The sequence below is a fragment of the Lytechinus variegatus genome, chromosome 14 (assembly GCF_018143015.1).
Source record: "Lytechinus variegatus isolate NC3 chromosome 14, Lvar_3.0, whole genome shotgun sequence".
Classification (NCBI taxonomy): domain Eukaryota; kingdom Metazoa; phylum Echinodermata; class Echinoidea; order Temnopleuroida; family Toxopneustidae; genus Lytechinus; species Lytechinus variegatus.
The window spans coordinates 26,804,787-26,876,875 of NC_054753.1; the positions used below are offsets into that span (position 1 = coordinate 26,804,787).

Below are 72,089 nucleotides of genomic sequence, written 5' to 3' on the forward strand. Positions count from 1 at the left end.
AATGGTTTCATCAGTCTGTAAGAAACGAAACGTCATCGGTAATAATCCATCTTAATGCAATTTTCTGGAGCATTTTGGTCTCCATTATTCAGATTAACTTCAGCTTCAAGACAGAATAACTAGTTCACTAGCGTATTATATCCAGCATCAACTATTACAAAGAAATGTATGCCCATGCACAGGCATTATAGAGTCACTATTGTCCGCAGACAGTTGGCCAATGGACCCCTGAAATACTTTGTCGCAGTCCTTCCACCTCCACGTTTGTAGGATCTGATGTTGGATACGCGCCCGTTGTGCATTGAAGCACAGCAAAGAAGCTCTTTGTCCCTGTTCACAAACTGTCAACTTCTTTTTTCAAACGGCAAGTAAGGCTGAGAAAATATCACTTCCGTCTAGACGAGCTCAAGAAGTAAGTCCAGAAGAATAGATTTTTCTACCGTAATTTGTACCATCTTCCTGCTAGAGAAATCAAAACAGACAGCAGTTTATCATTCCCGTCTATCTCATTCAGGAGAGTTTGGTATTGGAGATATAAAGGACATATACTAGGAGGACGAGGATGACGTGGAAGATTTCGTTGATCATCACATTGATTGTGATCGTCAACAGCACGCAACGCGTCACCAGTGACGGGCATGCGGAAAGTAAGTAATGTAGGGAATACAGCAAAGGGAAAGGGGAGATCATAAGCGTATATACCTACGGAGGGGGCGCCCCCCTCCCCCTGACGAGTCACAACTGATTCCTGACGAGCCACAAGTGTCACGCTCCTTTGAACGTGAAGACCCTTTTTTTTGCTTGTCAATTTTTTTGGCGTGAGAATCTGCCCACCCCCCCCCCCCTTTGGAAAAACTGGGGACGGCCCAAATATTAACATTATACGATTTGGAAAGCAAAACGGTGTTTGAACCCCGGCCCCATATTCATTCCTGAGCATTTTCATAACGATATAGTAGATGTCTTTCGGTTAAAATAATCTCTCGCTCTTTAAGCGTAAAACGATGTTGATTTTTAGATCTAACTCCTTCATATCGAATACTAAGTCTCGGCATTGTCATTAGGTTCGGACATAAAGTGGCTGCCCTGGGTAAATATGCCGTTATTATCATTATTATTATTATCATTATAATTATTGTTACTGTGGTTATAATTAATATTTAAAGACCACCCCTTGACTTACTCTATATACTATTTAAATTTCTTTTCCTCAACCCCTCAAAACCTTTCGCTTCCCTCTCTACCCGATCCTTCCACCTTCCTTCCCCTCTTAAATAATCTTTTATGCACCCCTCCGGCCATTATCAACAATACCTTTCCACAACATAACCCTTCATACCACCATTTTCGCCACCACACCTCACCACCTTTCTACCCACTGTCGATGTTTATGTTCTTCTCAAAGTCGACAGCGTAGTCGAGAACGAGAACTCGGTCATTGTCTGTAACCCTTCATTACTCGATGACGATGACGAGGAGGGATTCGGTCATCACGATTACGACGCTCTCTGCATTCACCCAAGCACCTTCGGCGTTGCTACCGTTCAGTTCAACTTGGATCAAGTAGACACGGATAAGAGATTCCTCGTTTGGCTTCAAACTGACATCTGTTTAGGGGTGAGATCTATTTCTCAACTTTATCTATACTCTTCATCAATACCGCTGAAATGGGCCATCCTTCATATGATCTGTATGTTATGTTGAATTGAGCATGTATATATGTTATCTTTGTATGGAAATAAATACAAACAATACAAACAAACCAAAAAAAGTCTAAATGTCTATATAAAAAGAAATGTGGTAACGATATAGCTAACTTTGGGTTCATTTTCGTATAAACATCTGCTCAAGCATGGAATTGGCCAAAACTTGCAAGCGACTTTCTCGTTTGTGATACACCTCTTATTATATATATATATATATATATATATACATATACATACAAGAGCTAAATTTGTAATATAGATTTCCAAAAGACATTTAAAAAAAGAAATGAGTTCATCACTGATAAAGGAACAAGCCAAAAAAAAAACGAATTTCGTTAGTGATATCCAGCCCTTTCACACCGTAAAAAAAAATCGTAATTTGAATGATGATTCCAGGGAAAAATAGGCTAATGACGAATATTTAGCACGTGTGAAACCAAACTAGAACATGATTAGAATCACGGACGCTAATCACGGTCACGATAATAATAAGAATTATCGTTACAATGATGATTCAAGATTCACGCGTGAAAAGGCCCTTTGTTTTTCTTCATTCATTCATTTTTCCTTTCAGTGCAAGTTACTACCTATTGCCTATTTATCGGGGGAAACGAAGAAAGAAAGAACAGTTGCTTTGATCGATACGTCATTGGCGACTAGTATCAAAGTAACTACATCCACTGCGACTTATCCATCGATAAATAACACGTATTGCGAGTAAGTGTGTTCATGTTACAGTGCAAAGAAATTTATTTAAAAAAATATGTATTCGTACAGTGCGTATCAATAAAAAGTTTACACTTTGAAACGGTCATTCTGAAGTTAAAAAAATACATTGCAATATCTTTCACATTATGTTCTTGAGGTTCGGTCGAATATTCGGTCGAATATCACGCTTCAGTGAGCACAGCCAATTTTTGTGAAGCTCGCAAAAATGGGTCGAGTGCAGCACAATGTGGGTACATTCCTCGCAGAAGACAAACACGCCATGGCTGGGTCTCGAAACCACGTCCTTCTGATTGAAAGCAGAGAGTCGTAACCACTCGACCACGACGCCCCCACCATTAGGGAAGTGATGAACAAAAGTCAGGATACCAAACACATTTTAGTTTGTAGAAGTTTTCAGAGTGTAAACTTTTTTTGATAAGAACTATATAGCAGTCATGGCAGTGATAACATTAAGACAATAGTAAGTATCAAGGCTTTATTCAGAGGATTATCGTATGACATATCCAACCGATAAATAAAATAGCTTTAAAAATCAGAAGTTTACAAATCAGAACTTAATGCAAATTCGTTACTAAATTTTTGACAGATTTTCATCAAACTTCCACCGATATTTTATCTTTTCTGCCTTTATTATGAACTTCCTCTTTAATTTGTTTCCTTCTTGTACAGGTTGAGGCATCATTTTGGACTCATTGGAGAATATAATTTGACCGTACCAGCCACCATACACAACACGACTACGGAATGCACTTTAGTAACATTGAAGAAACCAGCTTATGAAAATACAGGTGAATGAAATAGAAATAACATGCCGTAGTTTGAAAGATTAGGAAAACCGCCGGAAAAGGATGATATTTCAAGATTTTAAGGATCAAAATGAGAGGTTGTGGCAAAATAATATTTAAGTTGATGTGAAATTTGGCCGAAGTTTGGCAATGATTCAAAGTTGACCCCCTGTAACGCCAGCTTATAATTTGATTTATTTAACCATTGTTAATTAAAATTTTGATAGTAAGTGAGTATAAGGAAGTAAATTAATGAATAAGTGTTTCAAAGTTGAGAAAGTTATCACTTTGCCTCGTAAACCCTGATTAAACAATTGCAAAGACAAAGAGATGACAAAATGCAATAAGCTTAACATTTTCTAGCTATCTAAATATATTCGTCATTTGCATACGGACCGACCATGTTATGTTTTCGGGGATTTTAGTAGTAAAATGAATTATTTTAAGACGCCATAACTTTCTGACTTCATCATCCAATTTTATGAAATGTTATAGTATTTTATTTTTTATGTATTTTTATCTTTTATTCATATTAGTGTATAAATATACCTTCATACTGTTGCGAAGGTGTTACAATAATACAGACGCACATTAATTTTGTTGTTGTTGCAAAATTGGATTTAGATATTCTTTGTATTTAATGCAGCTGTGCTGGCTAATTATGGAGTGTTTGTTGCTTGGATCATATTGGCTATAACATGGTAGTAAGTATACACTACGTATTCAATTATACTATATTACTATTTTATTATCATTTATTCATATTTATTATTTGTAGCTTAATTCTAATTCCCATTTGCGATCTCACTGACGGAGATATAACGTCAGGCAACTACCCAATCATTCTCCGCAAATGGTCCCTTACTAACGTAAAAATTGCCATTTCTTTCATCATTCGTGGGATAAATACTGTATTTTGAACTTCAAAATGGCCGCCATATGGCCTAACGGTACTGTAGACGACAAGAATGGGGACAAACTAGTCAGAATTTGAATTCAATTCAACCAATTAATTGGTAAGAATCTATCAGAATATAGGACTGGTTGCGATTAAACTTTTTTTAATCGACCGGATTCATATTCAGTAAAAAACATTATTATTTTGAAAAATTATTTTAAAAGGTGCATTTTTTTCTTTCTACAATAGCTATTGTATTAAAAGGCATTGTCTTGGGAACAAGTCAGCTCAATGCACTATTAACGGTCACGTGGTGAGTAAAATTATTAATATTCAGAGTCTGATCCTGATAAAGGGGTTGACAGTTGCCACAACCAACAAAATGTCATTCCTGTTCTCCCTTTTGCCCCGCATTATTACTCCAGTAATTGTCAGATTTATCATGTTTATGAGGATAGCATAATTCAATGAAAATGACATTCTATGGACATGGACACAAATAATAACAAGAAAATACGTTGAAGTTTCTCAACGAATGGACAAACATGACGAATGCCAAGTGCATTTTGATTTGAAGATCACAAATGCTGGGAGATCGTTCGCCTTCAAGACAAGCGAACGTTTTGGGTATGACATTCAGACACCAATCATGACTTGATTATATAGAATAAGGAATTGCAGAAGTAACTTTCAAAAAAAAAAAAATTGTTTACTATGTATCGAATAGGTATAGAAGTTTTTTTATGAAGAGACGCTTTGATAGGAGAATTTAAAGAAAAGTAGGCCCAAATTATGATCATAGCTAGGTGCCGATTTGCGTTGTGAATCTAATTGTACAATCAGACAAGGGGAATGATCTATTGTTTCACCCCCACTTATGACGTCACGGTTCGACACCAGTACCAGGGGCTGCATCAAAGGGGGCGGCGACAATCCCATGGTTGTAAACAAGTGGGAGGAAAACAAGTAGAGAAATTCCAAAAGTTGGAAGAAGAATATTGAAGGTTTACCCGCTCTGGGCTGGGTAAACCTTTATTATTCAATGAGGAAAAAATTGACGTAATGTTTTGAGATAATCTTAGACTTATACCTCTTTTGCCTTTTATTCTCGATATCATTTTATCTAAGTCCCATGACCAAACTTCTCTGATGCCAGTGAATGAAATAAGGGAGAGCTCTACTTCCCTTCGACTCAAGTCCGTTGATACATTCAGAGGGTAAGAACACAGCAAAAACTGTGGTGTTAATCGGTGTACATAGAGGACCACATCAGTTATTTTACACCGGTGTTAAATTGGTGGTGTTAGTTTTACACCTGTAGGTGTTATTACAACACCAATGGTTGTTATATTTACACTCTTTGGTGTTTTGTTCAATCTCTAGGCTGTTATATTAACACCTCAGGGTGTGGTCCTCTATTAACACCAATTGGTGTTAGTTTTAACACCACAGTTTTTACAGTGAACAATTGCGTGAGCACAGGGGTATAGAAAGGGAGTGGGGGTGGAGAATGTTGCCCTATCCCCCAGAAAACGGTTCCATGACCGATAAAGAAAACGAAAAATACTATAGAATGGGAATGAAAGGAGGAGGGTGACACGAAACATCGTCTGGATCTTAGGATCTACTCTATCACAAAAGTAGCTTTTCATTTCGAAATTTCAGTTTCTCGAGGCTATCAAACGTACTCCCTGTTCTTTCCCTGAATATATTGGATTTATTAAGCAACTGGGCAGCTGGGTGGGATTGTGTGAGTGCATGTGTGTAATGGTGGGTGCGTGTGTGACTGTGTGTGGGTTTGTAATGGCCTACTTCTTGGAACACTTCCTACATTTATATCCACCAACCGGGTGCATCCCAACCAGAGATGCCCCCCCCCCCCGCTCCAGATGAACATGCCAATCAGTGCCTCATTCAAACAGTTTAGTGAAACAAAATTTGTATGAAAAAAAATCCTTTTCGGTCTATTTAACTCAACTTGTGTGTTTTACGGGAATAGGAAGCGTACACGTATGCTCACGTATACAAGACAATGAGCCGGTTCCTACCTCCGCGGTGAATTGAAATATGTCGAAATAGGTCTACATCTTACAGGCTTTACTTTTTCAGTATAGGCCCCTCCACTTTATTTATTTATTTCATTGGAACACATATGTATCTGCTTGTTTAATGCAGTCGTTGTATTTTATTCAGTTGAAATGATTTATCATCAAATGTACTTTAATGATTTTTGGAAAATGTATATGTATAAATAAATAACAAATAAGTAAATAAATAAATGTTAATGTACGAGACTGCAAAGGTACTTACCAAGTTTTTTTCGATTAAATCCCCAATTATCAAATAACAAGAGTGTGGGTGCGCGTCCGTGTGTAATCAGTGACAGATTTTTCCTGAAACGTTTTTAATGCGTACCATATACACAAATACAAATGTATTATGGAATTTGTTTCAGTTGTTTCTCAAGCCGGCTCGCAGGTATATCCCACCGGCCTGTATAGGCCTATGCCAAGCCTAGGTCTGGACTTTTATTACCCCCCCCCCCCATCCCCTTAGCTGCCAAGGTAGAAATGATTATAGCAGTGTATATAGGCTATCCACGAGTTTTAACTGTGAAAACATTACAAACATTTTTTTTCTTTAAAAGATAATATCATACAATCGTAATATATATATCTCTCTCATCTCCAGGTTTGCCCTTTTCAATATAGCACAAGGGGTAGCAGGTGATGGACACTACTGGTTTATTTCTCATTCTAGATATTATGGTGAGTGGATGAATCCTGGTTAGCATACTTCTTCTTTTTTTTTCTTCTTCTTCTTCTCCTCATTTTTCTCATTCTCCTCCACCACCTCGTCTTTTTGTTCCTTTTTTCCCTTCTTCTTCTTCTTCATCTTCATCATCTTCTTCTACTACTACCTTTTTTCTACTTCTTAATGTCGTTTAAGAGAACAGAGAAAAACACTAGTCGAATTTGTTTTGTGCGCAAGCGCGGGAACTCGCGATCGACAGCAGTCCACCGCTCTGTTTTCCACGACATTATTCAAACCAAATACCTTTAACTCTGTGACTGCATGACCACAGCGCGTCGTAACGCGGTGCAGCTCCTTATGAAAATAAATCTTTGTTTATCTTGCATCCATCTTTTAATCAACGATGCAATGTCGGACTGACTCCTAGAGTAATCACGGTTGACTCGACCATTTAGCTACGCAGTCAGCAGCGACTGCCACGAGAACTTGTGCTCTATGTCTTGTCAAAAGTCTATCTTATAAGAAATGTTTGTATTATTTTCTCAATTGTGGAAAAATCCGTTCTCATGCTATTATGCCAATTATACTTCAGTATATATTCTGATTTCCATAATGCTATGTTTTTTTCTTCCAATTTTCAAATTCCCGGCAAAATCAGTTATACATTGATGTTTTCTATTTTCATTCCATACGTTATTCAGGTATAACTGTTGCGGATTTCATATTTCCATGGTAAGAAAGCATGTTTCGATTTATTTGATATGTTTTTTTAATGAATTTTAATAATTTATGTTTGTCCTCGTACATGTACACCAGTGAGTCAGTACATTCTTCCATCCCTATATAACATCAATGAAAACATCAGTGGAGAGTATGATCACGTGACGTTTAATGCACTTTGTTTTAGGTTTGTTTTCGTCATGGGAACATCAATCCATCTCGCGTTCAACAACCTCCTCTCCAAAGGTCGAAGTTACCGCTCAATCTTCAAGAAACTGGTTGTGCGAAGCATCACGCTTTTCGTCCTTGGGATCTGTTTTCAGCGTGAGTGTTGCCAATTTGATATCAAAAACAAAAATATACGGTTCCGCTGGTCTGTATACCTTAGCGATATGTTATTAGTTTGTTATATTTCTAGGATTATTACACAGTGTGTTCCGTGTGAGTGTTGCCAATTTGGTAGAGATTATGTGATCCCACTGGCCTAGTATCGTATCATCACAGTATCATACAGTGATCAGGCCGGTATCAGGGAGATTTCGCTCTGCGACGTACGGAGAGTTCAAGAACAAAGAAAATCTATTGTCGAATGCCCATCGTACGTGACAAAGAAAAAAACGTCTTTGTTGGTTGCCCCGACGCTAAATACTCATCTGTAAATCGTTATATTCTGCACCCTGAATATATTCTTGACACGTTGTAGACTTGTAGTGGAGATCTGCTATTTTTTAGTTCTTTTAATTAACCATTCATTTCTTGATATCAAGAATTGAATTCTTGATATCAGGAAACGAATTATTGATATCAAGAAATGAAGTCTTGATATAAAAATGTATTCTTGATATCAAGAAATCTAATTCTTGATATCAGAAATTGTGAATAAATGTTGAAACGTCTTGCCATTCGGTCGGCCGAGTGTGCCAGATGTCCATACAATGACGTACCACGGTGCCCATTGCTATATCGTACTAAGATGTGAAAATACTACAGGCATAATCTACTCGTCCCGGAGTCCCGGCTCCTCGTACTCTCGACCAAGACTAAAATAGATATTCCGGGCTTTCCCTGGGGATTCTTATATTTGTTTTTGTGTTATTTTTTTAAACTGACCCATATCTCAGGATTATTCAATTGAAAATAGGACCCATGGCTAAGGATTTCTTGCAAGAGCAAGTCCCATGTCTACGGCTTTCTTGCAATAGCAAGTCCCATGTCTAAGGCTTTTTTTTTGCAAAAAACGACCCACTAGAGCGGCACATCCCCGTATGCAATAGGCCTGTGTATACACGCGAGTAACCCCTTGGGAATTAATTGAACGTTGCTGAGAAATTGAGCGGATTGTTAGTCCAAAACATCTTAGGTTTGTTTTATCATTAAGAGTATACGGCAGTTTGCTACTTTAAGTTTCTGTAAAATGAATCGTTTTTCGTGTTTGGTTTTGAATAAAATCTTTCTATGACAGACAAAGGATTTGTCGAAAATTAATGAGTCAAAACAGCACTTTCGTCCTTGACCATAGGCAGCAGAAGCGGGGGGGGGGGGGACTTGTCCCCCCCTAAATTTTAGGTGGGGGGGGGAAGGTCCCCCCTAAAAATTTTTTGATAACCTTTTTTTTTGCTTGTCAATTTTTTTCTTACGTCCCCCCTAAATTCACGTGGACCCCCCCTGAAAAGTGTGTTGTCCCCCTAAAATTTAGGTTGATAACCTTTTTTGCGGGCCCTTGTCCAATTTTTTACCTGTGTCCATCCCAAAAATTTAGGTGGACACCCCCTAAATTTTTTGGCTTCCGCCGCCAATGTCCTTGACTCTGAAGAAACGACATATATAGGCCTATATTTTCGTCAGCTCTGAAACTAGGCTGCTCCGCGGTTTACCAATCAACTATAGGCGCCGCTTTTCCGACGGAGGCGACGGCGACGGCGGCGGCAGCGGCGACGTTGAAATCTTAACCAAGGTTAAGTTTTTGAAATATCTTAGTAAGTATAAGGACCTAATTCATGTAACTTGGACATAATGGTAATCAAGTATTACTAAACATACTGCCCGAGTTTCAGATCGTATGATCAAAGTCAAAGGTCATTTAGGGTCAATAAACTTAGTCCATGTAGGGGGAATCAATATCAAAATTTTAACCAAGGATAAGTTTTTGAAATGTTGTCATAACTTTCAAAGTTTATGAACTTAGCTCATAAAAAGTAGACATATTAGGTTAATAGTGAATCACTAAAGATCCTGCATGAGTTTCAGGTCACATGACTGAGGTCAAATGTCACTTAGGGTCAACTAACTTTGGCAATGTTGAGGTTATTTGAGGAATTGTCATAACTGTAAAAGTTTATGTATCTAGTCTATGAAACTTGGACATAAGAGCAACCAAGTATTCCTAAATATCATGTGCGAGTTTCAGGTCACATGATGAAGGTCAAAGATCACTTAGGGTTCACAAATTTTGGTAATGTTGGAGTTATTTGTGGAATTGTCATCATAACTTTAAAAGTCTATGGATCTAGTTCATGAAACTTTGACATAAGAGCAGCAATGTATCCCTGAATAGCCTGTGTGCGTTTCAGGATCATGGCAAAGATCAAAGGTCATTTAAAGGTCAATGAACTCTTGCCGTGTTGGGACTATGTGTTGAAATGACATCATTACTTAGGAAGTTTATGGATCTAGCTCATGAAACATAAGGACAATCAAGTATGAATGATTGTTTCGCACATATCTTAGGTCACATGATCATGGTCAAAGGTCATTCTGGGTCAATGGACATATATCGATTGCTATATCGAATTGCGTAAGGCAGGCGAGACCGCCACAGGGGTCCCACTTGTTTAAGTTCATTGTGTTCATTCCTGAAAAAATGCACATAGAAATGCAATAAATATATACAATACCCCACCCCCCCCCCCCCCCGAAAAAAACTGTACATCCACTCACGTCACGATCTAAAGTTTCGGTTTTATTTTTCCTTATAGCTCATAATGATATACGTACTCTTCGCATCCCCGGAGTCCTCCAACGTTTTGGTATCTCGTATTTCGTAGTTGCTTCTTCATATCTTGTTTCTCGACGTCTTCTAGCCAGAAGGAAAGAAAGGACGGTGAGATTGGCATTTTAGTCTTTACATATCTGAACCAACGAACGTAGATGGCAGCAATTCTTTGTTGTGTGTTGCTGCCCTCTGCGTTCGTTGATCTGAACTGTAGCGGATAATTCACAGCTGAATCATCTAGAAATATGCAGATTTAGGTGACAACGTTTCATCATTACAACATTTAAAACATACTCGTTTAGTACCTGTTCCATGAAACTAAAAATGTCTTAGAAAATATTGAAGGATAAGACCTGTTTGCTGCATGAGTAATAAGGTTTTCATATCGACATTTAATATACGCATTAAAGATAAATACAAGGGAGTTGTTTCATAGAGTTGTTCGGAAGTTAAGAGCGACTTTAGGAACGACTGGTGAACCTTTCTTATACGCTAAATCATCGACAACTCAGTATATCATTTACCACAAGAAAGGATAACCAGTCGTTCTTAAAGTCGCCCTTAACTTACGAATAGTTTATGAAACACCCACCAGTTGTAACGATTTCAGAATGATTTGAGGATGTCTGTTGATGAAGGTGTGGGTGTTTATGGGTGTTTGTGTGTATGTGTGAGTTTGAAATTACCTACCTTCTAGGGATATTGATACATACCCACCAACCGGGGACGTCCTACAACCTGTCCGGTGCAGATATCACTCAATATTTTCCTCGTCTGATTTAAAACCGTTTTTTTTTATAGTGATTTGTAAAATGTTATCTTTTGGCAAATTTAACTCAAGTCCTGTGTAAAAGCGGTAGGAAGTGACCCCGTTAGCTAACTATGCTCACGTTTTGTCCGAAATTGAGGTCGGTATTAGCATGATTAGTGGATTAAATTCAATTTTTTTAATTCAAACAGTGTATGAGACCGCAGACAAACGTTTCCATGCACTCTGGCAATCAATGTCGTGAGTGGCCCAATGTAAAATTGCAAGACGATGTATGCCGGCGTGTGTGTCGACCTGGGATTGAGGTTACACTGCAAAAACTCCGGTGTTGATTTAACACCAGCCCGGAATCTATACATTTCCACACCAGAGAAGTGTTTATCAGTTTCGTTTTGGTATAACACCAGAGAGGTGTTTATACAACACCAATTAGTATTAAAACAGCATCGGTTTGATTCCAAACTGGTGTTGTTTCAATTATCTGGTGTGGACATAATATAGATTCCGGGCTGGTGTTAAATCAACACCGGAGTTTTTGCAGTGTACCTTTATCTATTTTTGTATACATAATGATACATGATTACATTGTGTTCCTTGAAAAATTAATTTTGGTTTCAGAGTAAATGGTATATGATGTTCCGTGACGTCACTGACTATCTTGAGCTACCTCTGGCTGTCTGTCTCATTACTATTCATCTGCTTCTGACGTTTTTATTACCAGTTCCCGGATGTCCACTGTAAGTAAGAAAAGAGAGAGAAAAAAAGATTTTCATCCTATTTTGTTTTCGTTCGCATAATATATGACAAATTAACCTAAAACCAAGAATCGGCGTTTTGAACCAAACAATATGAATGTGTGTACAACTTTATGTAATATATACAGGCTATAAATATACATTGCTGTATGCCGCGGGAGGGGGGGGGGGCAGGGGCAGTTGTCCCCCCGAAACTCTGTAAGCTTACTTTTTTACTGAAAATTTTCACAGAATTAACTAAATGTATGCACGAAAATCACAAGCTCGGTCGTTTCGCTCCCTCGCTTTAACCTTTTTTTTCGAGAAGATTACGTACGTTCTGCCTCAAGCTAAAAATTTATGTAAATATAATGGTGAAAAAAAGAGAGATGACTTGATAATGTAACTGGAATTTGGAATGGAAGAAAATAAATGGTTGGAATGAAGGGTTTCACTGTTTGGTATTTTGTTTTCTGTTTACAGAGGTTATCAAGGGCCTGGTGGTCCTCTTCTTGGAGAGAACGGTGAGCTAACGAACTGTACCGGGGGAGCTGCGGGTTACATCGACCGTATGTTCTTCACGGAAGCCCACATCATACCAAGACCGAAGTGCGCGAAGATTTACCGAACGACCGTCTCGGTTGACCCGGAAGGAATTCTTGGTACTTTGACCTGCATCGCGCTTTGTATATTCGGTTTACAGGTACTCAGTCTTAAAATTGAGGGGGAAAAAACCTTTTAAGAGAACCGTAACACACGATTTGTGTGTTGTGTTAAGGAGAATTCAGAATTCAAATTTCTGATTTTTTTAAATTTCAATTATTGTTCAGGTATATTTTCTTAATGAGCACCGAAATGTGGACATGTGCCCCATATAAGTAGACTCAAATATTATTGTTAGCATTATTATTTTCACTACTATCATCAAAAGATAAAATAATTATTCAAAATTTTGAGGGCAACTGCCCAACTTCCCCCCCCCCCGGTTCAGTCATGGTGCCCCTTGATGTGGGTGTGTTATTGCTGTGTGTATGTTTATAAGAAACTGAAATGATTTTTTTTTTTACATTAACCTATATTTTAAGGCGGGTAAGATTCTGCATCTCTTTTCCAGCGCGAAAGGGCGAATCATCAGACTTCTCATCTGGGGTATGGCACTGGTAAGTTGAGAAAAAATATAGTTACGCTCGCTATGTCCATATCCAAGTCAAGTCAATTTCATTCTCATTTATTCTTTTCTCGGGTTTTGTTATAACATGTACTACAAGGTTGGTAGACATTAGTCTGCAGGAACAGACCCTGACTGATTTTTTTTTTATCAACAAGTGGGTCCTCCGACAAGGCTAGAGCAGATAGATCGGTTTATTTCCAATTCGTCTAATGCCAATTCGTCCACCATCAGTTCGTTCATGGTCTATTTTCATTTAGTCTATTGCCATTCTGTCTAATATTCAGTTGGTCCAATAGCCATTTAGTCCGTTTACCATTTGGTCCAATTATTGGACTAAGTGTTATATTGTGCAAAACGAATGAACAGAAAATGGGCTTTGAACGAACTGGTGACTAGGCGAAATGATTGTTAGACCAAATGGTTGTTAGACGAGATGTTGATGGACGGAATGGCATTAGACTAAATGAAGGTAGCCCATGTGGTAAGTGGACGAGATGGCAGTCGATGAATTGGGAATTTACCAAACCGATAGATCAGTGGCATATTCTGACCACTTTTCTCGAGTGAAGGATTTGCACAGCAACTAAAGTATTGCTAATCGTATGCTATGTGTTTCGATTTATTATATGTATTTATTGAATTGATTGAATTTATATTTCTTCATTTCAAACAGATAGACAAAGTAAGTACAAAGCAAAATATGAAAACATAAATGAAAAGGGAACTCACTGGAAAGCAACGCTTATTTATGCGAGTCCACAGCAATAAATACTTGATTAAAATTCATCAAATATAAATAGTAATCAACAGGGTTCAATGGAATGATAATTATTTCATTTCATTTTATTTCCATATCCATGATATCACAAAGTATATAATATAACTCAGACATACAAATTACACAATTGATGTTACTGAACGATAAAGCATATAATAATAATGAACAAATTTTGATATGGGGGGAACATGCAAAAAAGCAAAGCTTGTTACAAGGCAAGTTCCCTAAAATAACAGTATGTAATAATCATAAGTTATCCTTAAACAGGAAATAAATCAATAAGAACGGACATTCTTGCTATAGGAAATACGTATACAGTTTGAAAAAAGGAAAAAGTAAACAATATATATATTACTACTTATATAGCAATAGAATAATAATAATAGAATAATAATAATAATAATATAATAATAGAATAATAATAGTGCACCTGATACTCAGAACAGAACAGGAGGAAGGGAGAGAAAGGCAGACAGAGAGACGGTATATTCATGAGAGAGGGACACGTAGAACAGACGTGACGTAACATGAAGACAAAAACACAACAATACAAATACATATAATCACATATTGGGCTAGTAAGATAAGACAGGAGGACAGCTTACAGTGTATCTATTGACAGTATGTATTATGTACCTTGCAATTTCGTAGAATTTGACAGAAAATAATGTGGAGATTAACTTTTAACTTTGTATTCTGAATTATATATAAAATTGTATATTTTTTCTTTCCTTCAGATTACCTGCAGCGCCGTATTAAGTAAATGCCACTTGGCCGATGGATGGATACCTATCAACAAAACCCTGTGGTATGTATTACGAACAAAAGGAAATAAATTTCCCATGTATCACATAGTTGTTGCTCATTAACAGGTTTGTTTCATATTTGGTTGAAAAAAATGAAATATCTATTACGTACTTAAATGATCTTTGTACTGAATGAACGGGAAAATACCAATTAACAACAACATACACATGCACATTCTGGGGAGCGTTTCATGAAAGGACTTATCCGACAAGTCCAGTTTTATCCGACAGGTACCACAGTAACAATGCTTCTCGACCAATCAATTCAAAAGAAACGTGTCAGATCTGACAACTTGTTGGACAAAAATATTGATGAAACATTCCCCTGGGGAGCGTTTCATCAATATTTTCGTCCGACAAGTTGTCATATCTGACAATTTTCCTGGATTCTGATTGGTTGAGAAGCACCGTTACTATAGTAACTGTCGGATAAAACGTCCGACAAGTCCTTTCATGAAACGCACCCCTGGTTGTTACTATCATTGTCAATAAGTTTGCTAGCTTATTCGATCAGGAATGTTCTTTTTCTGAAGAGAATATCAGCATACAGATATAACTTTTTTCGACGTACACCTCGGAAAGGCATTTACACAAGAAGAAAGGGAATACGCATTCAAATGAAAAAGGAAAGCAGAAAAAGCAGCACAAAAAATATTTGAGTTATTAAATGAAATTTAATTTTTCGGCCTAGTATCACAAATTCACTCTCAACTATAAAATTTTATACTAGTCAGTGATCGTGTGTACTCTGAATCTATACCGAAATAAAGAGTAATTTTAAATGATAGTAAACTTTTTTTATATTAAATAAACATGAAATAACCTGAAATCTTATAGATTCTATCACATTCCAGTTACAATCTTTTAAATGTGTCTGTTTCCTATATCGCCCTCACCGGTGGACTCGCGTTCGTGAGTGGTTGAAGCGCCCTTCTATCAACTATTTTTTTTATGCTTACTTTGAATCTACACCGAAATGAAGAGTAATTTTAAATGATATCAAACTTTTTTTAGATTAAATAAACTAAAAATAACCTCAAATCTTGTCATATGAATAGATTCCATTGAATTCCATTTACTATCTTTTAAATAGGCCTGTTTCCTACATCGCCCTCACCGGTGGACTCGCGTCAGTGCTAGTGTGTACTCCTAAACTATACCGAAATAAAGAGTACCTAATTTCAAATGATATCAATTTTTTAAAGATGACATTAACATGAAATAACCTGACATTTCACGAATAGATTTCAAGAAATTCCATTTACAATATTTTAAAATAGGTCTGTTTCCTATATCGCCCTCACCGGTGGACTTGCATTCGTGGTTCAAGCCCTTCTTCATTTTATCATTGACGTCACTCACTTTTGGAACGGATCGCCAATAATCTACATGGGTAAATAAATTTCCTTATTTTTTAAATGTGGACGGTTTGGCTCCACATTACCATCATGTTAATGAAAATCGTGGGTCGTGTGGTCCAGTGGTTAGAGCATTGGACTCATAATCGCAAGGTCGTGAGTTCGAATCCCAACTCTGCCAATGTCTCCACTTTGATAAAAAGGCCCAAGAGTGATATCTGTCGTCTATTACGTCAGCCACTATGACTGATTAACCTAGACTTAAAATTTTTCCACGGGTAATTGGTTATATACCAGCTTGGCGTTTCACCAGCAAAAAGTGCTGTTCTGTCGAGTTCCTACGGGAGTTACCACAAACAGAAACAGAAACAGAAAAGTATCCCAAGTTATATATTTTGAATAAATAGATAAATCATAACCCAAAATTGAAATGAGAGTTATTTTACCAAACTATTCAGGTAGGCTATTAATTCACAAAAAGGAAGATATCAATTGGCATATTTACCTCAAAGTAAGTCATTGGATCATTCAGTACAGGGTCCCGTAACACAAAGCTTAGCAATCAATCGTACGCTTGAGATTTACGATTGATTGTACATTGTAGTCAATGCAATCAATCGTAGAAAAATGTTCTACGATCATTGCGAAGTTTTGTGTTACAGGCCCCTGGTCTATGGAGAGACCCAGGTCCTGTAACACAAAGGTTAGCAATTGATCATTCACTTGAGTTTTACGATTGATTGTACATTGTAGTCAATGCAATCAATCGCAGAAAAAATGTTCTACGATCATCGCTAAACTTTGTGTTACGGGCCCAGGTCACGCTTCACATAGCTATTCCACCTGTTTTATCAAAGGTAGATAAGAATATTTCTCTTATTAAAAGATAAACCCCCTTTTGGGGTGCCCTCCCCCGACGTGCACTCGTTAACCATGTTAACGGTATCAAAACACCGATTTTCAACAAAAAAAGGTAGTTTTAAAAAAAACTTGTCAATTGTCAATCGCAGGGTCAAACGTACTAGCCAAACGTCTTTATGTTTTTTTCCCCTCAAGCTTTTTCCCCATACTTCTTGCGACAACTTGTTTAGGGGCCAAACTGTGTTAAAAACCCGGCGAAAAACTTGTTTAGGGGGTTATTTTGCACACAGAGAGAAATAAATAGTTTAAGGGGTGTTTGTAAATAATTTGACCATGCGTTCGTACATTAATACATTTTACTGCCCCCCCCCCCCGGATTTCCCCTGTAATTTAATTCATCGTCCATACTTTCTTTTTTTTATTTTTTTTACCTAGGTATGAACTCTATCCTGCTATATCTCGGAGTTGGAGTGTTGAAAGACTATCTTCCATTTACCTGGCATCCTTTTTATGATAACCATAGCGAGAGTGTTATTATGAGTACCTGGTCAGCATTCTTGTGGCTCTTCATAGCTTACGTCCTATATCGCAAGAAAATATTCCTACGGCTGTGAAGGTCTTTTTTCTGTTAAATGAGAAGTTCACCGTGGCGAAAGCTTTAATGTAAAATAGCAAAAATAATTATGAATATAAATATTGGTGAAGGTTTTTCGGATTATCCGTTTAGATCCATTGAGAAAGTTATAAGTATTTTTTTTTATTTGTGACGTCATATAGTTTCCCCATACGATATTCTATATAAAGTGCATATATTTCATTTGTTTTAATGGTACATGTCAGTGATTTGATTTGATTTATTTCTGCATTCACATCAATATCAGAATTACAAAATACATATATATACAATATTTACAAAGGTAATACATGATTATAACAAAATAATAACAGTCGCATAGTATAAATATTGTAAATAAATATTAACAAAAAAAGATGTGTCATATATTTTTTCAAAACAAGATTATAAATGAATGCAGGAGACCGCCATCGTGAGCGATTAGGCTTGATGATGATGGAGGCCTCATAGAAGTACGTAATAGTTCTTCATTGATCAAGTGGGTGCTGTGCAGGTGTAGGTGCAGGTGCGGCAGAGAGCAGTTGAGATATTACGTTTAAGAGGGGGCTGCGTAAGATGTAACAATGATTTGATATTGTGTGGAAGATTGTTCCAAATATCGGGACCGTAATGTCGAATGGATTTGTGGGTTATTAATAATTTGGGGTTAGTGAGGTGGAGGTTTCCAGATATGCGGGTTGGGTAGGAATCGACAGACCTGTTGAATCTAAACATATTATTAAAAGACTGGGGAAGTTGATTATTAAAATACCTAAACATAAATATAGCAATTTGAATCTTATTAATATCAAAGATTTTTAATGTTTTGAGTTTGTGAAACAATGGGTCAGTATGAGCCAAGTAATGTGAGCCTGTACACATACGGATAGCTCTTTTTTGTAGTTTAAATATAGAGTGTAGTTTAGAAGAGCCACAGTTTGCCCAAACGATATTGCAGTATGATATATATGGAAGAACTAACGAATTGTATAATAAGAATAAAGTTTTATGAGGAAGAAGGAATTTTAACTTTGAAATGATTCCAATATTGTAACATGGTGTATGTGTTGGTTCCAAGACAGAAATTCATCCATAATTACACCCAAATATTTTGAAAATTGGTTTGAATTGGTTTTCTGTTCTAAAGGCGTACCGTCAATGTTAATGTAAATCGGTGTGTTGATATTATGAGATTGATGTCTGAAATACACAAAATGTGTCTTTTTTTGTATTTAAAGAAAGTTTGTTGGCCTTAAACCAGTTAGACACCTTGTACATTTCACGATTTACTACATTGTTTAATGAATTAAGGTCTTGATGAGAATAAGATATATTTGTATCGTCAGCAAATAAGACAAATGACAAAATAGAGGAGGTTTTTATAATATCATTAATATAGAGTAAAAATAAAAGAGGACCTAAAATCGAACCCTGGGGAACACCACATTGAACTAAAAGAGAATTAGAGTCATTATTATTAAAAGTGACATATTGCCTTCGATTATTCAAGTAATCTTTGAACCATAAGAGAGATTGGCCTCGTATTCCATAATGATTGAGTTTGGAGAGTAAAATATCGTGGTTAAGAGTATCAAATGCTTTACTTAAATCACAAAAAATACCAATTACGTGTTCTTTATTTGCTATGGCATTACTTATTTTGTCATAAATTTGAAGTAAAGCTGAGTCTGTTGAATAATTTTTCCTAAAACCATATTGATTCGAATTTAGAATATTGTGTTTGTAAAGTCTTGTGTATACTATTTTATCTAGAATTTTTGATATTGTTGGAAGTAAAGAGATTGGACGGTAATTACTTATTTCGTGAGGATTGTCTTTCTTAAAAATTGGATTGACTTTAGCTATCTTAAATAAATCTGGGAAAACGCCTTGAGATAAGGAGTTATTAAATATGTGAGCCAAGGGGCTAGCAAGAGGGTGAATTATTTGCTTAAGTAAAAACATACTGATGCCATCAGACCCAGAAGATCTAGAATTGTGAAGGGTACGAGCAATGTTGACAATTTCAGAAGGGTTTGTTGGGGTTAGAAAAAGAGACTCCTGATTTGGATCCGACAGATAATCTGTAAAATGTGCATTGGGAGTATTTATTTTATTTGCTAATTCGGGTCCGATATTCGTAAAAAAAGAATTGAATGAGTTTGCATAAAGACTGGGATGAAGTATTTTAGATCCATTAAGAGTAATATTATCATTAGGTGGGGGTGGGTTTTTGTACCCAAGACTTCTTTAATAATTTAAATTTAAAATCTTTATGATGACTTCATGAAGATTAATAACTTTCTTTTTTCAGGGATGGATATGAAGTAATAAAGTTACAATTTAACACAGTTTCATTCTTTTTAGAAAATGATTATTCATGAATGTTTAGTCCTCGTATATATATATAAATATATATATATATATAATTATACACATTCTTGTGCTCTTATTAAAAAATCCAAGCTTATAGAGGTGTTTTCATTGTTGTTACAATATTTATGTACAAGCTTTATAAATCGGTTATTTTATGACAACAGTATTCCAAAAAAGACTGGGATGATGTAATAACATAATATTTTCATATTTCGGTCAGACAAATGCTTCGACCGTGTTGACTCATCATGGAATATAGACTCTGCCTTTTTTACAATAACAAACAGCCTAACCACTTTGTGGAATGAATGTAAGCATTTGATATTTTATCAAGAATTTACATCGTTAGTGATGATTAGATGCTTAAGAAAGCAGTTGATGTTGTTGCTGCTATTTTTTTAAGATAGTAAATGCGGTAGTAAATGACATTTTCATCTGTTAGACGGTTACGTGCGACGACGTCAGAGGGCGCAGTTTCTCGTCCTCTCTTGCCGCCGCCTTTCCGCACACTAAAGATTATTTCTCCATAGGATTATTGTGTTAAAAATGAGTATTGATAAAACAACCAATACATATGTGTTTATAGAAACACTATTCATACCCTTGTTATAATCAGATCGTCGAAAATGTTCAGTTTTCTAGGAATATGAACATGCTTTTCAAAAATATGGAGAAAATTGCCACTCAGTCAAACTAAGCCGAGAGCGGCAACCCCTGCAATCTTCTTTAATAAATGTCATAGAAAATATATTATTTTTATTGTTTAGCTTGTAAACAATTTGTTGCTCTATTCTGTATTATCCTTATTAATTCATTTATAAAAATATGCAAAAAATCAAAAGATAAAATGAAAAAGAGGTATAAAGATCATGATGGATAAAAACCATGAAGATTAAAAGGATATGTTTAAAAGAAAGAAAGGAATAATTTTTTTGTAAAATCTGTATATAGGACTTTTCTCTATTAAACTAGGACAAAGCATAAACTTTCATTGTGTCATCAATTGTTCCTACAGAATTTTTATTTTTAATGATGAAAATGATCGGTGATCCCTTCATATTAGTGGGTCGATTATTTTCGCGAGCTCAGCAATGTCCTCAAATATAATATCAAATGTGCTCAAATTTTTCAATCAATATGCTGTGTTTCGAGAAATCGATATGTACCTAGGGCTTTGTGATATGAGCTTAGAAGAGGTACGAATGCATTTTTTCGATTAAATTTCATCAAATGAGTATTACTTTTTATTCAATATCATGAAAACGGCTTGTTAATTTATTTGATTTATCTTGTGATTTTTTTATTATAGTGATCAAATAAAGATTAAAGGAAAAAATAAGTTGATTGTATTCCTTTAATTCCTTTAAGTGGAGCGTTGTGACCCAGTGGATTGGTCTCTGGACTTTAAACAGGGGTCATGGGTTCGAATTCCAGCCATGCCGGTAATCTCCCTCACCAAGATATTGATCCACTTTCTGCTACTCAACCCAGGTGAGGAAAACGGGTACCGGCAGAGAGTATTTCCTCTATTATTATACACTAGTAGTGTTCCGTAAAAAAAAAAATCCGTCAACGTTTCGTTATTTTCTCAATGAAACATCAAGTTTACAACTACAAACTTATCTCTGCGGTGTATGTCCATATGTGTCTTAAAAAAAACAAAAAAGAACCATTTGGTTTATAAACTGTAAAAACTGGTGTTAAAACTGACACCAATTGGTGTTGGAGGACCCTGAGGTATTATAATTACACCCTAGAGATTGAACATAACACCAAAGAGTGTAAATGTAACAACCAAAAGTATTGTAACACCTATAGGTGTAATACTAACACCACCATTTTAACACCGGTGTAAAATAATTGGTGTGGTCCTCTATGTACACCGGTTAACACCACAGTGTTTGCTGTGTAATTTCTAAAATAAAAAAATTGCAAAAACAATCACTTGAATCCCCCTTCCGTGAAATCCAAAATTTTAGATACTATATATCAGAACAAGAACTTTTAAAACGGCTCATATCCGTTCCTCCCATCTCTCGTTCATAAGTAGTAAAACAAAACAAGGAGTTGTGTGAATAAAAACAACAGCTTTCTAACGCCTGGAAGATCACGTTGAATTATTATTGTAATATTGAATTTCAAAATATTGTGTTTTCCTTTAACGAAAAGTACAAAGGCACTCAACTCAACAGATTTGAACTAAATAGGCACCATCAAGAGCGGGGACGGGATTCTATGTCTCAGCCGATGATGACGTACCACTGGCGTGTCCCCCCCCCCTTGAGAAGCAAAATCAAAATTGTTTATGTAAAAGTGCCATTAAAACAAGTGTGCGCCTTTTTTGAAAGTATACAACTTTTTGTTTGCTTTCCAAAAATTTTCGGGGGACGAAATATCCTTATTTTTTGGGGAAACCCATTTTTATCGGAAAAAGTGCCCCCATTTTTGTGGAAAATCCTAGATCCACCCCTGGTAATAACGATCTGCAATTGAATTTGTTTCTATACAGGAAGGCTCCAAATATACTGGAATTTGATTTTAGACATGTTTAATATTCATCCCACTGTTCGGAAATTTGATCGTTCAGATTGTATAGGTTGGCATGTTTACATAAGATGCTATTATAATTTATTTGAAAATCAGATTGCAACGGGCTTGTATAGTGCTCACTTATAAAATACTAAAAATGAAATGATAACTGTCACAATAGTAACCAATGTCATTAACCTATTCAACTGGAGATTCGGAATATGTCCTGGTATATTTTCATTTCCTAAAAGACGCCCCGACGCCTTTGACAGCATTGGGAAGGGGCTGAAACTGCTTGTGGGCCCGAGGTGGGGAAACGGAAATAAGACTTCTCATTGACCTTGATCTGACCTGGCAGACGAAAAGTTCCTTCACCTTTTGATACCTCGCGTTGAAAAAAAAACAGCTGCATTTACGCGTACATGAGTGAAATTAAACAATCGTGAATATTCATGTAGGTCTGACATTATGCTGTTAAAGATCATAATATAGGTAAGATCGGAAGTTTTCTGGAATAATTTTGCTTTTAAGTTAGTACCCGGAGTAATGTTTATATAAATATCATTTTATTATTTATTCAATTAAAATATATATTAATTCAAGTGCAAAAAATAAGCAAAGAGTTGTGTTTTTGGTCAATAATCTGACTTATTTAGCGATATTATTTATTTGTAATATTTTTTTTCTCAGTCATAATTATCTTTCCATCGATATGTATTTAAACGTCGATGTCTCACTTCCGAATGCGATAGTTACTCTGTCTTTTCTCAAATCTTCGGGTAGCGCATTTTTTAAAAGGTAAGGTCGGCATCAATATGTCAAGAGGATTATTGAAATTATAACTTACAGTTTCTTTAATTGTAACATTCTTACTTTTAACAGCAGCAACGAATGATGATGGTTAACGGATATTTTCTGAACATCATATTTTCACAAGATGTGTTAATAAAAATGTGGTCATAATTTTGACACCCCTTTTAATAAAAAAAAAATGAAATCACCTAGTCTGAAATAAGCCCGCGAATATTTCTATCATGTGCGCTTGACTTAGCAAGCACGTGGACATCATGACCGCACGAGGGACTTGCACGGATCCCCACCCTCCGGAATTAAAACAGATGCAAAATGATTTCAATTAGAATTACAACAGAAAATTAATGAAAGTACTTTCACTACTTGTAAAGAGAGGGAGAGTGAAAATAAGAAAAAGGTCTGGCAAATTGTATAAATAGGCTGAATCTTGGGTGAACCTAGGCAGAGATCTTGTTTTCTCTTTCGAAAACGTTGCACGAATCTGGGAGAAAATATACCCAAACTATCATTGCATAATCTATATCCAGAAAGAAAGAGGCCTAATAATATCTAATATCTCCCATCAACATTCACTGCGGAAATACGTGATCTTAGAGCCGACTATACAGCGACAATGATTTTGCAACATACATCATTGATCCATTGTATGTTGACATGGTTGCTAGTTGACTTCTGTCTGGCAGCGATCACCCCTCACCCGCGTCATCATCATCGTCGTCATCATGGAAATCATACCACGGCATCAGGGACAGAGGTGGTGACTGGAACTGTTTTAGCGTCGTCGATGATATCGGGTACTGATAAAGATGTGGATGTCGTCGAGTACGGTATTGGAGGAACGAGTCCGTCTTCGACTTCGACGTCAACGGAATCCCGTGGATCTACACACACGGGATCTACGATAGGCACTGAGGACATGATGGCGGATGATTGGTGAGTGTATATGTTGCAGGAGATTTAAAATCCAGTTCCTATTTTTTAAATGGCGGTGACCTACTTGCAGTGCAAATCACGATTATTTCATTTCGGGCTTACTACGGGCTGCGGAACGGTTAAAGGGGAATGAAACTTTTGGAACAAATAGGCTTGTGTAGAAACAGAAAAATCAAAGAATAAGAATAAAGAAAGTTTGAGAAAAATCGGACAAATAGTGAGAAAGAGCATTTGAATATTGCAATCACTAATGCTATGAAGATCCTCACATTGGCAATGCGACAAGGATGTGTGATGTCACTGATGAACAACTTTCCCTTTGGTGGACTATAAAAATACCCGCAAAATGTCTCTTTTTGCTTTTTGTTATGATGATACAAACTCTTTATCCATGATGTATTCTTAAAAAATATGTATTACATGCCCTCATGTAGACAGAACACATGATTTATGGATGGATGTGATAAAATAGGCAATTCTAGTGAAATATATACTAAAGTAATGGGGAGAGTTGTTCACAAGTGACATCACACATCTTTGTCGCATTGCCAATTCGCTATCTCCATAGCATTAGTGATCGCAATATTCAAATGCTCATAACTTTCTCATTATTTGTCCGATTTTTCTCAAACTTTCGTTGATCTGTTTCTTTGATTTTTCTGTTTTCACACAAGCTATCTTGTTCCAATTGTTTCATTCTCCTTTAAATCCAGTTTCTATTTAATAAATGGCGGTGACCTACTTGCAGTGCAAATCACGATTATTTCATCTCGGGCTTATAAACAGGGGCTGCGGAACGGTTAAAAGTGTGGGGGTGGGGGCTGACTATAGTCTGCTAGTCTGAATTGCTCTTGAGGTGGGATCTGCTGGTTCGCGAAGCGAGCAGCCTCAGTAGACCTAGTCTGCTATGCAGACTCGTTGAATCAGCTGAGGTACACACACTTTATTTGTAGACTAGGGGCTGACCATACAAATTTGTCATAATCAGATGGCAATTTTTTCGTTTTGGTTCATGGTTTTGGAAAAAGTGGGTAGCGGCAGTGCCCCACCCTCCTTGGTTCTGGCAGTGATTATGATATAATAACATAAGAAAAGTGGAAGTTGGGACATATGTCATCATCGATTAGCCCACCTTACGCATATTCATGAGGACGTGCATAATCATCAATTGTTTTCACATAATATTGCAGTACTCTGAAATTCAATAACTTTGATATTTGTAATCAGATAATGGTGAAATTCTTTGCGTTTCGCTGAGGAAATTTTTTCTTTTGGCTATTTATTTAGATATTCTGCCCAGAGTACCCATTAAATCTCTGTATTCAATTGATATTTTTATACATATTTTTTAGATGTAGGCCTATGTGTATGTTCGTTTACACGACCCCTTTGTAAACCAGCCTGGCAGCTAATTAAATAGGGCTTTTACCGCGAATCAAACAATCAATGACAGACTTACGTATACTGGTCAAGATAATCTGCTTCTGTTCCTGGTAACCCCTGTAGGAACTCGACAGAACAGCTTTTTGCTGGTACTGTAGTACGTTATAGACGAAAGACATTACTCTCGGGTCTTTTTATCAAAGTGGAGACAATGGCAGAGTGGGGATTCGAACTCACAACCTTGCAATGAGTCCAATGCTCTGACCTCTGAACCACACGACCCGTCCATGCATTTTGCCAAATCTATTTCGTTTGCATTCATCTGTTTACTTTAATGATTTTATATAATAATAGGAGGTTACACACGACAGAGAATGGTGAGGTTGTCTTGGTTACTGACGAACATCAAGCAAATGTAATCTTGAATCCAGCTAGTCGTATTCAGCTCGGCACAGTCACATTCACTTCAACAGGAGCAATTAAAGGAGAAAAGGTATGGATACGTTTGAAAGATCTTGGTATGTCCTGGAGAGCGTTTCATCAACAATTTTGTCCGACGAGTTGTCAGATCTGACAGTGACATCTGTCTCTGACTCGGATTGGCTGTGAGGCACTGTTACTATGGTAACTGTCGGATAAAATGGGACCTGTCGGATAAAACGTCCGACAAGTCCTTTCATGAAACGCTCCCCAGATACATTCCTATTTTAGATAATAGAATTGAGAACATTTTGGAACAATACACTGTAAAAACTGGGGTGTTAAAACTGACACCAATTGGTGTTAATAGATGACACACCCTGAGGTGTTAAATTACACCCTAAACATGCTAAAGATTGAACATAACACCAAAGAGTGTAAATGTAACAACCAAATGTGTTGTAATAAAACATATAGGTATAAAACTAACACCACCAATTCAACACCGGTGTAAAATAATTGGTGTGGTCCTCTATGTACACCGGTTAACACCACAGTTTTTGCTTTGTAGAAAATTGCCTCCTATTTAAGTTCATGATAAATCCATCAGGTCTGAGCCTTCCTTCAGGTTTTTTTTATTACTCACTGCATATAATTGATATTTTACAACATTTTTCTTCTTCAAATCGTCACTCTTAATTAATGCTGTCATATGGCTAAACAAATGAAAAAGGGCAAAACGCTCGAACAATAAGTTAAAGGTGAATTAAACTATATGTACCAGTTCAGACGCTGCCAAAGTTTGTCACATTGGCATCTTACTAACTTTCTTTCCATTTGTTACCTTAATTTTCAAATGGAGATATGTGTTCAGGGTACACTTTAAAAATGTGGTGTTAAAACTGACACCAATTTGTGTTAATAGAGGACCACACCCTGAGGTGTTAAATTACACCCTAAAGATTGAACATAACACCAAAAAGTGTTAATGCAACAACCAAAGTTTGGACTGGGGTAATTTGAAGCCAAATCAACATGGGGCAAGTTGAGCCAATTCTTATGGTGATGTATAATAAAAAATGTAAAAAATGTAAAAAGCCATTGATCATGTTGATATGCAGGCAGAGAGGAGCAAATTCACATGAAAGTTCATTTACTTTTAGAAGATGTTAGTATTTATGGAGAATTAGCAAGTGAAAAGACTTTAAATGAAAAATTTACATCCTGGTTCCTCCTGCATACATTTTGTACATAGTTTTTGTGGCTCAACTTACCCCAGACGGTGGCACAACTTACCCCACAGATGGGGCAAGTTGAGCCACTTGACATCGTTTTTTTTTCAAAGGTCACAATGACTTTCAGTGTTGGGGGGGGGGGGGTAGAAAGTTATCTATAGGTGAAAAGATTTCCCAAGAATCATATTTAAGGGCAAGGTACTTATTTCTACAATATTACTAGTCATATCAATTCTAACATGCAAAATGCAGAAAGTGTCCCAACTTACCCCGCCTTCCGCTACGTGTATTTATAAATGAAAACCGGTTCAGACGCTGCAAAATTTTGTCTCATTGGCATCTGACTAACTTTCCTTCCCTTTGTTACCTTAATTTTCAAATGGATACTGTGTTCAGGGTACACTGTAAAAACTGTGGTGTTAAAACTGACACCAATTGGTGTTAATAGAGGACCACACCCTGAGGTGTTAAAATTACACCCTAAAGATTGAACATAACACCAAAAAGTGTAAATGTAACAACCAAAGGTGTTGTAATAACACCTATAAGTGTAAAACTAACACCACCGATTTAACACCGGTGTAAAATAACTGGTGTGGTCCTCTATGCACATTGGTTGACACCACAGTTTTTGCTGTGTATGGATAACCATCCAATGCCACACCTTATTAACAGATGGAGCTGAATCCGTGAAAAAAAACTTCAGCCATTCAGTAAAGTCGTGGTCTACTTTTCCTTGTCTTATTTCATTTATCTAAAACCTTGAATGAATTTCCAATTACAAAAAATAAGTCAAAGTAATTAGTTACAGCACAGAGAAAATAACCTAGGTGTATTCTTGAATTACGATACCGTGTTGTCATGGTAATCATTCTCTTTTTCCAGGGAGAAACAGGTCGTCAAGGATACGAAGGTAGGAGAGGAGCTAGAGGAATACCAGGACCTCCAGTAAGTATGGAGTTTATTTGTATCATCATTATCGTCGTCATCATCACCATCCTCATCATCATCCTCGATCAGCATCATCCTCACCATCATCATCGTCGTCGTCATCATTACCGTCATCAGCATCATCACCATCAACATAAAAATCACCGCCACAATCCTCATCATCATCATCACCACCATTATCATCTTCACCACCGCCATCTTCATCACAAAAGTCACATTCATCATCGTCGTCGTCATCATCATCATCATCATTCATTTTTCTTGTAAGATTATTGATTTCGAAATGTACATTATTATACATGTTATATGATCATCTGCCGCATTCTGGGAGGGGGATATCAGCAAGCAGATTCTAATCATTATACTCATGAATCATGTAAATTATTTAAAGGGTATTAAGTTATGGCAGAAAGTTATCATTACGTTGTTACTTAAAGGGGAAGTTCACCCTGAAGAAAACTTTGTTGTAAAAATAGCAGAAAAAATAGTAAAAAATATTGGTGAAGGTTTGAGGAAAATCTGTTAAAGAGTAAGAAAGTTATTAGAGTTCAAAATTTGGGATTTGTGACGTCATAAACGAGCAGCTGCCCCATGTGTTATGTAATATAAAATGTATGAATTTCAAATTTTGTATGGTTCCTGATGACTTAATTTTGTTTCCTTTTCATGATCGGGTGTGAAATGATTTGTCTATTGATATACAAAAGTTACAGTGAAAACCATTTTCAATTTTCTGAGAAAATTACATTTCATTGATTTTTTACCATTCGCTATGTAGGAATGCTGCTCGCATATGACGTCACAAATCAAATAATTGAAATTCTAATAACTTTTTAATTGTTTGATGAATTTTTCTCAAACCTTCGGCAATATTTTTTATTATTTTTTCTGCTATTTTTACAATAAACTTTTTGTCAGGGTGGACTTCCCCTTTAATGGTCATGATGGCGGCCATGGTACAAAAATAGTTTGCATGCAAAGTTTCCTATAGTATTTTTCGATGTCTCTTGTGTATATATATGCCATTCGAAACTTAATTACCTTGTACAGCGAGCATTTACGGATCAATTGAAATATTTTGAATCATCATCATCATGATTATCACCAACATCATCGTCGTCATCATCACCATGATCATCATCATCGTCATCATCGCCATCATCATGACCATTTCTGCCACCACTGATCGTCATCATCTTGATCATTATTATCATTATCATATTATGCTTTATCATTCTATTATATCATGATCATTATCATATTATGCTTTACACTTCATTACTATTGTCATTATCATTACACTTTTTCATTAATTTTATCATTTATCATAATCATTACTTATTATTGTCATTATGAGTGAGAGGTTTTTAGTAACTAGTATGTCACGCTCTATATAGTCCATTCTCTGTTTCTATGGGTATATTAACTTGCATAATACGGGAGGGGGATTGGAGTGGGGATGCGGCGTCAAAAATGATACTTACGGATAATTTCAAAACACAAACCAAATTCTCTTATTCTTCAACATTTAATAAAAATACTTTGACTTTTTATAGCGTTTTATATCTCAGAATATTCTCCCTCATGAAATGACTTTTGCTAGATTGTATTGTATTTTTGTCTACAGGCGTATCCCGCCACAAACCTACGCTTTTAGGGTATACGCCTTCTTCCTTAAACCTAATATGTACATATTTAGATTTTTTTATAACAAATTGATTTATGTATGAATTTATGTTATGAAAAATGTACTGAAATGGAAGAAAATAAATTTTTATTTGAATTGAATGGATGTATTTATTTCAGAACGAGGTGTCTTACCGCCCCAAACATGTTAGTCATTCAATCATAATTATGATCTGTAATAAGGTCATCAATGATATCTGACGTGATTTTAAGTTCGAAATAGTTTTCCATTCCTATGATATTCTCTTTTTTCCACATCAAGGGAATAAAAGGGGAGCCAGGCGATCAGATCACGTTCAACGGACCTCTGCATGTCAACTTTGCTACTACCTCGGATACATGTGTGCAGTCGGACACGGGTCGGGTCCGGATAGACGAAATAGGTAGGATCGATAGCCGTATGGCCTGCATTATACAGTGCGTCCCAGAAAAAAAAACGAAACCGAGATTTAGTGATGATTTATCATAACTTAATCATAAATAAAATAGACAAATGACCTACCATTGTAAAGCTTAGAATGTCCTCATTCACGCATAAGTGAGTAAAAACAATTCAAACATGTCAAAGAAAGGATGCCAAAAACTCATTTGGCGGCGGTACCTATATTTAAAAAAAAAGTCACATGGCTAAAGAGATCAATATCTGCTCTTTTATTTGATACCTTAATCACAAAAATTGTCAAGAAGTAAAAAAAGTTATGATCCCTCGAAACAATGCTTGTATTTCCTTAATTCACTTAAATAAACGTGTTTTCACCAGTTTTCCACAGAAGCTATCGCTGATAGTCAACAAAACGGAGCGTTGAGTGAGTTTGAACGCTAAGTAGCCTGTAAAACCTCTTCATTGTATGAAACTTGAAATTCAAGCCTTTCAAATCACCAGAACTTTGTTATTCCTGGACCATTTTTTGTAATTGAGGTATCAAATTAAATATTGAACTTTTTGAAAATGGGGTTTTCTTTTTAAAACCCAGATACCCAGCCAAGTGACTGTTTGGAATCCCCTTTTCAAATTTTTTTGCTCACTCATGCGTGAATGAGAAATAATTTAAGTAATTTCAGATGAAAGAGGAGATTCTAAGCTTTAAAATGGTAGGTCATTTGTCTATTGTATTTGTGATTAAGTTATGATAAATCATCGATAAATCTCGGTTTTCTTTTTTGTGGGACGCACAACTAAATATTGCAATTGCTTTGGTCATGTTGGTAGTAGAGATGAAAAAACCGACAATTTTCAGCTTCAGGCGCTACAGTCCACCTGATGCACCGCATAGAATGTAAAATAAATTTTCAGGATGTATATGAGATAAATTCTTGTTTGGGATTATTTTTTTTCCTCAAAGATGAGATTATCAGAAAACGTTTATCAGTATTTGACTAAATAATGAAAAGCTATCATAACCAAATTTATTGGAAGTGGAGTATCTTTGAGAATGGGGGCACTGAGCGCGTTTCTGCCTCCTAACCTAGGGGGGGGGGCTGTATTTGCTTCCTTCCAAATTTTGACAATTGCGCCTTTTACTGGTTGTTCAATACATTCATCTTTGCAGTTACCCCCCCCCCCTTCGCTCCCCCTTGCTGCCCTTTAAAGTGACGTCCCATATGCCTCCGTTGCCCGGTTGCACCCCCCCCCAAAAAAAATGCCATTGTATATTACCCTCATTGGTAACAGTTGAATCTTTGCCAATATGAGTGTGTTTCGTTAAATTGCAGATCCCCGGCCTTTAATTCAGTTTTATAACCACGATCCATTCTTTTTCAGGCGAGTCGCTGGAGATCTGCACCGGTCGGGGTTGGAGGAATCTAGGCATAGGAAACAAACCTAGATTACTACGCCGGAGCTGCATGGAACTTCTTCTCATTGATGGCATCGTTGAAGATGGGATCTACTGGATCAATCCCTCATACGGGTGAGAACCTTGTTCAGGCTGGAACCCCACTCTTGACACCCAACTGATTTTCGGTTAAACAAGGTTTAAGAATCCGTACGTTTGATGTCAGAACTTTGGCGTCGGACTTACGTCCATTTATGGTTGCTGTTGCCACAAGATGGTCGTACGTGCAATTCACGGGTTTTCGAGTAATTCGTAGGAAGATTTTAGGCCTATTCAATAGTTGCATAATTAATTACGGGCCTACGTCTTACGATCCTCTTACGAACACCCTGCAAACGGCTAAGAGTCGTTCGTAAGAGCGCCATACAAATCTCAGTTTGTAAGATGTTCTTAGTACGGTCATCGTAAGATTGTAAGGATTCCAGAATTATCTCTCGACCCTACAACATTTTCAGTGAATTTTCATAACCCACCCTGACACCACAAACGCTAAGTCCTGATTCCATTCTTGACATCTAAAACCTGAATACTCGCCTGGCATTATAAGCGATAAGTGACGAAAGATGTGGGTCTGTTATAGATAACCGTGTAACATTTTGTCATGTCTTAGGAAGGATACCCAGCATGCCGTGCGTGTCTACTGCGACATGTCGACCGCCGGTGGTGGCTGGTCTCTGGTGGCGAAGGTCACGGACAGTTTCCGGTGGATCTGTCCCGAGCTGGACGGAGCAGACTGCGAGAGCTCTTCGGTTGATCCGGGAAGAGCTAACCTCTTTCACCGGGTTCATGAGAGGGATTTGGTTGATCTAACCGCTGGGACCGGTTCAGATACTGGTGTGCATGTCGACAACTCGGTTTCCCGGTATATATTCAAAACAGGTAGGCAAATAAGAGGTTACCATGCAGTTTCCAGTTGTCCAGTTTGATATCATGTACCGATTCGCCAGTCAATTTTCAGCTAGGAGGGAAGGGTTCCATTTTTTTCTTGTTTTGTTTTCATCAAAGGATAGGGAACCGAACGGGGAGCTGCCCCCACCCCATTTATGAAATCATGGAACCGCGTATGAATGACTCCTTTCCAATGATCGTTCTCGAATCTTTTCCCCATTCCTTGTTCCATCTGACGTCGTTAGTCGATCCTCTAAAATGTCTTTTGAAACCCTGATGAATGTAACTACTGTCCATAAAGTTTTTATCAAGCCAATTTGCCGACGATACTTTCTGTATGTAATCATGGTCTTCCCAAAGATTAGGGGTTCTTTTGATGCACAAAGCACCTTCTCTGGTGAAATTCCTGACATATCTTTTCCAATGCTTTTTATATTTATGAAGATTTTTTTCTATGGAATGCTATTCTTCAAAACTTTCTGAAAAACTCTGTGATAGATTTTAGCATGATATTCACAGAAAGAGACCATATTCTTTATTTTTTTCCTTTTTGGGTGGGGGGTCGTGATTTTTTTTTTTTTTTTTTTTTTTTTGGGGGGGGGGTCAATGCTCCAAAGCGCCCCCCCCCAAACTGTACGCCAGTGATCTTATGCATGGATCTTTTTTCTTATCTAACCTGCTTGATGACAGAGACTAACCTATAAATTCACTGTTTTGGTACCAGAAAACCTTTGCGACCCATTATCGTTTCATATTTGTCTTAAAAAAAACAGGACGGAAGCAGATCCGGTTCTCCTTCGTAAGCGACGCGTCGGTCGGGAACGGTTGGAACTTTTCCGAGGATGGATACGCCTCGTTCCGGCAAGACGTCGAGCATGTAATATTCAAAGATGGCACGTGGGGCCTGTATAGCAGAGAGAATCTGAGCTACTCGTGGAATATCATTACCCATCAGAGGACTCAGTTTTCTTTCACCGGTGATGTCATATGTTGGGGCAATAGGGTCGTTACGCCTTACAGGTAGGCATTTTTATCTATCATTGTTTTATCTATCTATCTATCTACTCTATATATCTATCTACTCTATATATCTATCTACTCTATCTATCTATCTATATATCTATCTATTTATCTATCTATCCAACTATCTACTCTATCTATCTATCACGATATAAATTTCGGATCAATCGGTTGAGAACAGGAATAGATTGTGACAGAATTTACATGGGGTATTTTCGTTCAGAAAATTTTACCAACCTCCCCAAAAAGGTATTAACTCCCAATTTGTGGCGATTTATGTCAGGAAATATTTGACATGCCAAAAAATAATTGATTTACACTTGCATCTGCACGACATTTTCCCCCATCAAATATCTCAATGGCTTTCAAAGGGGGGGGGGGCGGATTTTCCCCTATCTGGAGTCTTCTGGACCCGCCACTGGTTCTATGTACCTGATTAAGGATTTAGTTTTCGGCACCAAAAGGAATCAAATGTGTTTAAAAATTGTAGTAAAGATTGTCTAGATGGCGCTATATAGTTTGAATAATCCACGGAATTGAGCAAAATGCAATACCAATTTGCTAGAGTGATGCTACTAGAAAGCATGCAGTAGTTCTATTGGTAACATATTTCTACTTCATTAAAGAAGTACATTTCGAGTACGTTTTTGTTCACTGAAGTATTAAACGTTTTTTCACAAAGGGTACTTTGATAAACCCCCCCTTTCTCACATTTCCTAAACACATTTTTACAAAGATAACATCAAAAGGACACTGCTCTAAAATGCTAAGATAGATGATTGTGAAAGATAGAAAAATCAGATGATGAAGCAAATCCCATTTTCAATAAGCTCGCGGATTTGACCTTTATGGTGAAAAGAATTCTTTGTGGTTAGTAAGAACGTTTTGGGCCTATTTGATCTGGTTAAAAATAGAGCAAAAAAAAAAAAATAAAAACCACGAAATCATCACTCGCGATAGAAAATCTGGCATTGGGATATCTTTTCGTCTTTGATCGGGCTGATATTTTCAAAATGAATATCCTTGTTGAATTTTCAAAATGAATATCCTTGTTGATTTTTCAAAATGAATATCCCTTTTGAATTTTCAAAATGAATATCCTTGTTGAATTTTCAAAATGAATATCCTTGTTGAATTTTCACATCTTAATTTCGATTTAAATTTCATGTAAGATAAATAGATAATCGTGATACATGTAAGTTAAGCTCCAATAAAACTTTATAATTATTGTTTCATCTTCTTTCTTTTGCAGATACCATGAAGGTGGTCTTCACATGGGCATCCCATCGTCAAGCCTCCCATGTCAACTGGATATTGACCCGGAAGCAGTCATGCTCAAGAGCATTTACGCAGCTATGGGTGAAAATGGTAACTCGCAGTGGGTGGATCGGCAGCGCAGTTACCTTGGCGACGGGTCGATGGCCGCCGCCAATGAGAGAGTTGCGATCTGGGTTAGATAGTAACGTGTGCAAAAAGGAGAAACTGTCGGATGCGAGCAAGGGAAGATGTTCACTGACTTTTGTTATAGGCTACTGAAATCCTTGCATCTGATTGGCTCAAATCGAAACGCTACTGATCACCAATGCAAAGTTTGGAGAATCAAGCGGTTTGAAAGGAAGTCATTTTAACCGAGGATGGTGATCATTACATGATAAATAATTTACATTGAAAATATGTTCAAGTGCATGGGAGCCGTGCGTTCGGAGAAACTTTGGGGGGGGGGGGATTTCAGCCCATCACTGCCTGAAGCTTAGACTACAACTGTGATGAATGAACATTATTAATTATGTAGCGTTATTTTGGTTAATTGATGTTCGCTCAGGGGCTAGATTCATTTGGTGTTCTGAATGTTTAGAATGTTGCTGCTTAATGCATGTTAATGCATTTTTCTCTGTTGAGATTATTATGGCTAGTTGCAATTAAGGACCTTTGTGCATTTATTTTCATTTTTATTATTCTCCACGTTGTGATGCTATTTTTTTATCAGCCATGTGGAAAGGTTTTGACGATTATCAATAGCTTAAAAAATAAATGATTGTAAATATACACTCTTAGTACAATCAGTATTTAGTGAAGGATCTTCATTTTTGTTTTGCCTTCTGTTAATATCGGCGATATTGTGCAAATTGAACAGATTTTTCTATTCCACTTAATTTTTGTATTCATTGTGAAAAATGAAATTTGTGTATGACAATATGAACATTGCATTTAGGTTTATCATTCTTTATTGAAGTGCACAATATTGCTAAAGCTTAGAGGTCAAGCCAAACCCAACAGAAAAAAAATTAACAAAAAAGAGAAATATAAAACAAGCATAAAGCTGAAAATGTCATCAAAATCGAATAAGAAACCCCAGACAGTTATGACATTCAAAAAATTCGCTTATTATTAACAAAACAGCGCAACAAAGTGATATACAAATAAGAGAGTCTATATGTCACTCAACATTTCTTTTGTATTTTATTGTACGAATCATACAACATCAACTATTTTTCCAATTTGACAATAAAGAAACTCTTAGTCGAATCATTATAGGTTAAAACGATGGTAATTCCACAATTGAAATTAAGCGATAATTTAACTTAAGTTTCATAACTTTCTTATTTTACACCCGATTCGGACTGATTTTAAAAGACAAGTGCACCCCAACAAAAATCTGATTTGAATAAAAAGAAAAAAGTCAAACAAGCATAACACTTAAAACTTCATCAAAATCGGATGTAAAATAAGAAAGTTATAACATTTTAAAATTTCGCCTAATATCTCGACATGTACATCCTGCTCGGTATGCAAATGAGGGGACCGATGACATCACCCACTCACTATTTCTTTTGTATTTTTGTTAAATGAAATATGCAATATTTTCATTTTCTTGTGATTGTCATGTGAAAAAAAGTTTCATTCCTCCCTGAACACGTGGAATCCCATTATTTCAACATTTTGTGGTTCAAGCAAGGGTAAAATAATCGTCAAATTCGTAAAAATTGAAATATTGTATAATTCAACCGATAAATAACAAAAGAAATAGTGAGTGAGTGACAATATCAACTCTCTCATTTGCATATCAGTGAGTTGTGCATATAACTGTTTTGTGAAAAATAACCGAAACTTAAAAATGTAGAAAGTTTCTGTTTTTACATCCGATTTTGATGAATTTTCAGTGTTTTGTTTGTTGGATTTTTCTCTTTTTATTCAAATCAACTTTTTGTTGGGGTGGATTTGTCCTTTAAGCTTATTTTATTTGTCGCTTTTTTCAAATTATCATGTTTATATTTGCATGACTGATCTTGACCTATAAGTAACTATTTTTTTACACAACTCTTTCCTGGTTCCCCATCCCTTTTTTCCTTTTAGTTTTCAATTTCATAATATTCGTGATTTCTTTGCTTTGAAACAACATCTCTAATGGTTAACTCGTCACTCTTTGAACAGAACGCGCATTTAACATTGATTTTGACCGTTCATTGTAATGGATCATCAATTTCACTAGGAAAAGTACATCTAAATTGAACTGAATTATAGAACTTACTTTCATGTTTCAAATGTATCACACGATAGATATTTATAGCGGAAATTGTTCATATTAAATGGCTCCAAAGCAGTCTTCGGAAATGCTGAACATGATTTAATTAGGTTTAGCGCCATCTGCGAGTAATCCAATCGAATACAAATTTCTGGATTGCGCATATCGATAAATTCAATAAAAAAAAAAAAATAGAAAGGACATCGGCAGACCGAAATGACATCACTGGTAGGTCCATGCTCTGTAAGAGGTCTGTCTAAGAATGGGGGGGGGGACTCAGGTAGGTTTTTTTTTTTAAATGGCCGGACAATCAGCAATCCAGTTGCGTAAAATGAATGTAATACCATGAATTTTTTTATTCTAATAACTGTTAATGGGTTGTGTAATTCCATGGAGGAAATACGTGAGATAAGCCCAATTATGTGTATGAACATTATCAAAATACGAAATCTGGCTCTATATCGAAATTCATGCAGACTGGGGCGAATCTTTAATACCGGGTGCTGATTGAAAAAAAAAATACAAGCAAAAAACACCAACGTATAACACACATATAGATTTCACTCCAAAATAAAGGTAATTTTGATCAGAACAAAAAGTTTACAAGCAAAAAACTAAAAAGAGTTTCACTCCAAAATCAAGGTGATTTTGGCCAAAAAAAATGAAGGAAAAAAAACAGTTTTCGCTCTAAATTCATGATAGCGTACGCATGCAGCACCCCCGCTGGGACCATTCTTCCTCGCGATTCCGATCACGTGATGCAATTTAAGTCATTATCTGTGACGTTGCAAACGCGTGAACAATTTAAATTTAGGTTAGGTTATTATTAGCCCAGTCGCCTTGTACTTCGGTTTGTGTGAAAAGTGGGATGTTTATTCTGTATTGAGATTAATCCATTGATAACAGTAAAACATAATTTAGTAACTCCCGAGAAGGGTACAGTGTTTAAAAGGCAAGTAACCGGGTTAAAAACAACAAAGAAATATGTCGCTATCTCTCACTTTATGGGAGCTAACTTTGAATAATTATATTTTTTTTATAAAAATAATTGAATAATAATAATGATCGTAAATATGATGTGTACCCTAAGTGCATGTAGATGTTTGCGAATCCGAAAAAAACCCCACAGGGCGTTAATCCAAACATAAATGTGGCGATATCATGATTGAAACATTAAAACAAGCTGGATAGCATAGAAATATGAGGCGGGGGGGGGGGGGCATGGCGGAACCAACAAGAGTTTCATGACCAAGAAGAGGAGGGGGAAGGGAAGGTAAAGGATAAAGGCGAGATATGTCACGATTTTCTGAATATTGGGTCAAAATCTCTGACAAATCTAAAACATTTGTAATAAAAAGGTTTTTTTAATTAAATTTGCTCGCTTCATCCCCTCGTAGCAATTTAGAGACTTTGCCGCACATGACATGCCTAGCCCCCTTATTTTTTTACCTCATCACGCTACTGGACAGTTTAATCAGCTTCAGTCCTCACCCTCTTATATTTGCCAATTATTAAAAAAAAACATTTATTTAGTTGTAATAAATGTAATATGGAAAATGGAGAAATAAAATATAAATTATGGTTGTGATAATCCACGTTATCTGAATGTCGTCAATCGTATTTTGTTCTTAAACATTTTGACATCGCATCAACCATTCGCAGTATCTAAATACAGAATATAATACGACTCTCAGCATATCACCTTTGAATTCGTTAGATAAATAAATCTGCAAGGGCAAACACAATACTATACTAATGACTTCGTAAAAATAGAAGCACACAAGTCATGTTTATCTTGCATGTAAGAACAATTAATTTTGGAAATTCACCTCGTTTGGCAAAATAGAGATAAAATATCAAGTTCAGTTGGGTAAACAAATTGATAATTTTGTCGTTAGGCGTATGTAAACATGGTACATGGCATTGTCCTAGAGGCCGAGGTCTGTCATTTTATAAACGTGGGCAAACTATATTATTGGATGGTTAAGGCGTTTTGATTATTTAAGCATCAAACACTTCATTGAATGAGAATACAACCTTGTTCATTTTTGATAAAATAATTGTATAAAAAGGAAGAAAATTTATGTTGAAAGAATTCGGATCAGAAGTTATAAATAATGGCCGTTTAAAAATGAGATCACAAAGACTCTGAAATCGGCGACTTTGTGATGAGTAGATTATGATGGTAATAACAACCCTGTAAGTCGTGTACTTAATCATGATTTTAAAAACAAATTAAATAGTGAGTGGATGACGTCATCAGTCCCCTTATTGCATACCGACCGAGATGTTTTGCGAGTTGAGAGAAACTTATAAATGCCCGAACTTTATTATTTTACATCATATTATGTTGTAGTGGACTTATTCTTTAAATGACAAGCCCCCCAAAAAAAAATAAATAAAAAAAAAAATAAAAAGAGAAAAATACAAGAAGCACAACACTGAAAGCTTCTCAAAATCGGATGCAAAATTAGAAAGTTATGACATTCAAAATTTTCGCTTTTTTTCAAAAATAGTTAAATGGACATCCTGGTCGGTATGCAAATGATGACATCACCAACTCACTATTTCTTTTGTATAAAATATTTTAATTTTCTCCTCATTGTCATGTGATAGGCCTATAAAGTTTTATTCTTCCCTTATGTGGATTTGATATTGTTTAACATTTTGTGGTTCAGTCAAGTTGGTCAGTATTGTCAAATCTGTAAAAATAAAATATTGTTTAATTCAAACAATAAAAAACAAAAAGAAATAATGAGTGAAGGACATCAGTCTCTCATTTTGCATATCACCATTTTGTGAAAAATAAGTGAATTCAGTTTAAAGTGTTATACCTTTTTTATTTTGCATCCGATTCTGATGAAATTTTCAATGAGTGCTTATTTGATTTTTTTCTCTATTGATTCAAATAAAACAATTTCTAGGTAGGACTTGACCTTTAAGGAGGACTTACGTTTACAACCTGTAGACTGAAAATTTATCTGAGATTTCATATCTGACCATCAAAGAGTATGCTGACCGGCTCAAATCAACATGGGAAAAATCTCTTGACGAGATCTTATTCATCTTCTGACTCAATGAAACATCCTATATCTTCCGCCAGTCAAAAAAGTTCCAACAGTAATTCAGTAAAGTAAACTTTTCTCCCTCATTTTGACAAAAGAAGTTCAATGAATTCCCTTCCAAGAATCAATGATAAAAAAAAAATGGCGAATCTAACAATGCATACATTTTTTTTATTGTCAGTCGGCAATATCCAATTAATTTTATTTTTAGGGTTGTGTAACTTGGAATCAGCTGGGTGTTTTTTAAAGCTGTTCGTAAGTTAAGAACGACTGGTGAACTTTCAATACGCGCTAAATAATCACCAATGGACGTTAGTGATGAATGTCACATACCACCAGAAAAGATCACCAGTAAACTCTTAACTTAGGAACAGCTTTATGAAACGGCCCCCGGTCGTTGTTATTTTTCTTACCAGACGGATACTTAGATCATTATACAAAAAGATACATTTTTGTTGTATACTTGATACAAAAAAAAGATAGAACGAGAGGTTAATAGGTATATTTCTTAAATCTCGCAAACATACCAATAATATAGAAATCAACTAGGATATAGCAAACACAGATTATAGTAAATGAAATTTGGTCGGCAGTTCATAAGTCCAATTCTATTCGGTAAACAATAGATACATTTTCACTTTGCTTTGGTTAAGAGTTACTAATTTTGTTTCGCAAATATTAGACAGCAAGATCTAAATATCGATATTGCTATGGAATTTGTCCCTCAAGTTCTAGTTTTGTTCTGTCATCAGTCATGATAAAAGATATTTGTGTTAGTATAGGTCTAATTAAGAGTTACAAATCTTGTTTCGCAAATATTAGACAACACGATACTATTTTGATTTTTATTGATTGTTCAAGATAGCATTTTACTAGTATTTACTCAAATATATATATATTTATCGTATGTTTCTATCAGAATTATAAAGTTTTTAAGGACTGCAGAAAACGCCCCTCCCATACGTGGAGATGACTCACGCGAAGTAATCAGAATGTACACAGTGAAATCAAACAACAACGATTCCTTTATAATGTTTTTTTTTTACCTCACTGCTCGAATAAAGTTCAACACCAATAAAGATCTTGGAATGATGCTCGATATAATATTGACATTTTTTATTTGTATCACATTCTGTCTCATCAGTGGCGTAAAAATGAGAAACAAAATTTGAGGGGGTTGAGATGTGGCGTATCGGGTAAAATTTGCGAGCGAACAGAGCAAGAGAGCAAAAAAGAATTGACATTTTTATAAAAAAAATCAAATTTTCTTTTCTCTCTATTTTTCTTAGTCCTGATTTTGTTTTGAGACAGGGGGAGGGGAGCGCCCCAAGCCCCCTATCAGTAAGCCATTGTGTCACTATGGTTTGACTTCACAAAGCACTTTTCTTTGCCGACGACGTCCTACACTCGAAAGTGACTGGCGCGTAAAATCTGGAGAGATTGAAGAGCGCCATCATATTCAACAACAACAAAATCTAATCTCTCTAAATAATTATGGAACTTCAAAACAGGAGTATAAACATCAGTGATAGTTATCAGTGTTTGTTATTGAAATTTGCAATTTCATAATAAAATACCATACGATTGATTATCTCGAGTACCTGTAAATGACAGGGGCCGCGGAACGGTTTTCAAAGTGGGGGGGGGGGGGGGGGCTGACCATGCTAAAAATCACAAACATATGGTCATTCTTACATTTTTGTACACGGTTTTGGAAAAAAAAATTTGGGGGGGGGCTGAAGCCCCCCCCCCCCCCCTCCAGCCCCGGTTCCCCGGCCCCTGAATGAGTAACAACTATATCAGGAGGACTTTGCAACAACATTGTTTAAATCAACTTTCATGGCCCTGGGAAGCGGGGTTGCTGGGAGTGTTGAAGCATCCCCAAGATTTTCCGGGGGGGGGGGATGTTTGGGTGCTATTCTCCTTTAGGCAGCACCCCTTGAAGTCTGGTAGGTGTGATAAAAATGGAGAAACGTAACCAAAATGACCAACATTTTGTAGTGAACCCTTCCTTCTTTTCTCTTGTCAAATTTTTCGGGATTAAAATGACTTTCATTTTGCAGTGAAACCTTTTTTTTTGCTTGTCAAATTGACCTCCATCAGCACCCCCTGTAACCCCCCCCCAAAAAAAAACCCCGTTCCCATGCAGGGCCCCGCACGATTTAAGATTTTTTGTGCCAGTAGTGTCCGCGCTATTATAGCTTTTCTTACTGTCATTGCTCATAATAACCTCGCCCAAAAATAAAAAAAAAATATATGTAAGGAAAAATTCCCAGCTGTTTTTACTGAAACGCAGAGGGTTAAGGGACAACTTAAAAGGAATCAATCAAAGTGTATATTTACTGGATGGTACAAACAGGGATGGTGGCAAGGGGGGCAGGGGATAATTTCACTCCTTTTTTATTTCTTAATTATATAGAAAAAAAGGAGGAAGAGTGGAGAAAACAGAAAGGGAGAGAGCAGAATGCCAAAGAGATATATCTATAAGCTGTGCATCTTGTTTTTCAATCATTGATAAACATGACGCCATCCTTCTTTATAGGGTGCCACCCCTCCCTCAACAAAATACCTTGACTCCACCCCAAGGTATGCCCACCTGTTTTTTTTTTGTATTCTGCTCCCTACCATTCTCCACTGTAATCTAATATACATGATGTTTAAAAATAAACAAGACATTTATTGGTGCACACGTTCAGTAGTAGTTCTCACAACTGTATCGGCATCCTCTCTTGGAGATTTATATGACAAGAAAATACGTCATTTCCCCCCCCCCATTACAACCAAAGCTGGTTGGGGGTAGTTCTATTTAGCTTTCTTTTTTTACAAACAAAGTTAGCTTTCTTAATAAGGCCAAATGAAAAAAATTCGTGCGTGAAGCGTGAGATAGAGTTTTTATTAATTGTACTGACATGAAAAGGAACATTGAATTAACTACTGTTTTTAGCGTTATAGGTAAAGCCTTGCCCTCTAACGTACAGTTCCTGATAGTGGAGTTAGCGCTTGACCACTCAGTACGTCTACATGATCACCAGCACTGTAGCGGGATATCGCCTGCTATAAATTTGTTTTTCCCCCTCCCACATTGGCTGCTTCACTTGGGGTACAGACTGACCGAGCAGAATCTGAGAGGGGGGGGGGGGGGGGATTGCGATGTTGATAAAAAAAATATTGTTGTGTACGTTCAGTGGATATGATCTCACACTGTAAAAACTGTGGTGTTAAAACTGACACCAATTGGTGTTAATAGTGGACCACACCCTGAGGTGTTAAAATTACACCCTTAAGATTCAACTTAACACCAAAGAGTGTAAATGTAACAACCTAAGGTGTTGTAATAACACCTATAGGTGTAAAACTAACACCACCAATTTAACACCGGTGTAAAATAACTGGGGTGGTCCTCTTGTACACCGGTTAACACCACAGTTTTTGCTGTGCACAACTGCATATAATAGAAATTCAACATGATCATCAAAATGCGTGAATCTGAGAAACCCGGGGAGGGGGGGGGGGTCGCAATTTAGGTCTGATACGATCTCCGAATACAATAACTTCGAATTCTTTCTTTTTTGTATTTATGTAATAACTTCGAATTCATAAGTTTAAAGGTCCCAGGCCAACTTCATCAATCGAATATACGATTCGATTTATGTGAAATGAATTTCTATCATTATGAACATGAAGTTACGTTACTGGAAACATATGTTTTCCAATGCAAATGTTGTCTTTAAGATACATCATAAAAACTGAATCTGACGGGCTGACAGGAGGGCGGTTATCAAATTTATTTGATAATCAAAATATTCTATAAAGAAGTTTTGGCAACTTTTCTATTTCATATTTTTTGCATATTGGTAACTTTGACATTACAAGGACCTGGTATTTATGAAATCGGAGAAGGTTGACTTGATGTTCGCAGTGAACTTTTCTCCGTTGACACGCTTGATACCCGCTGGGGACGTTACCATGGCAATTAGACATTGATCTGCGAACTTGCGTCAACTTTAACCGATCAACAAGTTGCGCAGTGGCATAATACGTGGAAATGTGTGTCAGGGAGGAAGAAACTGCAATATGATGTGATGATGATGATGGTGATGATGATGATGATAGTGAAGATTATGATGATAATTATAATGATAACAATGATAATAAAAATATTATCATTAAAGCTTGTGTATAGTTTTGGTAAATCCACCAAAATGCACCTATCACTATTCAAATTCATTGCTAGCTAATATGAATGGATATGCCCTCTAACAGTTATGATGTGGAGGATATGAAATGAAAATGTGTTTTACAGGATAAATTTTGTGATTTTACATGGAAATTTAACTTTATCGGGTCACCCGATCAAATCAAAATATCTGTGTGTTTTTGTCTTTCAATTAAATCCTATTCCAAATCATGGAATGGGCTGAAACTTTCAAGATATGTTCTTTGTCTGTAACTTTTGGATATCTAATCACTAAATTTATAAGATAAGTGCTTGAATGCCCATTTTTTAAATTTAAAACAAGCATCGCCGAGAGAGGGTGCTATATATCCAAGATTTGAATATTTGAAATTTTCTCAGAGAAGTGCAGTTGGAAAAATATCTAACGGTCTCTACGCTTCAGTAAGACTGTCATATTAGATGATATTCGATTATCAATCACATTATTGACCCTTTACCAAAGCTATACACATTTTAACAATAATCATATTAATGAATTACCATAACAGTTTCTTAAAGATGTTTTGTTGTTTTTCGCTTAAATCAAATTTCATACAAAGTAGTTTACAAAGTAACAATTGTAAATAATAATTCAAACAAATTTCTGAAACTCGTATACATTATGCACATCATGAAATAATATTCTAAGACACTGCATGGTACCACTACCAGATGAGTTTAACGAACAAATATCAGAGATAAAACCTATAAAGGTATATATAAATTCAATTCAATTCAATTCAAATAAACATTTATTTTCCTCCATTTTACAAAGTTACATTCATTATTGTTCACAAGAATACACTTCAAATCAATTTCTATAAAGAATATAAATATAAACAACTTATGTGTAAAGAGGAAGGCGTATGTCCCTAGAAGCATAATGCTTGTGGCGGGATACGCCTATGGACAAATATATACAATACACAAAATACAATACAAAGATAAGAAGGGCGAGGAAAGGAGAAGAGAAGTAGAAAAGAAAACGGGAAGAAAACGAGAGAGGGAGAAGTGAGCAGGAAGGCGGGCGGGCATGAGTTACCGAGTACCGAGCAAGTAGAGCGTACAACAATGTATGATGGAGAGAGGGAGAGATAAAAATAATAATGCCGCAACATTTGCACATTATTCATGTTAACTTAAGATCAAAAGGAATGTAAGGTATTATGATATTCAAGCATAGGATGATAAAATTGATTTTTTAATCTTAAATTTTAAGCTAGTTGCTGACAAGGATTTTTTTATGAAGTCTGGAAGATCATTCCATATTTTGGGGCCAGAATAACGGATGTTGTGTTGAAAGATAATCTTTTTGTGTTTAGGAATATATATTTGGTTATTTGTTCGGGTATCAAAATGATGTATATTTGATACATGCGTAAAGAAATCACGAAAATTTTCTGGAATTTGAGAATTTAAACACCTGTACATAAAATTACATTGCTGAAGTTTATTGATGTCGTTAAATTTCAGCAGTTTCTGGGAATGAAATAAAGATTTCGTGTCTGTTGGTGGTATGATGTCGTTCACAGAAATTATACGCACAATTTTATTTTGAAGGGAACATAATTTTTTAAGATGGGTTTGGTATGTGTTAGCCCAGACCAAATTACAATAATAAAAATATGGCAAGATTAGAGAGCAATATAATGTACGTAGAACCGGTTTTGGAAGATAAAAGCTTAGGCGATATATAATTCCGATATTTTTCGCTACCTTGTTTTCAATTTCATTTATGTGATGTGACCATGTTAAATTACTGTCAATGATAATACCAAGAAATTTTGTATTTTCAACTCTGGGAATAATTTGGTTATTAAGCCTAACTTCAACATGATTAAAATCTATATGCCTTGTAGAGTTACGGAAAATAATGTAATTGCATTTTTTGTAATTGATTGTGAGTTTGTTTGCACTGAACCATTTACAGACATTACTCAATTCGGTATTAACAGTTTCACACAAGTGGTAAAGATTTTTATCAGAATAAACTATGTTTGTATCGTCAGCGTACATGATAAAGGAAAGAAGGTTTGATGAACGATATATGTCATTGATAAATAAAATGAATAAGAGCGGGCCTAGTAATGACCCTTGTGGAACTCCACATGTAATTGTCCTATATTCGGATTGAACAGAGTTATATAAAGTACATTGCTTACGATTTAAGAGGTAGCTAGAGAAAAGATCAAGGGTAGTCCCACGAATACCATAGTTATCTAGTTTAGTTAAAAGTATAGTATGATCAATCGTGTCAAACGCTTTTGACAGGTCAATAAATATTCCAATCGCGAATGAATCGCGTTCAAAAGAGTCAATGATTTTATTTGTTAATTCAAGGACAGCCAGTTCTGTTGAATGGTCACTACGGAAACCGTATTGAGATTTAAAAAGACAATTATTTTTTTCAAGAAAATTATAGGTCCTTTTATAAATAACCTTTTCCAATATTTTGGAAAAAATAGAAAGGACTGATATGGGCCTGTAATTATTAACCTGTTCTCTATTACCGGTTTTGAAAATTGGAGAAATTCTTGCAGTTTTCATTTTATCTGGAAATATCCCAGACGCAAGTGATAGATTAAATATATGACACAAAGGTTCGCTTATTAATTCGATTACAAGTTTGACAATCTTAGGAGAGCAATCGTCTAGACCCGGGGCCTTGTTATTACCAAAACGCATGACAATATTACATATTTCACGTTGGGTTACCGGACTGAAAAACAATGATTTAGAATTTGGTTCAGGTAGATACGTTTTGAAATCTGTATAATTTTGAGGAGTGGTGTTAGCTAGCCTAGGACCAATTTCAACAAAGAAATCATTAAAAGTATTTGCTATTTGGAGTGGGTCTGTCGATACACTTCCATCACAAACTAAAGAGTTGGGGGTGGTTTTTCTATTTTTATTCAATATTGATTTGATTAATTGCCACGTACGGTTTATATTATTTCTATATTCTTCAAATTTACATTTATAATAACATTTTTTAGCCTGTCGTTTCAAAAAGTTAACGTTTTTAAGAGAGTCTTTGTATTTAGTTTCGTTTCGAACTGTTGGTTTATGGATATATTTTTTATAAAGACTGTTTTTATAACGAATAGTTTGAAGCAATCCATCGGTCATCCAGCATTTAAGTTTAATTTTCTTTCTAGATGTTTTTTTCAATGGAAAATTACTATCATACATTGCACGGAATTTGGTTATGAATGTTTCATATGCTTGATTCGTATCTTGCATATCTAAAATGTCACCCCAATTTGAATTTTCAATTTCATTTTTAAATTTCGCAATATTGCATGCCGTAAAAGCCCTACGAGGTACCGCGTGATCTTTCGATTTAGTTTTAATAACATTCATGTCGGTTACGTGAAATATTGGTAAGTGATCTGACACGTCTGAGTATAACAATCCACCTAAAGTATGTAAATCAAATTGATTAGTCAAAACATTATCTAAAAGGGTAGCACTTGTTTGTGTAATTCTGGTGGGCCGATGAATTATAGGGAGAAAAAAATTACTAAAAAGACAGTTTACAAAGTTTTTAATTTGAGAACTAGAATTATGCTTTAAAATATCTATATTTAGATCACCCATCAAAAATATCCGTTTGTTTTCCCTGGAAAGACGAATCAAAAGGCTATCGAACTCCTCGATAAATTCATTAATGTCTAAAGATGGGGCTCTGTACAAGGTTCCAACAATTATATTTTTCCCTGCGCACTGTTCCAGTTCGACAAATAGAGAATCACATGTTGTTTCGCTTAAGTTAAGGTCATTGCGTTCTAAGAAATTAAAAGATTCATGTACATACATTCCAACTCCACCGCCTCTGGAATATTTTCTATTGTTACAAACGAAAGTATAGTTGGGCATATATACAAGGGGACTTTCGAATCTTAGCCAGGTTTCGGAAATGGCAATTATATCAAATGTAAAGTCCAAAGATTTAAGACAGGTTGTAATGTCATCAAAAGAATTTAAAAGACTTCTAGCATTGAAGTGAACGCTGGAAAATTTTCCACTGCTCGGAACATCAACATTCCCAAATATTTCATTGAATTCCTCAGAGCTGTAGTAACGAGAGTCATTTGAACTTTCAGTAAAGAATTGGAAGTCAGGGTCAACATCATTGTTTTGGATAATACTTTCATGTGCTAAAAAAGGATCAAAATGTAAATGAGAAAGCCTGTCAAAATTGTTTTCTGGGGGTTCGTCAGCCGATATTACATCATCAAGCTCATTGTTATTTAATTGGTTAAAAGGGAATAGGTGTTCAAAACAGCGTTTACAACAGGAAAAATAATTGTTCCAGTCGTGATTTAGACATATTTGCTTACACATGTAACAATATTGTTGACTATGTAACAAGTCTTGAAATTCTTGTATGGGTTCACCCATCATCGTCATGAGAATGCAACGTTTTATCATGTAGGAATTTACACCCTGACAGATACCTTTGACAACTATTATTAAGATCTTTTAGGTTGCATTTTATGTATATTGTAGCTGTAGCTTTCGGATAGATTACGTAATAACATATGTGCATTGTTGTTGCATATTGAATGAGCACGAACAGAATGAGAAGATATTGAAAGTGAGTTGTACGTCTATTTGTATACAAAGCAACATCACGCCCACTAGAAGGTTGGTAAAAGAGAATGATGTTGACAGAAAATGGAAAGTTATGTAAAGAAGAACAGTTCGCCCTTGTAATTATATTAATTTGATACAAAATTAATAACATTGTGCGTCTTAATCCAACAACAAAATTCATCATATATAACACAAAAAGGAGCCATAGTAAAGCAAATGGAAATTAAGTGGATGCGTCTGCATCAAATGTAATAAGTTAAATAATAAGTAAAATAAAATATAGGGCTTTGAATGCTTTCACTATTTTCCTTCTGAAGTTCAATTTATAAGTATACGAATCGAAAGAACATGTTACAATCTGTTTAGATTGTCTTGTCACAAAACAAGACAGAATTCACTTTTTGGAAGTTAAAAGCAATTGAACAAGATAAAACTTACATTTTCATGAGTATTTATCTTTCTTTTTTTTTTATTATACGTTAAAATTAATATATGCTGAGCCTGGATTAAAGGCAGTAAAGCATCACAAAAAGCAAAAAAGAAAACTGGTATACTGGCTGGTATTTGTATTATGAATGATTGGAATAAGATTACCAAAAAAGGAAATCTATATTTGCATAGAGTCCAATTAATTAACATTTTTTCCTCTTTAAATATGAATGGAATATTTTCACAAAGATATAATTTGTAATTTATATTACAAAGTAATTAAGATTTGCTAGATACAAATTTTCAAAGTAAATAAAAAGAAGGCAACTCAATTAAGTTTCATTATGTCCAAAGTATCATTGGTTGGAGGCATACTTTCACCAAAAGTGAGATGTAAAATCCAGTATGCAAGCACAAAATGAGTATCAATATACTTGAGAAAAACATAACATAAAGTCATTATTTTATAACTTTCTTTTCCCATCTGTCACTGTCTATTGTTGATTATGTTATAATTATCAGCAGGGGAAAAAGGAAAAAGGAAAAAAAATATATCAGTGCATAACGCCACATGTATAACACTGAATCATCACGACCACATCCAAAGCAATCATGCTAATTCCATGCTAAGGAATCAAGCAAAGGCCAAAAGCTGTACAGCTTTTTCTCAGAATTGTATTTCATCTATAAATTTATAATTTTGTATTGTATGTTCTTTATATATTTAATGAAAGGTCGTTTGCTATGGAAAACAGAGAAAATTTTCAATGTCAACAATACTGAGAAGCAATCACCACATAGCAATGGCCAAAGCTGTACAGATAAATTAAGTGTGATTTTGATTCAAACGTCTGTAAACAACGTATCATTCAATGTCAGCTCCATATTCTATTTCATGTATACAAAATATGATTTTGTCACATCCAGAGCAATCATGCTGATTCAATGCTAATTAATCAAGCAAAGGCCTAAGCTGTACATAATGAAAATTATATAGCTTTATTTCTCAGAATTATTCATGGTTGTTGTTATATTTGCTTATTCATTACATGTTAGATGAAAAGTAATTTTACTATGAAATAAAAGTAAAACTTGAATGACAACAATCCTGAGAAACAATCACTGAAGAACAATGGCCAGAGCTGTACAGATAAATTTAGGTGTTTCAATTCAGACATTTGTAAACTGACAGGCATTCAGAGTCAGTTCAACCTATAATAATATATAGACTGTTTGCACTCATCATATTCATTAATAGCTCCATGTTCATACTTAATGCCATAGACATACATGTAACATGCATGATAAGTATTGTAAATCTGAAATCGTCCAATGGAGGTGAACATTTTCCTTTCAATATTGTTTTCACCTTGTTTGATAACTAAGGGGTAAACTAACTTACAGGAAGTAAAATAGTGTTGATGATCATAAAATCATCATGACCACACTTTAAAGTAATTATGAAAATCCCATGTTAAGGAATCAAGCAATGGCCTAAGCTGTACAAAATACATATTTCATTAGCTTTAGTTCTCAGAATTGTATTTATCTGTTCTTATTCATATTTGTTATTATATTTTGTTTATTCTTTATATGTAAGATGAAATTTACTATGAAATATAAGATAAATCTTCAATGTCAACAATCCTGAGAAATAATCACTAAAGAGCAACGGCCAATGCTGTATAGATAAATTTAAGTGTGATTCTGTTCAGACTATTTTTAAACAATTGAGCATTCAATGTCAGGTCCACCTAAAATATTGTGTTTTAGCAATCACCATAAGGAATATTATAAATCTAAAATCATCCAATGATGGTGATCTTTTCCTTTCAGTACTGTTTTTACCTTGTTTTATACGTCAAAGGTAACTAACTAGCAAGATATAGGATAGTGATGATGATCATAAAAACACCATGACCACACTTTAATGTAATTATGCAAATTCCATGCTAAGAAATCAAGCACTGGCCTAAGCTGTACAAAATACATATTGCTTTAGCTTTAGTTTTCAGAATTGTATTTATCTGTTCTTATTCATAGTTGTTATTGTATTTTGTTTATTCTTTATATGTAAGATGGAATTTACTATGAAATATAAGATAAATCTTCAATGTCAACAATACTAAGAAATAATCACTACAGAGCAACGGCCAGTGCTGTACAGATAAATTTAAGTGTGATTCTGTTCAGACTATTTTTAAACAATTGAGCATTCAATGTCAGGTCCATCTAAAATATTGAGTTTTAGCAATCACCATAAGAAATATAGTAAATCTGAAATCAATGGTGGTGACCTATTTCCTTTCAATATTGTTTTACTTAATTTGATACATCATGGGTAACTAACTAGCAAGATGTAAAATAGTGATAATGACCAGGATTTTTCTGAATAGTGTGCATTGTACTTGTTCCAATATCAGATGTGTCCATCACTGTAAAAGAACCTGCATATCCGATACAAACTAATATTTGCATTGAGTCCGTTGGTTTTTATTTCCTTTTTCTTTCAAAATGCCTGGAATATTTAGGCACAGACTTACAAAAACCAAGGTTATTTTTGGTAGGAACATGCATTTGAGTCTTATTAAATACAAATGTTCACCTGCTGAAATGAATTGAAAGAAAGAATTGAATTCTGTTATGTAAACAAAATAACAGATTGGTTGGAGACAGAGTTTCACTAGAAAGTGTCAATATATAGTATGCAAGAACAAAGGGATATGGTTTTGCTGTTAGAGAGAAAAAAAAAATCAGAAAGTTATTATTTCATCTTTCTTTTCACATTTGTTAATGCCTTTGTTGATGTTATGATTTATATCAGTAGGAAAAAAAAAAACCTGTACATAGAGCCACAGATGTAACAGAGAATCATTACCCCTCACATCCAAAGTAACCATGCTAATTCCATGCTAAAGAATTAAGCAAAGGCCAAAGCTGTACAGGTGTTTCTCAGAATTGCATTTCTCAAAAAATTTATCATTTTATCATTTTACATTGTTTATTCTTTACATGTTTAATAAATTTTCAATGTAAACAACACTGAGAAACAAACAACACAGAGCAACGGCCAAAGCTGTACAGATAAATTTAAGTGTGATTTTGTTAAAACATCTGTAAACAGTGGATCATTTAATGTCAGCTCCACATTCTGTATGTGTACAACATATGATTGGTTACAGAACTTAATCACCAGAAATTGAATTATAAAATCCGATATGCGAGCAAAAAAAGAGGTTATGAATATACCTTTTGGAAAAATGGTTTTCTTTTTTTGGAATTTGATTGCTGAATTTCTTTTCACACTTTTATGTTGCTATGGTTAATATCAACAACAAAGAAACTTGTACAAAGAGCCATTTTGACAGGTGTAATATAGAATCAGCATGGTCACATCCAGCATGTCAGAGCATGGACCTATGGTCAGAGTAATCATGCTGATTCCATGATATGACTCAGAGATATGTGAAGCAGGGATTCACTAGTTTGGCAAAGAGTCATTACAGAGCAAAGAAAATGTCATCATGGTCCGGTAGGCCTATAGTTTGTTTTGTAAGTAATATTTTATACATAGAAAAATCATACGGAATATGAAAGTAGATATGTTAATCGGAGAAAAAGCGTTGACTTCTCACCAGTCGCTGTTATAAAGCGAAAACAAGTGCCATCATGAAATATTTTTGTACTTTAACTTATAGTTTATACGTTTGTAGATGGATACACAAGGCATAGTGGTGAGTAAAATACAATATAGTGATTGAAGGCATAGATTTCTCACCAGTTTCACGGAGCTTACTCTGTGTATATGTCCCACGGAGCTGCGGCTTTACCCTTGTCCCGTGTTTCTAGTTGAAGCTTTGTACCGATGAGGCGAATTCTGGTAGATTTACCCTTGTCTTTGCGTAGTGAATAAGCTAATTTCTCAAGTTGAAATCGCTTGGCCTTGAGATGTGGGGGCAGATCCGTGCGGATAGTGAATCCAGGACGAGAATTTTTGTCGCGAACCTTGCTCTCGAAAGCTTGTAGGACTTCGTCGCGGTCAAACATTGATCCAAACCTAGCAATTATCGGGTCCGGCGTTTGGCGTTCTTGGCTGCTTCCTGGGTAGGGCTTGCGTGGGAGTTGATGCGCGTTCACAAAATACATTGCATTCACCTTCTCTTGAGAGAATCCTAGCGTAGAAATGGCGACGCGAACATCATGTAAAGCATTCTTTGATGTCTTGGGCGCTCCGGGTGTTGATTTGATTCCGTAGAACAGCAAGTTGAGTTTCCGCTCATGTATTTCAAGACTAGTAATTGCATCTGTTAGCTTGGTCTCTGACTCATGGGCGTTCTCATCCATTTTAGGTAGCACCACATTCTCCAAATGCGCGATTCTCGCCGACGTATCCTCTGCAAATTTTTGTAGATCCGTGGTAGTTTTTCGAACAGCTCCTAATTCCGCTCTCAAGTTAGAGATTCCGTCATTCATAATGTTCAATTTATCCATTATTTTATTCATAGACCCGTCAAAGTCGATACGAGTATACGTATATAAAAAGTAATGATAACGATACCATCAACATGATCAATGATTATATGTCATGACAATAATGAAAAAAGGATCTTTATAGTTATGATGACAAACAATAATGGCGATGATGATGCTAGTAATAACGACAACGACGACGATAAATTTATCAGGATTCCAATATACATGTATATACAAAAGAAGACCTGAAATATGTAACGACATATAATTGACGACCCAGAGATTGAGTAGCCCCCCCCCCCCCCTGTGTAAAGGTTGAAGGGTAGACATGAAAGTTGATATGTAGGTCCATTGGGCGATGAATACAAGACCTCACAGTGACCTTGACAGGTGGGAATCTGCTTCGTTTTTCAAGAAGGGAATAATTTCGATACAGGAGTCATTTTTTCGCTGTTTTATTCATTTTTATTTGATAAAGTTCGAATACAAAAACCTAGAAGGAATCGGTAACTTTCCTTCTTTTTAATCTTTGGAATGCATGGATGATGCGGAAAGCTAAAAACTGTGGTGTTAAAACTGACACCAATGGGTGTTGATAGAGGACCACACCTGAGGTGTTAAAATAACACCCTAGAGATTGAACATAATACCAAAGAGTGTAAACGAAACAACCATATGTGTTGCAATAACACCTATATGTGTAAAACTAACACCACCAATTAAACACCGGTGTAAAATAACTGGTGTGGTCCTCTATGTACACCGGTTAACACCACAGTTTTTGCTGTATACTCCTATTTATACTTTCCCCATTGTGAATGTCCGTTTGAGAAGTAATTTTTGCAACCACTACGCAGACGCTCTTTGGAACGTAGAGAATCCATCGTCAAAAAACCTTCATGACAAAGCAGTCTTTGTCGGAAGTCGGGAAAGCAAAACAGCGGTGTCGTCCTGGACAAACTTCATACACTGTTAGAAAATTTATCCTTAAACTAAAAGAACACTGTTAGAAAAAATAAAAGAAGTTCCTGCAGCAGAGTCTCGAGAACACCTGTAATCTTACCGAATTGCGTAATAATCATTCTGTAAATTCATAAAACGAGAATTTTTCTGCAACTTAACAGAACAGGTCTGTTTAAAAAAGGGGAAAAGAGTGTTTTATTCAAGGAAATTTGTAAGATTCCATACATCAAATACCAATTTCCTGTAAGATTACGCAATTCGGTAAGATTACAGGTGTTCTCGAGACTCTGCTGCAGGAACTTCTTCTATTTTTTCTAACAGTGAAGTTCCTGCAGCAGAGTCTCGAGAACACCTGTAATCTTACCAGATTGCGTAATCTTACAGGAAATTGGTATTTGGTGTGTGTAATCTTACAAATTTCCTTAAATAAAACACTCTTTTCCCCTTTTTCTAACAGACCTGTTCTGTTAAATTGCAGAAAAATTCCTGTTTCATGAATTTAAAGAATGATTCTGGTATTGCTTTCTGCAAAATCTTCTTTTATTTTTCTGTAAAATCAGGGTTTTTTTAACAGTGTATGTGGAATGTTTCTTCAGCCCCGAATCTGCTGTCCCGGTGCACCAATTTCCGACAAAGACATCTATGCCGTTCATGGTAACTTGACGGGCAATATCAATAGAATTTCTATGTTGTAGAATCCGTCCCCATTGCCATGATTGCATTCGCAAGTCCATGTCTTCACCCCCTCTTTCTTTCTCTCTTCATCCCCTCTCTCTCTCTTTCTTTCTTTTTTTCTTTCTTCCTTCCTTTCTTCTTTCTTTCTTTCTTCCTTCCTTCCTTTCTTTCTTTCTTTCTTTCTTCTTTCTTTCTTTCTTTCTTTCTTTCTTCTTTCTTTCATTCTTTCTTTTTCTTTCTAACTTTCTAACTTTCTTTCTTTCTTTTTCTTTCTTACTTTCTTTCTTTCTTTCTTTATTTCTTTCTTTCTTTATTTCTTTCTTTCTTTCTCTCTCTCCATCCACCAGTCTTTGTCTTCCTTCCACTCTTTCCCTCTCTTCCCCTTTCTCACTCTCTTCTCTCTGTCCCTTAATCTTAACGTGTTTTATGAAATAGGCATTTATTTAAACCGCAATAGGCAATCATGGTAATTAAGGCTTTTTTATTTACAAATAAAACAGAAATTTGAGAATATATAATAGAAATATTCCGAAAATTCATTTTTGCCAAATTTATATGAACCCGGCAGCCACTGTACAGAGCCTGATCGACGTTGCTCTATCCCTCAAATCGTTGAACGCCAAACAGGTTACAAAAACTCCCATCTTTTAAAGGTCAAGTCCACTCCCAGAAAAATGTTCATTTGAATCAATATACAAAAATCAAACAAGCATAACGCTGAAAATTTCATCAAAATCGGATGTAAAACAAGAAAGTTATGACATTTTAAAGTTTCGCTTATTTCACAAACCAATTTTTCATGCACAAGACAATGACATGCAAACGAGAGAGTCGATGATGTCCATCACTCACTATTTCATTCGCTGTTTATTGTTTGAATTATACAATCTTTCACATTTCATAGACTTGACATTATTTATCAATAAACATTTTCACCATTTAAAGAATGAAATGAACACCAACATTGGATTTCTATAGTGGATACCATCTTGGATTACAGAAAATCTCCAAGGAGGATTTGTGAAGACTTTTAGTATGTTATTCGAGACATATTCCTGGAACTTTCCTGAAAAAAGTCAGATTGTTACCTGAAATTTTCATTCTTAAGCCCATCTCGGCCTAATGCTCTTGGCCTAGAACAGGTGCTGGTCGGTCTAAAATACAAGATGGAGAATTGGTTTTGATGGACATTAATCGTTTGTATGATGTCGGACAGGAAGAATTTCCTTGCATATTTTTACAAGGCAAATCAAAGAAGATTGTAATGGAACTTCTTTCTTCACTATTCCCTTAAATCTTGAGTCGCCTATCGTACATTTCATCGTAATATTTCACAACCTTGTCAGAGCACCTGATGACGTCAGGAGGCAGTTCGTCACGTGACGGCATCGTTTTGGGCGGGAGGAAACACGTGCTTTTCATAGCAGTCCCGTAGAAATGAACCATATCCATTATAAGCCTGTCACCTGGAGCCACCATCTTGGTAAATGCCTCGGTTGAGGCGTCCCATGTTAATAAACGGTCGCCGTACGGCAGCCCCACGGCATGACAGTAAGCTGAGAGAACCCCACGAGGGTTTGATAACAGATCATCAGCGTCGATGACGATCGGATTGCGATCGATATTTGTATCTTGGAGATACCTCCAGAAATCGTAGAGTTCCTTGAGGAAGTAACCAGATGGCAAGAATCGGTCATCGCGCTCGATATCGAACTTATTTTCGTCGGCTGCGTCACCTGTCAACAGGAATGAATGGTAATGATGATAGTGATTAAAAAAATCATTATTACTTTATGATTTCTTGAATCCCTTTTTTTATTCATTTGGTGGCATTTATCGGCATCTGTCGCTTCTAGGGCCATATCTGTCGGAGAAAGACAACTTGTTAGGAATGACCTACTTCGTCTTAATCAAATTTCTTTTTCCAATTCAAATTAATTTCATACTAAGTTGTTACCTCAAAATGAATTTCTTGAATTTTTACAAAATAACATATTTCATGAAGGAATATAAATGTTGAAATTTAAAAAAGATTTGTTAGCAGAAGAAGGCGTAGTTCCCTAAAATCAGGGGCTTGTGTGTGTGTGTGTAATTGAGCCTTTCCGGGTGGGAATCGATCAGATATGAATATCTATGCTTGGGTCACTATCCGAAAGACGTGACCAGGGCTCGAACCTCAAACCTTCTGCATCAATTTGGAACTTCCCCCACGTAGCTTGGATTACAGGCGCACGGCGAACATAAATAGCCTACCTTCAAAAAGTCCAAGACCAGAGAAGTGGTTGTATATCATCTTGCGATAAGATAGTAAGGCACGGTATGGGTGTCTTATAAGAAAGGTGTGTCGATACCCCTTCGGTAGGTAGTCCCTATACCCCTCTGTCATAGCCATTCCCATATCTTTGGCAAAAACGTGTTTAGCGGTAGAATCTTCAAGGAGACGCTTTATTGATCCATATCTGCAAAAGAAAAACAAAGAAACGACAACATTTCTTTGGAGAGAAAGGAAAAAGCGTAAATGCCAGGAACCCCATTTTCATTCATATTGATAACATGCTCCCCTATGGTGGTCATTGACTAATTTGAATATTTAACGTTCTGATTCGTCAAATCTTCCACAAGGAGGGGTGTTGGTTTGAACCCATCTGATCCCGATTATAATTTCCCAAGTTGTTGCATTAACTGTTTGTTGAGTCAGGTAAACAAAAAATCCTTGATGGACTGACATTTTAACATGGCCTTGGGAAGCTGGGTTGCTGCATGTGCTGTTCTCCAAAGGAGGTACCCCGTGAAAATCTGGTAGCAAAACTGTAACCAAAATGACCTACATTTATTGGTAGTGAATCCCCCTTTTTTTGTTCCTTGTAAAATTATACCGGGACGAAAATTACCTTCAGTTTGTATTTTTTTTTTGGTGGTGAGGGGGAGGGGGTGTTTGTCAAATTTGAGCTCTCACCCCCTGATTAAAAAAAAACGTTCTCAGCGCCCTGCATTTAATACTAAATAGCACCTTGTCGTCATATATCTTTAGCTGGTATAGTGAAGATGGTCGGAATAATACGTTCTACATAGGGCTGGAAGTCGAGGTTAATAACAGTTCCAGAGCGACATGATTTTCCTCGAGGCCGAGCACAAGGACCGTCTTCAAAACCTTACAAATGATTGTACGTTAAAAATATAAATGTAGGAATATATGGTTACTAGTAGTCCTATCCCGGCCTGGTGTGATGAACTACCGAAAGGCCAAAGCCAATGACTTTACACATCTAAGGCCAATGTCAGTGACTAGACGTCCAAGAGCAAGAACAAGGTCAATGGCTCATATCTGACCCTGATCGAGGCTGGCCCCAATGCTCAAGAAATATCAACAACTGAAGCACTGCACTGATATTAACGAACATGCAAATATATAATCTTATACCGTTTACAAAGAAATCGACGGCCACAAAACTTACGGGAGTCGATCGGCTTCAAACGGGGTGTTTGCCAAGATGTCTATCATTCCTTTGACCTTCTGGAAGATCTCTTCGTTTCCCAGGTACTCCATCGGGATGTCAAGTTGGGTTTGGTACTTGTATTCCACCCTTGCGGCTCTAGCGTAGCTGTAAAGTTCGAACCATACCTCACAATCCTCGATGAAGCTCAGGCATTTGGCCACAGCAGTCGAGATGGCACGTGGTGCACACCAAAGGATCGTCCTGCTCGTATCGTCACCTTTTGTAGAACACATTTCAAAGTTTCCTGCAGTTGATTGGGGCTCGTCTTCTGGTTGTGTTCTTTCATTCTGTGGATTGTTTGCAAAATGGGATATGGCATGTATGGGGCGTACGTTGCAAGAAACTCATGTTACACGCAACGTACGTTACCGAACATCTTTACGTTTACATTAGGAAGATTGGGTTAGGGTTAGCAGACGCTTTCTGTGACGTAGATAATCTATTGTCAAAAGCCCTTCATGGCAAAGCAGTCTTTGTCGAAAATCGGGGAATCAGGGGACCGTTTCATCAACATTTTTTATCTGACAAGTTGTCAGATCTGACATATTTCCTTGGTTCTGATTGGCTGAGAGGCACTGTTACTATAGTAACTGTCAGATAAAATGGGACTTGTCGATTAAAACGTCCGACAAGTCCTTTCATGAAACGCTCCCCAGAACAGCAGTGTTCTCCGTGACTTTGGACAAACGACTTTTAAAAAAAAAAAATGCCAGCTCCAAACCATAGATCGATCAGCTTTCCAAGTCCGTCACTTTTCGGCAAAGACCCCAAAGGGCTGTTGCATAAAACTTTTTACCTGAGACAACTCTGGTAAAAACTGAAAACTAAGGTTATATAGTCTGATTTCTGCCATTGTCTTTAGTACGGGGAAAAGACTCCGGTAAAAACAACCTGAGTTTTATCAGGTAAACAGTTTTATGCAATGGGCCCCAGGTTTTAGTTGTCATGTTTTTAGTCTGATGTTCGTCATGACAAAGAAGAGCAAAGAAGCATTTGTCAAAATTGGTGAATCAAAAGAACAATTTAGTCTTTGATTCAGCACAAACATCACATTTGCAGCGTTTCGTCAGCTCTGACATTATAGGACGAAACTGTTTTCCGGTTCGCCAATTTTTGACAAAGATATCTAAATTGCTCTTTGTCGGGTGACGGCATTTAAGAATATATTTTCTCTGAATGCGAATTCTCCGTAGGCCGCTGTGCAAAATCTCTTTGTTGAGTAGCAATTGAACGCAATTCAATTACACATTTGTTTTTAATCTAATCTCCTTTGTTTGATTTCGAGTCTAACCGTAAGTTTCACGCAACGCCCCATTTTTTCTGATGATAGTTAATTGAACATTATAATGATATATGTTTTGTTGATTCGTACATAAAAATGCCAATGCATGCTTACTCATGGACTGCTTGAAAATTAAAGATCTAATGAATAAAATATTAATTTAATTTTTTTCCGGGAAAATTGGGGGATGCTAGTACAGGCAAGCCCTCTCCGAAAAAAGTGGAATGTGAAGGATATCACCCCCCCCCCTTCGGATTAACGCCCCAAGTCGGTCGAAACCAAAATCCTATCATTATACCTGCTTCCGACGTCACAATTTTGATAGAAACGACACTCCAATCTTACAAAGATAACATACGATGCATCATTATGCACACGATAGCATATGATTATATGATGATAAAAGGACGCTGAAATTCAAAATAATTGATATACTTACCAGCATAAAAAAATCCGAGTAAAAATCACTTTCCTGTACGTTCAACGGAACATGAATCGCCCTATCATTTACAGGACATTTTCGGCCACGTACACGACGTACTTACGAATTCAAGCACATGGTTTCACGTACAGATATGAATTGAGTTTCATGTTTGATCTGTGTATTTTCATATTGAAAGACGCGGTCACGTGACACAATATGCTTACGTGAGTATAATACGGATCTGAAGGGGAAGTCTCTTCGCAAAAAAGGAGAAGGAAGAGAAAACGAAGAGAAAAAAACAGAAAATGTACTACAAGAAAATAAAAAGAAGGATAAGAAATGTGAAAAGGGTTAAGAAAGAGAAATTACAAAAGAAATAGGCAAAAAAAAATGAAATAAACTGGCGTTCGGTGCTCGTTTTTCTTGCAAATAAGGACTACCTGGCGATTTGAATATTCAATTTTCAAGAAAATATTTAAAATTGATTTTTGCCATTGACTTTAACACGGGGCAAAAACTCCGGTAAAAACAACATGAGTTTTCTCAGGTAAAAAGTTTTATGCAACGGGCCCGAGGTTTTAGTTGTCATGTTTTTAGTTTGATGTTCGTCATGACAAAGAAGAGCAAAGAAGCATTTGTCAAAATTGGTGAATCAAAAGAACAATTTAGTCTTTGATTCAGCACAAACATCACATTTGCAGCGTTTCGTCAGCTCTGACATTATAGGACGAAACTGTTTTCCGGTTCACCAATTTTTGACAAAGATATCTAAATTGCTCTTTGTCGGGTGACGGCATTTAAGAATATATTTTCTCTGATTGCGAATTCTCCGTAGGCCGCTGTGCAAAATCTCTTTGTTGAGTAGCAATTGAACGCAATTCAATTACACATTTGTTTTTAATCTAATCTCCTTTGTTTGATTTCGAGTCTAACCGTAAGTTTCACGCAACGCCCCATTTTTTCTGATGATAGTTAATTGAACATTATAATGATATATGTTTTGTTGATTCGTACATAAAAATGCCAATGCATGCTTACTCATGGACTGCTTGAAAATTAAAGATCTAATGAATAAAATATTAATGTAATTTTTTTTCTGGAAAATTGGGGGATGCTAGTACAGGCAAGCCCTCTCCGAAAAAAGTGGAATGTGAAGGATATCACCCCCCCCCCCTTGGATTAACGCCCCAAGTCGGTCGAAACCAAAATCCTATCATTATACCTGCTTCTGACGTCACAATTTTGATAGAAACGACACTCCAAACTTACAAAGATAACATACGATGCATCATTATGCACACGATAGTATATGATTATATGATGATAAAAGGACGCTGAAATTCAAAATAATTGATATACTTACCAGCATAAAAAGCTCCGAGTAAAATTCAGTTTCCTGTACGTTTAACGGAACATGAATTGCCCTATCATTTACAGGACATTTTCGGCCACGTACACGACGTACTTACGAATTCAAGCACATGGTTTCACGTACAGATATGAATTGAGTTTCATGTTTGATCTGTGTATTTTCATATTGAAAGACGCGGTCACGTGACACAATATGCTTACGTGAGTATAATACGGATCTGAAGGGGAAGTCTCTTCGCAAAAAAAAGGAGAAGGAAGAGAAAACGAAGAAAAAAAAAACAGAAAATGTAGTACAAGAAAATAAAGAGAAGGATAAGAAATGTGAAAAGGGTTAAGAAAGAGCAATTACAAAAGAAATAGGGGGGGGGGGGGGGAAATGAAATAAACTGGCGTTCGGTGCTCGTTTTTCTTGCAAATAAGGACTACCTGGCGATTTGAATATTCAATTTTCAAGAAAATATTTAAAATTGATTTTTTTTTACTATTCGTGCTTAGTTTTTTTTTTTTTAGTGACAGACTCATCCTCGTCATGAATACACGTGCATCACGTCTGAATATTAAAAAAAAAAAATGTCTGAATATTATTAAAAAAAAAAACAGCTGGCTCTTGGAGCTGATGCCCCCCCCCCCCCTCTCTATACACACATACCCGCACACACAGACACACACAATAAGTTATACTGGTGGCCCTTTCTTAGGAACCAAATAAAAAAATGAAAATCTAATGTGTGTCATTCACCAAGAGAAAAGATACCAGTCTTTCGTAATGCCGCTCGAAACTTACGACGGGGCTTTAATATGAAACACCTTTGAGACGATTGTACAATTATTTTGTAAACAAATTTCAATGTAATAAATCGTAAAGAAATACCACCGGTCAACCGCATAAGTTTGTGTTACATTTCTTTAATATATCAATAATATATGCATGTAGTTTATAGATACTTCCAGTAAAGACGATCATGAATACAATGCAATTATGAGGATACATTCTCGGCTGGAAAACAGTTTTCGGAATTGAAGTGGCTACCCCGGGTAAAATATGACGTTATTATTATCATCATTACATGTATTACATAAATATTCTTCCTTTTCTCAATATATAAACAAAACAGTACGCAAAGAGTGTGTAATACAGCAAATTCTGATTAAAGATTAAGTACACGAAATGTGATATTCATCGATGATTCGAAATCAATAATATTACAACACAGTTCCACTTTCTTTGAATATATTGCTATAAAATAAATATTTCCTTTTCTTTTACATTGTTTTTATATTGTATTGTTCTTCTGTTTAAAAAGAAAAAAATCATAAACACCTCCGTCGGTTGAACGTGGATGTTTAAAGCATGTAATAAGTAATCACCATTTTTTTATTTGAGTGATTGACTTGTAATCGAGTATCATGCGATCATATACAATCTCCCCAAAGATAGGGGGACCAAGGCTGGAAAATTTGAGAAGGAAAAAAATAAGGCTATCACCCCAAACGTAAGGTCATTTCCACCAAAATAAATAAATAAATTTGATAAGCAAAAAAAAGAAGGTTATGACCAAAAAAGTAAGGTCATCTCGTCCAAAATAATGTTTTATTTCGATTTTGAATGATATATTTCTTTCCATCATAAAAGACCCAAAATAGTAGGGGGACATTTGATATTGTGTCCCCCTACTAGTTTGGGTGGGGAGGGGGGCGCGTCCCCACCTTGGATTTCCGCCCATGATCATACAAACAATCATAAATAATAATCCCGTTAATGCGTAACAATGTCAATTGTCCACTTTACATGCTGTTAAGCATTGAGCTTAAATACGTGAAAACTCTGCCTAAGTCTTTATAGAAAACGGGTAAAGAAAACAGAAACCCCCAAAATAATTCGAATCAGACCGTAATTTTTTTACCTTTTTGGTCCATCTTAATTATTGCCTCTTATAATTTATCAATATCCATTTATCTATTTACCTATTTATATTCATTGATATATCTTATTTCTTTTATATTTTGCAGTTATTCATAAATACTTTCATTCATTATTTTCTTTAAAACAAGTGCACTCCAAGTTACCAATATAGCATTTCCATTTATTTGAAAGCAGGATAAAAGAGCAGTGTACATTAAATGCCTTGCTCACGGGCATGTCAACCGTTGTGTTGGCTCAGTTGGTAGAGAGTCCGTCTCACAACCGGGAAGTCAGGGGTTCAATCCCCGGCCGCGTCAGACCAAAAGACGTTAAAAGATGGGAGTTGCTGCTACCCTGTTTGGCGTTCAACAATTAAAGGGATAGAGCCTCGTCGATCTGGCTGCACGGCCCACGATCAATTGGGAAAAGCAAATTTTCGGAGTATTTCATTTCATGTCTATTTCGAACAATAAATTATGGATTTTCATAAGTGTCGCGGCCGGGGATCGAACCCCGGACTTTCCATGTATAGCCAGGCGCCTTAGACCACCCGGCTACGGCACCTCTACTCAGAGTTTTTTTATCGATTCAATCCTCTCTTAATTTTTATTTATTTATCATTTTTGGGGTGGGAGTATATTAGTCACTCTTATAAATACATTTTTATATTTTTTTGTTTATTTTTTGTAAAACATCCCTTGGTTTATGTTGTAGGCCTACATCCAGAAAAAAATATGTTAGGCCTATTCAAAGAAGATCAGGAAATTATGATAGTCAAAGCTCGGGGATTCTAGTTAAAACACTATGAAAACATTATTTTTTGATGGAATGGCTAATGTATATTAAAAAGTGCAAATTTGATTCATGAATTGAGTTGGCGGTATGACTAATGTTAGTCGAATTATTCACAATTTGAAGTAAGCCCTGACCATTACGAAAATTGATGAGGGAAAATGGCCTGGGGGTCATTTCATGAAGCTATTTTACCTTTCTATAAATGAAATGTTCATTTGTGATTTTAGCGCGTAAGAGAGGTTCACCGGTCATTCCTAAAGTCTCTCTTAACTTACGAACAGCTTTATGAAACAATCACATGGCCTTATATAGATGTTCTGAAAAAAAAATCATGATAGAGGGCCGATGGTTGTACTCAATAGATCATCCATAAGTACGCAAGGTTCTAATAGTGAACCTTGTGGAACTCCATTCAAAGGCATTGGTGGTAATACAAAAAAAAGATCGACATCTAAACTTTCAATCTAGCTTCATACATTTCATCAAAATAGGGCATAACCTTATCAGAGCACCTAATGACGTCAGCCGGTAGCTGATCACGTGATAAAAATTTACTTGGAGGCAGAAAGCAGCTACTTTTCATGGCCGTTCCATAAAAATTCACGATGTCCATTAGAAGATTGTCGCCACAAGCTTTCATCTTGTTGAAAGCTTCTACCGATGCATCCCATTGGAGTAAGCTATCGTTATAAGGCAACCCCACGGCAGCACAGTAAGCTGAAAGCGTCTCAGCTGGTTTGGTAAGTAGATCATCACCGTCAATGATGAGAGGGTTAGGATCAATCCCAGAGTCTTGGAGATACTTCCAGAGGTCGTAGACTTCCTTTACGAAGCACCCAGGAGCAAAGAAACGATCATGACGCTCAACATCATACGTTTTTTCGTCCGCTGCTTCACCTACCAATAAAAATATTCAAAGTAAGATTTTGAAGCAGATACGAGCCAGCAGGTGTTTAATAGCATCACCTAACCCAAATATGGCCGCTTCCCTGACCCATAATGCAACTTCTTGAGCAGTGTAGTGTTGTACCAGTGGCATAAACGACCAAGAAAAAAAAAGAGAAAAAGGAAAGAGAGCAGGGTGAAATATAATATTATTTTCTGAACATTGTGTCACAATGTATCACAAAATTTGATTTTTGTAATAAAAATGTCTAAACTCTTCTGCTGGCTTGCTTTGCTCGCTCTCAACTTTTATTAAAAATATAAGTTCTGCCCGATACGCCATATCTAGCCCCCTTCACTTTTGGGGAGCTAATGACGCCACTGTGCTATATTCTACTTCCAATTGACTTCTTACATTCTAATCATGTTAATATATAGATTTATACCGCAATAATTATAAGCGAAACATCTTCTTCTCAAAACAATTTAGTTCTTTCTTATCTATACAAATAAATAGGCTTACCTTTTTACAATATCTCGAAAGGTAAATTATTTTTTCAAGACCAGCTGTTTAGACCTCTCCCGGATCCAGGGGGGGGGGCACTCTGCCCGTGTCCCCCTTGAGAGGCACAATTGAAATTTGTAATGTAAAAATGCCGTTAAAACAGAAGTGTGCCCCCCCCCCCCTTTGAAAGTGAAGCCCCCTTTTTTTGCTTGTTAATTTTTTTTCTTGGACCAAATTTTTCATCGGGGAAAAATGTGCCCTCTTTCTAAAAAAATTCCGGATCCGCCCCTGATTTAGACTTGGAGGTTTCGTCTTGTCAGAGTCCGAGCACAGGCAAAAAAAGGTGGAAAGAGAAAGAAAAAAAGAAACCAGCTAGGGATTGGCCGGAGGGAAAAAGGTCTGGGTCATGTGACCTACTAAACCGATAATTTGTGATGGGGGGGGGGGGTGATTTCATCTTTTGGCCGTTCAACCACACCCCTAAAAGATCATTGCCTATGTTTTGATGAAAGGAAAGGAAAATGGTGAACTAGAATATGATATCGTTTTGTGAATAATTGTTAAAATTTATAATTTTTCCCAATTATTTCAAAGGCTAAAGAAATCTTGCTCGCTTTTATACGTTAAGCCCGGTCCCCTCAAAATTCTTGGACCATTGATTTTAATCGTTGCCCTTCGTAAGTGAGTTAAAAATGACCTCACCTTCTAGCAACCCTAATTCAGAAAACTGTTTAAACATTGACTTCCGGTACGAGTAGATGGATCTGTGAGGATTCCTGATGAGAAATGTATGCCGATAACCCTTGGGTAGAAACTGACGATACCCATCAGGAACTCCAAAAGCCATATCCTTGACAAACACGTGTTTAGCAGTAGAGGCCTCAAGGCGATGCTTTACCGATCCGTATCTGTAAATGGTAAGAAATTAGAATGTTAATCTATGATAATTGATGTAGCGTTATTATTGCTATTAATGTTAATATTGAAATTGAATGTTAAGTTTAACCGAAGAGTCTCTCCTCTGTATTGGAGATATACCGTGTATTCTGCCAAGGACACAAAGATCTCAAAGCCAATACAAATCAGTCTGGGGCGGATCCAACATTTTGCAAGGGGGGGGGTGCACATTTTCCTGAGGTAAATTTGAGAAGCAAAAAATTAAATCAAATGAAATACATATAAATTATATATGTTTGCATTAAAATATTGATGGCTCTCAAAATGGGGGGGGGGGGGCACAGGCCGGATGTGACCCCCCCCCCCTCATGGATCAGAAACTGCATTGAACCAGCAGGCTTGTATAGGCACCATCTCAAATTAATCCTCATCTACATGCACCCGATCTGGCCCGAGTGATAACCCACAATGCAATGCAAAGAAAATGCATTGAGCAGCATGATAGTCCAATGATAAGTGAAGCAAACTTATGATTACGAAGGCAGAAAATACACTGAATTACAATTTCTTTTTTTTCTCGGACGCACTGTATATGTATTCATCATGGTCGCATCATGGGCACCGACGAAGAGTGTGACTTTACCTTTCATGCTTTAGAACGCTCCTTTTAAAATCCACGAATTTATTTCTACTGCATGTTACTAAACCAATATGTGCCCATTATAAAATAGTGGAGCGTTGTGGCCCAGTGGATTAGTCTCCGGACTTTGAAACAGAGGGTCGTGGGTTCAAATCCCAGCCATGGCGTAGTTTCCTTCAGCAAGAAATTTATCCACATTGTGCTGCACTCAACCCAGGTGAGGTAAATGGGTACCTGGCAGGAATTTATTCCTTGAAATGCCAGCGCGCTGTAAAAGGCTGCGAGGCTAAAGCCAGGGTAATAATATCCAAGTCCTTTGGAAGCACATAGAGACGTTATTTATAATGTGTTATGCGCTATACAAGAACTGTCTATTATTATTATTAGAAACATAAACTTGGGATCACAACATATACAGTGCGTATCAAATAAAGTTTACACTTTGAAAAGGCCATGGGAATTGAAAAATATACAACATGTGGGTAATTTTTCACATATATTCTTGGGTTTGGGTCTCATCTATCGGAAAGTAAAAGTTTTGTCAGAATGTTACATTTGAGTGAGCACTGTCCATTTTTGTAAAGCTCGCAGAAATCTGTATGCGCAGAATACTCATTTTCACCCTGTGTCAAGGGAAAAGGGCGAAATCAAACTTATCCAGCGAAACATTTCTCATACATTTCCCTTGCACTTTTAGTCAATTGAAATAAAAGGGATACATTCAAGCATTTTGTAAAAATTTCGCCACCTAAATTGAAATTTTAACACTTAGTCAATACAAAATTTACCCTTTTTTTGTTCCAGCTGGATCTGCGGACAACTGAATCTGAACAAAGTTTATATCAGACATCTCCAGCATTCTTTCACAAAAAATTATCACTTAAAGTGGGTTCACATTTTGTTTTTCATTTAATTCTTGTTTATCCACACTTTCCGCAAGTTTGACAATGATTAACAATGAAAATCAAGCCAAAGCCATTCACGTAAATCACACCTCTTTGGACGCAGTGCATTCTTCGAAGTGATTTGGGCAAGGAAAAGTTTTAAAAAAGGTAAAAGATATCTTCAAATCAATTTTACTGGCTAAATTCCACGTGTTCTTCATGATTAAGGTCTACTTTTATTCACATAACTATTTCAAAGTTCTGCGCAAATCATTTTTTTACTAACTTTTCAAAAGTAAGTGGTGCTCACTCAAGCGTAAATATTTTCCGCCAGTTTAATCGTCATTTGCTTTGGATATGTACCAATATCAAAATATGGAAATATCTTCAGGTTTTTAATGTATAATCTGACAGGATTTTTTTCTAAGTGTAAACCTTTTTTTGGTTACGCACTGTATAAGTCTGCTTCGGCATACAAGGGATAAAATAATCACAATTGGTTTAGTAAAATGTCGTGAAATGAAACCGTACATGGGTTGGCAGAATAAATATGATTTTGCTTTAGATTAAAAGGAAACACTTACGGGAGGCGATGAGCTTCATTCTTAGTTTGAGATAATAAATCAAGCATCTCTTTGGCCTTCTGGAAGGTTTCCTCATTTCCCTCATACTCTGTTGGAATAGCGAGCTTGGTCTGCAGCTCGTACTCCACTCGTGTCACATAGCTGTAGGTGTAGGGTTCGAACCACACTTCGGTGTCCTCGATGTTGCTCAGACACTTGGCAAAAGCAGTAGAGATTGCCCGCGGTACGCACCAAAGAATGGTCTTACTTCCATCCTTACTAGCATGGCCATTTTCGGTAGAAGACATCTTGATGAAAAACTTTCAATTATGATAAAAAGTAACACATGGAAGATTATTTCAGTGCGCGAATAGCAGATCAGATTTCAATCTCTCCTGAAAAAGTACGTCAAGTTGACGCATTGATGATAACCTAATGCAATAATCTGGACAATGTTAACTCGAAGTCATTGGTAAAAGTTCTGAATAACCAGCTCTTGAACGATTCACCTTGTAATTCAAAGTCGTTTGTGTCATCAAAGTTCCAAATCTGTGTCTGTCAAAGATTCTGCACTAAGTTTCAACGTGTACAAATAACAATTTGATTGCTCCTTTCACTTTTGTTTGGGAACGATATTGATGCCACGTGTCAGAATGCCTCCATATTTTGGAAAGACAGTGTTAGTTCAGCCCGCTGTTTAAGGAGAATTATAGAGATGAATTTCTATTACTAAGTACTCGATGAAGCTCCTGTTTCACCGCGAAAATGACCTGCTTATATACTGCAGGTGACTTTATATCAACATCCCAGTTTGGCCGGGTGCCTAGGAATTTTACCCATTGACCTATAAAATGCAGTGGTTGACTAAAGGCCGGACTAAAGGTCAAAGAAATCACAAGATATGGTATTTATGTGTTGTATAGGCCTATATGTTTTATGGTTAATGTATGCTATGAAATAATATATTACATAGGTTATGTAGATTCGAATCAGTGATAGGTCAATACGCCATCACGTGACCATATCGGCGAGGATCGCATTTGTTAAATTCTAGGTTTTGACGTCACCTCAGGGAATATACTGCGTTGTATTTTCAATTGCGGCGTTATATTCACTAAGGTGACGTCACTCGCTGCATACAAGTTGCGTAACAAGGTATGTATATATATATATATATATACATGCCTTGATTATTTGATGTACGCGCTATAATGTTAACGCGTCGATTGCATGAAGAACGCGTTTGGTGTATTTTCCAAAAAAAAATTATTATGACGTAGATGGATCAGAGTTGTAGCAAGAATTTCGGGTCTGAGCCAGATGATGAATGCAATTTCTGATGGCGAATCCACATATACTATAAAGTATAACAGATAATGCCTGGTCTATCAGGTCTATCGTTTTATAAATAACATTTCAACTCCCTTCAGACGCTATATTTTCCCCTCGGGATAATATTTTCCCTCAGCGCTGCGCGCTTCGGGCAAAATATAATCCCTTGGGAAAAATACAACTCCATCGGGGAGAGGAAATGTTATATTCAAACTATTGGTAGGCAATATCTGTATAATATTATTGTGAGAAGGAGGTGTTTATGAGGCTGACTCAATCTGACACATATACGAGTGTTTACTTTGCCGACGTTAGTGTTTTTTCCCCATTTTCGTGAAACGATCTTTAACGTTTTTGTTGTTAAGAGCGGTAATAACGAGATTGAATTATGTCGACTTAACCTCGACTGTTTCGTTGAGCTGTTCTTCAGGCTATTGAAAGACTTTTCACATGAATTTCATCATTAACTGCGAAAATACCTAATTGTAAGATGAATTTCCAACAAAACGTCAACTGAAAAAAATCGAGACGTTGGGGTTCAAAGGATTCAGTCTTTGACCCTCTTTTGTTTGTAATCGTGTGTGTGTGTATATATATATGTATATATGTGTATATATTATCACAATATTTAAATAAAAGAGTTGCCAAAGCTGTTGTACATGTACATGTATAACTTCACAAACACATATATAAAATGAATAATTAATACCTATCATAAATCTAAAATATGTCTTTTATATTGGCGTCATAGCAATTGTACGATTGGCTACGATTTATAACTAATTTGGTTTTTTTTACTCCAAAATAAACGCTTCCAATCATCTAACATTTTTAAATTTGAACGTCAAATAAGAAGATACTTTTCATTCACAATTTCAGAAAATAAGCAATGGGCCATTTGTTCCAAAATCGGATCGTGGAGCAGTGCGGTGGCCTTTAGCTAGTTGCCCTTCAATGAGATTCGGCCTGAACACAAACAAGATTCGTGATCAATGCCACATCTTGATCGTGAATGAGGTCATTGCCATCCCTCGGCCAATATAGGGACAGAAATGTAGGTCAAATTCTCAACTCTCCAATGAAGTCTAGAGGTAGAAGGTCCATGATAATAGTGTCGATACAGACAAGGGAGCGTTTCATAAAGCTGTTCGTAAGTTAAGAGCGACTTTAAGAGCGACCGGTGAACCTTTCTTACACGCTTATCCATCGCCAATGCATCCCGGCAATGCATATACAATTTACCTCAAGAAAGGTTCACCAGTCGTTCTTAAAGGACAAGTCCACCCCAACAAAACTTGATTTGAATAAAAAGATAACATTCAACAAGCTTAACACTGAAAATTTCATCAAAATCGGATGTGAAATAAGAAATTTATAGCATTTTAAAGTTTCGCTTATTTTCAACAAAATAGTTATATGAACGAG

General features: G+C 36.2%; 4 protein-coding genes across 4 annotated transcripts; 2 read left to right on the forward strand and 2 right to left on the reverse strand.

Moving 5' to 3' along the window:
* Positions 1-363: 363 nt before the first annotated feature.
* Positions 364-17,943, forward strand: LOC121427674 (heparan-alpha-glucosaminide N-acetyltransferase-like). Its single transcript, XM_041624193.1, has 17 exons — positions 364-647; positions 1,406-1,617; positions 2,281-2,423; positions 3,105-3,223; positions 3,867-3,924; positions 4,368-4,431; positions 5,247-5,335; positions 6,810-6,886; positions 7,574-7,604; positions 7,780-7,916; positions 10,568-10,692; positions 11,972-12,090; positions 12,571-12,790; positions 13,173-13,247; positions 14,774-14,844; positions 16,123-16,235; positions 17,497-17,943. Exons 1-17 carry the CDS (start codon positions 563-565, stop codon positions 17,673-17,675), a joined length of 1,917 nt encoding a protein of 638 aa, XP_041480127.1. The 5' UTR covers positions 364-562; the 3' UTR covers positions 17,676-17,943.
* A 6,081-nt stretch (positions 17,944-24,024) lies between these two features.
* Positions 24,025-35,376, forward strand: LOC121428215. The gene is made up of 8 exons (XM_041624826.1): positions 24,025-24,325; positions 26,063-26,201; positions 28,249-28,311; positions 30,263-30,383; positions 31,763-31,910; positions 32,446-32,714; positions 33,497-33,743; positions 34,996-35,376. Exons 1-8 carry the CDS (start codon positions 24,039-24,041, stop codon positions 35,201-35,203), a joined length of 1,482 nt encoding a protein of 493 aa, XP_041480760.1. The 5' UTR covers positions 24,025-24,038; the 3' UTR covers positions 35,204-35,376.
* Positions 35,377-56,421: 21,045 nt separating this feature from the next.
* LOC121428099 lies at positions 56,422-62,549 on the reverse strand. Its single transcript, XM_041624684.1, has 4 exons — positions 62,253-62,549; positions 59,142-59,470; positions 57,940-58,145; positions 56,422-57,422 (listed from the first exon to the last, which is right to left on the reverse strand). The coding sequence occupies exons 1-4, from the start codon at positions 62,256-62,258 to the stop codon at positions 56,977-56,979; spliced, it is 987 nt and encodes a 328-aa protein (XP_041480618.1). The 5' UTR covers positions 62,259-62,549; the 3' UTR covers positions 56,422-56,976.
* Positions 62,550-64,641: 2,092 nt separating this feature from the next.
* On the reverse strand, positions 64,642-70,102 carry LOC121428100 (branched-chain-amino-acid aminotransferase-like protein 1). The gene is made up of 3 exons (XM_041624685.1): positions 69,354-70,102; positions 67,051-67,256; positions 64,642-65,855 (listed from the first exon to the last, which is right to left on the reverse strand). The coding sequence occupies exons 1-3, from the start codon at positions 69,638-69,640 to the stop codon at positions 65,410-65,412; spliced, it is 939 nt and encodes a 312-aa protein (XP_041480619.1). The 5' UTR covers positions 69,641-70,102; the 3' UTR covers positions 64,642-65,409.
* Positions 70,103-72,089: the final 1,987 nt, after the last annotated feature.

What these genes read in the sequence shown, in the direction of transcription:
- LOC121427674 (XM_041624193.1), top strand. Translation starts at nt 563, where the DNA reads ATGACGTGGAAGATTTCGTTGATCATCACATTGATTGTGATCGTCAAC. An exon ending in TTCTCATTCTAGATATTATG is followed by an intron (nt 6,887 to 7,573) that starts GTGAGTGGATGA and finishes TACGTTATTCAG; the next exon opens with GTATAACTGTTGCGGATTTC. An exon ending in CCTTGGGATCTGTTTTCAGC is followed by an intron (nt 7,917 to 10,567) that starts GTGAGTGTTGCC and finishes TTTTCCTTATAG; the next exon opens with CTCATAATGATATACGTACT.
- LOC121428215 (XM_041624826.1), top strand. Translation starts at nt 24,039, where the DNA reads ATGTTGACATGGTTGCTAGTTGACTTCTGTCTGGCAGCGATCACCCCT. An exon ending in TGGATCAATCCCTCATACGG is followed by an intron (nt 31,911 to 32,445) that starts GTGAGAACCTTG and finishes GTCATGTCTTAG; the next exon opens with GAAGGATACCCAGCATGCCG. An exon ending in AGGGTCGTTACGCCTTACAG is followed by an intron (nt 33,744 to 34,995) that starts GTAGGCATTTTT and finishes TTTCTTTTGCAG; the next exon opens with ATACCATGAAGGTGGTCTTC.
- LOC121428099 (XM_041624684.1), bottom strand. An exon ending in TTTGAAGCCGATCGACTCCC is followed by an intron (nt 58,146 to 59,141) that starts GTAAGTTTTGTG and finishes TTTCTTTTGCAG; the next exon opens with ATATGGATCAATAAAGCGTC. An exon ending in TGGTCTTGGACTTTTTGAAG is followed by an intron (nt 57,423 to 57,939) that starts GTAGGCTATTTA and finishes TCCTGTTGACAG; the next exon opens with GTGACGCAGCCGACGAAAAT.
- LOC121428100 (XM_041624685.1), bottom strand. Translation starts at nt 69,640, where the DNA reads ATGTCTTCTACCGAAAATGGCCATGCTAGTAAGGATGGAAGTAAGACC. An exon ending in AATGAAGCTCATCGCCTCCC is followed by an intron (nt 67,257 to 69,353) that starts GTAAGTGTTTCC and finishes TACCATTTACAG; the next exon opens with ATACGGATCGGTAAAGCATC. An exon ending in TGAATTAGGGTTGCTAGAAG is followed by an intron (nt 65,856 to 67,050) that starts GTGAGGTCATTT and finishes TTTTATTGGTAG; the next exon opens with GTGAAGCAGCGGACGAAAAA.